The following is a 72,089-nucleotide window of genomic DNA, read 5'->3' as shown; positions in this document are numbered from 1 at the left end:
GAGATCGATTACAGTAAAGAACGTTGCTTCTGAATCAATAGCAGTCAATAGGGAGGAGATATCGGGGACCACAGGATACTGTGGTACAATACATTTGTTCAGTTCTCGAAGATCAATCACCAGCCGATATACTGGCGGTGCATTGCGGTCTGTACGTTTAAGAATTGGAATGATGGGTGAATTACAGATATTGGAGTCGGTCTCTACGACCACTCCCTGGGCAATAAGCTCTTCAATAATTTTCAGTAAAGCCACTACAGCATCGGGTGGTAACTTGTATTGTCTGATTCTGGGTAGAACAACTCCTGTCTTGAGTGTTACACGGTATGGAGTGATATGCATACAACCTACATCAGCTGGGCCTTTTGCCCATAAGTGATCTGGTACATTTTTCAATCTGACATCAAAGTCACGTAACACATAATGACCCTTGAAATCCCGTAGAAAGAGTCTGACTCCCTCCGGGGAACAGCATATTATAGCTCCTAGAGCTTTCAGTGTTTTAATTCCTAACAGATTTTCTGGACATGATTTCGTAAGTAACAAATCTGTAACTCGAGATAATGGACCCACAGCTAGTGGTACTGGTTCTGATACTTCGTTTACAATAGGCTGTCCTGAAAAACCAAGGGAAACGTTCTGTGAGCCTGAGAGGGGTGCCCCTGGGACTTCATTGTGACTTATTGTAGTGCGACTTGCCCCTGTATCAATTAAAAATTTTCTGTCTTTTCCTAATACGTGACTGTGTACATAAGGACCTTCTTGATCTACAGGAATTTCAATAAGAGGCAAATCACTTTCCCTCCCTAGGCTGTTTCATGTGTATCGGGGATAATCTGGATATGCTGACTGGGCATACTGGTACATTTGTTGTGAGACTTGCCGAGTTGCGGCAATGGGCTGTGTCTGGGCATGCTGTGGCTGCGATACTGCTACTGTCTGTACTGTGTGGGACTGATCATGCATGGGCTGTGTATTCTGCATTGGCTGTTCGTTCTGTGAGGTCTGTTGATGACCCTGTTCATGTCTAGGCGGACGCGGTCTTTCTTTAGTTTTACCTGTCTCGATGTTATGTTTCAGGACTGGACATTCATGTACGTAGTGACCTGGCTGCTTGCAATAATTACATGTCCCTTTAACGGGAGCGGCGGAATGATTGGTCTGGACCCCACCTTTTCTATGACCGTCGGCTGGGACCGTCTGAGCTACTAACATTTTCATTTTCGTGTCTTTCATACGTTTCTGTTCCTGATCTTGTTCTTCCCTAATTCTGTTCTGGTGATATTGTAACATTTGTAACATCTGGGATGGCGTATTTGCCTGCCAAGTACTTTCAACCTTGTACACTCTATTTTTAACTAATGGTAGGGCGTTCTCGACTAATTTTGTTACAAAAAGGTGTGGATATGACTCACTGCTAACTTTTAGGCCACTATTTATGATGAAACATTTCTCGAATCTTGAATAAAAGTCACTAGTATCTTCATCTTGTTTCTGTTTACAGGACGAGATTGCGTCCCAATCTTCCTTTCTAGTTGTCAATAATCTGGGCAAAACCTGTACGATTAAACCTGGTAATGCTTTAGTCTTGTCCCCAAGGCCTACCCCTGGGACTCGTTTGCTTTCTTCGTCTTCTATTTCTGCCCATGCTATTTTTGACTCTCCCACCTCCCAATCCTTTTCCTTTAATTTCTCGTAAATGCCCGTGGGCAACAGTACTTTTAACATTTTCATAATATCATCATACGTGTAATCTCCCATCAGTAACATGTCTTTAAGCTCTCTATGAAAACCTGCAGGGTCTTTATCATGGCACGGAACTAATTTCTTCATTTCTAACAGTTCTAACTTAGTCAGTGGTGTGTGAACATACACACGCTTCAAGCGCTGGTCCGTACCCATAACGGGGTGTACTTCTCGTAAGGGGTTCTGACTTTCAATGCCACCACCGCATTGTATGTGGTACGTTTTCCTTTCTGGAGGCGGGGGGGGAACATATTCAGAGTTTATGAAGGTGTTATACTTACATCGTTGTTCTAGAATTATTTGTATTAACTTGGTACTAAAACCTCTCCATCTATCCATGAGTAGGGCTTCTAATGTCTCGTGTAAGGGACCTGGATCAGAGTGATGGTTTCTGAACTTGATGAGGAGGTGCTGAATCATGTATACACCTGCTATTTTCTGCTCTTCCGGGGAAAGGTTCAAGAATGTCTGTACTAATGTGTCATCATTATACATGTCTGGGTTTTCGGCCCATAACACGGCTGACCGGGCTAGTTCCTGTTCATCCATAGAATTGAGTACATGGTACCCCACTCGGTCTCGAAGCCTTTTATCAGTTTCCTGGAACTGATGTTCAGAAGAATTCGGATTTGTTAAAGCAGAGAAAAGAACTCTCTTGCTTTCTGGACGGACACCTTTCCTAAGGTAGGCTCCCCTACCTACATATGCTATAGTATCTGTAGACCTTCCTGGTGTTTCATGTTCTTCTTCCTCCTCGGAGGAAGCTTTATCATTCTCTTCCTGGTGTGCAGTTAATACTGCCTTTCTAATTTTCTGGGACATACTGGCTATGCAAGCCCCCTTATCATGCTTTCCTTTGGCTATATTTTGACCCCACTTGTTTAATGCGTCTAATTCACCTTGATCTGTCCCGGGCCTGTCTCGTTCTCTTATTACACAATTTATGAAAAATCGTAATATCTGTGCTTGAATGTCAACTTTCTGTTTATGCATGGCATCTTTGACACTGTCAGGGTCTTTCCCTGTCTGTATGAACTCATATAGTCTGTCGAGGCGTTCCTGCATTCCTACATAGCATAGCAAGTTATCGGTGGCAGATCTTAATCGAAGTGATGCTAATATCATTAAATCGTCTTTTCCGGGTACTGGATCATATCTGCAAACTGACATCTTCTCTTTAAATGCGTCAAGCCGGGATAAGTGGGGAGACTGGAAAGGATTCTGCGTGTCCCTTAAATGCAATCTGTGTGTCGGTGGCGGGGTCTGTAGACCCGCTGTCGCACCTCCTGAGGCGGATGCTTGAGCATTATCTCTCCGCGGAGTCTGGATCTGAGTCTGAATTTGTCGTTTAGTAAGATCAGGTAGGACTGGTTTCGGTAGGTCTGTTTTGAGTGCGGGAAGTGGCGGAGCTGGCGGAACAGAGGAGGTCTGTCGTGGTACCGGCGGGACATTATCTGGGGGCGCAGTGCCACCCCCATCCCTGTCAGTAGGCAGGGCACGAACAGGCAGATTGGTATAAGCTGGTGCTACATCCTCTAGATATGAATTTAGGAATATGTCTTTAGTAGTTTTATGCATTACTTTAGTTGGAACTAATGGTGTCGGTAAGTTTTTCGGTATTTCTGATTGGGCTTCAGATGTGCCATCTGCTGCAAGATACATACCGTTTACAAGATTATTTCGGGCACGGTCTATTTGTTCTGTTTTTACTCGAATCCCTTCAGTAACTAATTCGTTTTCTTGGTCTTTATCTGATTCTTTATGTCTGTCTTCTCTACGGAGTGCTTTGTCAGCACGCTTACGTGATTCCTTACGCCAAAATTCTATGGCGTCCTTCTGAGATTGTCTAGCTTTCTTTTTCCATAATGCTTCTTCTACCCTCATGATGCACTCGGCATCCCACGTTCCGGTAACAGGCCATCTGTGTCTTTCGTCTAGGTGTTTGGTGTAATCGGCCCATAAATCTAGATATAATATGGCATCTATGCCATGTTTCTGATACATAAAATTGCCTGGAGTGTCCCTAGGGGGGATAGGAATTTCTTCCTCCAGTAACCCTTTCCTAGTTCCTATCTGTTTTAACTTGTTAAAAAACGGCATCTTGGTTACTTATTACTGAATGCTAGATCTTTATTCCTTAATACTCTTGACAGCTATATTACACGAGAAACACAATAATACACGTTTAAACAGTCACATTCATACCACAACATTAATCACATAAAAACGTTGAAGACATAGATGACTACCCCCCTATACTGGATGTACTGCTCAACAGTACGGATACACTGGTGTAACAGTGCAGAAATTCGGAATACTAGATATACTGCTAAACAGTACAGATACACTGCCTAAAAACAGTGCAGACCGGACTTGCGTACCCAAACCCGTCTAGATACGACCCAGCAATGGTACTCACCGGGAAGCACGGAAAACAGAAGGCCTCGGAAAACTCGACTGGACTCGACTCGGTACTTCGGAAAACTTCGGAAAACTTCGGAAAACTTCGGAAAATTTCGGAAAACTTCGGAAAACTGGTGGGCCTCTTCACACCTCGGACCTTGCTTCTTTCGGCTGGGCTCTGGTCGGGATCCTCCGCACTCCTCACCGCCTCGTCTGGGCACTGATCGCAGTCTTCGTCACCTCCGTGGGTCAGAGGGAGATGCAGGAAATCCTGCCAGTACACGTGTGTTCCATCTAACTGATGGCAGGGGACACAGTATGCAACGCGCCAACCGGCGCGTGAGGTGGGGGAGGAGTCCCTATTCGGGCGCCAAAATGACGTAAATAATTAATTTACTCTCTTAATTTCTATGCAGGTAAGTACTTAATCAATAATAACTCAATCAGAATGAAAAAAGACAGAGTCCGTGGTGTTAGAGTTTCTAAGGGTTTTATTCCTCATAAAGGAATCAGGATATCATGTTCTGACCACCACAGGGGTGTCAGAAGGGATAGAGCGCTGAACTTTATTAACCATACATAGCTTATATACTTGATTTATACCATAAAGAATAATGTAAGAGGCGTAACAGCTGAGAGAAGACAAGATAACAGTATACACGTGGTAATAGTACATCATCAAGAGGCGTAAACTAGGCGTGAACTAGAGGTGTGTGCTAGAAACGTCACTGATAGTTGACGCAAGTGGGTGGCACCAAGGGGTGGTGCTAACAGAATGTTGCAATGTCAGCAGAAATCGGAAGCTTGTGTGCGCGCGCAGCTGCATGACGTGTGATTGACGGGGTGCAGGGGACTTGACATTTACACTGACGGAAAGAGACAGAAGTCTGGCATGTCAGATCAACTTGTACTTCTATCATATCTGATATCTGGTGTTTAGGAACTATACTATCTGGGCGGAAAGGTCTCTAGGGCAGAAGCTGTTCTATGCTAACTGTGGATGCGTGTATAAGCGCCTGAGTGTCTACATGTGAAGCGTGGGGCACGGGGCCTTCCATGGAAGCATGGCAACAGAGGCTATGAATTACTTGCATTAAGACAGGTCGGCCTTTTGGTTCTGCAGCTGGGGAGGATGTTTACAGGATCTAGTAGGCAGGAATGTATTCTCGGGGAGCGGAACAGATAACTCGAAGGTTATAGTCAGTCTTGGCAGAAAGCAGGCTTGAGCTGAGCGCGAGGGGCCGCGCTGAAAGTAGGACAGAGTTCACGGGTACAGAGGTAGCCTGGGAAGAGTCAGGAGCCACAAAAGAGGTTCAGATGGCAGGAATTCAGGGCCTACTCTTGCTAGAGCAGGAAAAATACGAAAAGTGTACTACAAAAAGACGGTGGCATAGCATACTTAGGAACGGACTATATAATCCATTCATGGTGGATCTAAAAGAGGACATGTTAACGTTGGACGCAAATGTATTTGCGTCTTCATAGCTGGCACAGGAGGGAAGTTACATGCACTTTAAGCTGGTACATGGAGTCGGTGGGGTACGCGCTAGGGAACACAACATGACCAAAATTTAATTTTCCTCACCTGGACAGGACAGGAACCACAAGTCGACCGGACTGAGAAGCAATTTCACCCACCATGAGAGGTGCATGTGCTGGGGGGGGAATGGTCTCTGGGGACGTGCTGGAGCCTGCTTGTCGTTTGCTGTGTGGCTGCCTTGTGGCCTCTGCAACATGTGTCATGGGGGATGCCACGACAGGGTCCACCTGCATCCGTCCCTGACGGGCCATGATGGGAGTGGATGTAAGGGGTGACTCCACTGCTGAGTCTTCTGTATTCCGTTTGCCAGAAAACAGCTGTCTCAGAGCAACTATGGGTGATGTATGCCTGTCCCTGACAGCGCCACTATTCATGGGCGAGTCCTTGGGCCTTGGATGTTCCATTTCCGTAGGAGTACTGTACTCTGTGGACTTGCCCTGTTCCCTGGATGGTGCCCTCTTGCAGGCAGCAGACTTGTCGTCTGTGGTGTGCATATCAGCTGGACACCCCTTCTGCCCGTGTGTGTCCCTGCCCCTGGGACTGTCCGTGCTCCTCTTAGGTGCGTTTGTCTTGTGGCTATTCTTGTCCCTGCCCTTGGGAGTGGCTCCTTCCTTCGTAGTCTCCCTGGCCTTGGGAGTGCCTACATCCTTCCTGCTTTCCCTGGCCTTGGGAGTGCCTACATCCTTCCTGCTTTCCCTGGCCTTGGGAGTGCCTACATCCTTCCTGCTTTCCATGCCCTTGGGAGTGCCTACATCCTTCCTGCTTTCCCTGGCCTTGGGAGTGCCTACATCCTTCCTGCTTTCCCTGGCCTTGGGAGTGGCACCTTCCTTCGTAGTCTCCCTGCCCTTGGGAGTGCCTACATCCTTCCTGCTTTCCCTGCCCTTGGGAGTGGCACCTTCCTTCCTAGTGTCCCTGGTACTGGGAGTATGCGAGCCCTCAAGAGATGTATTCGTCTTCTCACTGTCCTCGTACAGGGTAGTGTCAATGGAAGCGGGAGTGAGTCTTGGCCTGGTAGTACCTTGTGTGTGGGATGGCTGTGCAGCATGTGTAGCCATTACACCCAACCCCTCTTTTGCCTCACGTGTGTGTACTCCACTATATCTGACGTTGCCCTTGTGAACAGAGTTACCTGACCTAGGGGATGGGGTCTGAGGCCTCCGTGCCTTGACGTGCTGGCTGACGCTGCTTCTAGTGCAATAACCTGTATTGGAGTCCTGGTCAGAAAATTCACTCCCCCCTGACACATCCAGAGTTGTAGATGGCGGAACAGAAGTACCACCCAGTCCGTGCGACTGTACAATGGCAGACGACACACTGTTAGACAATGACTGCAGTGTCCTGTGTACACCAGCCAGATCACCATGCATACCTTCCATGAATGCCACCACCTGCCCCAACTTCCTATCGTGGTCTTGGAATGCATTAATCATATTTGTCTGGCCCACACACAGCTGTCGCAGCAGATCAACAGCCTCTGCACAAAGAGAATTTTGGGTCACCGAGGCTGGGGCAGCGGTGCCGACACCGAACGCCACTCTGCTCCCCCTACTCCTGCGTGCACGTACAGTACATGGTGCAGTTGCCGGCAGGGTGGGCCCTGTGTGCTGTGTTCCGACCGAAGGTGTTGGTTGCCCACTCCCAGTCTGTGACAACAGTGCTGACTCACCAACACTGTCGGAAGATGATGACGATGTTGTCTCCACATGCGAGTCCTCCGGGACGGTCCTGTCCCCCTCTCCGCCGCTGGCCCCTTCGGTGTCAGTCTGCGTGTGCGCGACGTCTGATCCGGATGCATTGCCTTCTGTAATCTCCGCCGTATGTGGCTGAGTGCCCTCTGCCAATGCTGAAAAGCACAGGAAATGGGTGTAAGTAATGGGCACACACACGTACAGTACTGCTGCGGAATCCCTAAAGCCACTGATGACACTGTCCATCGATCCCCCAACCTGCACACAGCCCACCCCAAGCAGTCATCCTCACAGGAATTCTGTGGCGTTGGCCGTAATACATGTACAGCATGCCCACTGGGCATGAGGAACTACATCAGCACACAAGTGTTGGCAAGGGGTGACGGAGCACTACAGCATGTGCATGACAACTGAACAGCTTAGCAGGTGGCGGCTCAACATTCCGCATGTGCAAGTGCAAAGTTAACTGTGGCAATGTCACCAACATGCCATTGGAAATAGACTCACGATAGACGGAAGACCCTAATGTGTGTGCGCAACCATACATGCATTGCACTCACAAGCAACATACACTGACAGTAAGCTTACCGCCACGTTGCTGTTCATCCACACGCAACCGCTCGGACAGGTCAGGATGCGTCACAGCTATGATACGGTGCATGAGAGGGGTCATTGAGCGTCGGGCCAGACGTGCCGTCCGTGGAATCAGCCCTAGTGTCACTTCCGCTACATTCTTGCTCAGTCTGGAAATGTCGTCCCAGCGTTTGTGGCAGTGTGTATGTCGTCTATTGCACACCCCCGCTGCTCGTACTTCACGTGCAATGCTCCTCCACACGTCCTTGCGAAGGTGCAGCTTTACCTACCATGATGGGAGACAAAAGGGTGGAAGTCAGTGGACAGTTGGCCAGTCACACAGATAGGAGCAACACATTACTCTCAGCAGCCATGCACATATCGATTCTTTAGTTGGTCACACATCACACCGCCAAGTTTCCAGAGCCCAGGTGCCATTTGACACCTCATGCACTACAACTTATCCCCCACTGCACTTACCGCCTGTCCGGGTGCGCCATACAGGCGTCCGTAGTTGCGGAGCACAGCGTCCACGAGGACATCCAGCTCCGCGGCGGTGAAGGGACGAGACCGGACCTCTTTGACTCTCGACATGGCAAGGTCACGGAGTATGGCACTAGAGCGGCAGTCGGTGGTCAGCTCCGCAGCAGCAGGTGGAGATGATGGTCACAGGCAGCAGTCGGTGGTCAGCTCCGCAGCAGCAGGTGGAGGTGATGGTCACAGGCAGCAGTCGGTGGTCAGCTCCGCAGCAGCAGGTGGAGGTGATGGTCACAGGCAGCAGTCGGTGGTCAGCTCCGCAGCAGCAGGTGGAGGTGATGGTCACAGGCAGCAGTCGGTGGTCAGCTCCGCAGCAGCAGGTGGAGGTGATGGTCACAGGCAGCAGTCGGTGGTCAGCTCCGCAGCAGCAGGTGGAGGTGATGGTCACAGGCAGCAGTCGGTGGTCAGCTCCGCAGCAGCAGGTGGAGGTGATGGTCACAGGCAGCAGTCGGTGGTCATCGTAGAAAGTTTGCTTTTGCACATCACACATATATAGGGCCCAGTGGCCATGTCAGTGGCATACGGCGCCAGCCATTGGTCCGCCGTGAGAGCGTGTTTGGAATTTGGCCAATGATTGGCCCTGGTGTTGCGGTGAACACCATACGGTACTTGCAATTGGCCAACCGTGGCCCATGTCCACACCTCCCATTGGCTGCACTTGCACAGACCGTCACGCTCACACACCGGCAACTGCACGTGCTAGAGACCGGGACGGAAGCATCATTTGCAACAAAGTTGTAAGAGTGGCGCCACCATGGCGGGGCACGTATTCGGCGGGGGAGGTGGAGGCCAATACAGCCATAAGCTGATGTGCATGCACATGCCAGTTCATGACCCCCTTACAGTGACATTGCATCAGGCAGCCTACACCGGCCGGCCCAGCTCTACCCACTACCGCCGTGCCAGGCCTAGCCCTTGACCGCCGTTGCGGCCGTGCCAACTACCGCCGCATCAGGCCCCCTCCACTACCGCCGTGCCAGACCTAGCCCTTGACCGCCGTGCCAGGGCCGCCAGGGCACGGCGGTAGTGGAGGGGGCCTGAAGCGGCGGTAGTTGGCACGGCCGCAACGGCGGTCAAGGGCTAGGTCTGGCACGGCGGTAGTGGAGGGGGCCTGAAGCGGCGGTAGTTGGCACGGCCGCAACGGCGGTCAAGGGCTAGGTCTGGCACGGCGGTAGTGGAGGGGGCCTGAAGCGGCGGTAGTTGGCACGGCCGCAACGGCGGTCAAGGGCTAGGCCTGGCACGGCGGTAGTGGGTAGAGCTGGGCCGGCCGGTGTAGGCTGCCTGATGCAATGTCACTGTAAGGGGGTCATGAACTGGCATGTGCATGCACATCAGCTTATGGCTGTATTGGCCTCCACCTCCCCCGCCGAATACGTGCCCCGCCATGGTGGCGCCACTCTTACAACTTTGTTGCAAATGATGCATCCGTCCCGGTCTCTAGCACGTGCAGACAATTGGAATGTTGAACGCGGGCCGCGTATGGCCAGACGTCAACAGCGGAAGCAGTGCACCGCCATGGCGGCGTCAATGAGTGCATGTCAGCTGACGATGCACGATGCACTATGTTTAATTGTCTGCAGCTGCATGCTGAGGGTTGTGTGCGTGATTGCGTGACTCCACACTTCATGCTCTATCCCATGGTTTCCATACCATGCCCATCGGTGTGCCACTAATGACCGTCACTTTTGGGTCATGTCACATGCCTTGTTGGCAGTGATGTTGAGGTGCAACAGAGTGCATTGGACATGTTGCAACACATCATGTAGCTGGTGGGTGCACATTGCTACGTCAATCCATGTTGTTGTGACAATCAGAGGTGTCACACATAAGCAAATCGAACACTGCCAATTACATGTTGGATAGAGTGCGGTGACATGTGAGTGAGTTGCACACACATGCGTTGTATGTGAATTGACTTCCATTCCATTTACTCCCACACAGGAGGGCTCAAAATGTCCATCGCCCATATACTGTGCTGGAGGACATGGTGGACGAGGAGGTGGTCCGGAAATTCAGGCTTGATCGACGTCGATTGCTGGAGCTTGTGAACAAGTTGTCTCCTCACCTGCAGCCGCGGAGAACTTATCCAGGCTCAATTTCACCCACCCAAAAGGTGATGGCGGCACTCCATTTTTTTGCTACGGGAACATTCCAGTACACTATAGGACATGCCGGGGGAATGTCACAGGCCATGTTTAGCACGGTACTCAAGGATGTACTGACAGCCATGATGCTGTACAAGCATGAGTACATACATTTTCCACAGGCGGCAGAGTTGGCAGCGGTCAAGGCAGACTTTTATGCACTGGGTGGCATTCCACACGTTGTGGGTTCAATTGATGGCACGCATATTGCGATCATCCCGCCACGGGCACGTGAGCAGGTGTTTCGGAATCGGAAGCACTTCCACTCCCTTAACGTGCAGGTGGTGTGCCAGGCCGACAACATTATCTCACATGTGTGTGCAAGATTTCCTGGCTCTGCACATGACGCCCACATCATGCGGAGCAGCATAGTCCCACGACTGATGGCAAATCTGCGTCCGGCACAAGCCTGGCTTGTTGGTGAGTATGCTGTGGTGACTGGAGTGATATTTGGGTGGCTTGGTGTGGCCACATGTTCAGGTACTGATGTCTCTCTCTAATTCCCACATACACAGGCGACTCGGCTTACCCAAACAGGCCTTGGCTTCTGAGTCCAATTCGCAATCCCACCACAGCAGGAGAAATGCGATATAACGATGCCCATGGTAGGACACGTCGAGTGGTGGAACGAACATTTGGCCTGCTTAAGTCTAGGTTTCGGTGCCTAGATAAGACTGGAGGGGCCCTGCCTTACGCACCTGGCAAAGTATGCAAGATTGTGATGGCCTGCTGCATGCTCCACAACCTGGCTGTGCGAAATAACATTGCACTGATCTTGGACCCAGATGAACAGCAAGTTCCTCGCCCTCCCGACCCACCCATGTCGACTGATGAGGATAGTGATGAGGAGGAAGGTGTGGACCAGAGGCGCCAGCTCATAGCACGCTACTTCCCTTGACTGTAAGTGTGCCCCTCTTGTGCTGCTTGTGTATGCCCTGTGTAGGTTTGCTGCTCTGGTGTCATTGTGTTGGGGATCATCTATGTGTTTTGTTATGTGATGTATGCATGTGTGTGTGTGTCTTCATTTATGAGTACATGCACTTCTCCATGATGTGTGTAGTGTCAGCCATTCGTGTAGTGATGTGTGTGGTTTGTTGTAAGTTGCACTGCAGTGAGTTGGGATGAGTGTGATGCTGTTTACTAACGTCTGTTTGCGGGTTCTATGTTTCCCTAGGTCACTCCGTTGCGGCATTATTCTGTACCTGTTGGATCCCTGAACCTGGTTACGTCTGTTTCTGATGCAATCATGTGAATAAACATGGAGGCAACACATCATTGAGTGAGTAAGTGGTATTTATTTACAGATTGTGCATAGGTGTAGGTGCATATTTACAAAGGAGTGAAGGGGTGGGGGAGTGAGAGTCCAAGGTAATGGTAGATGAGATGGGCGTGCAGACACCACATAGGGTGGTGTGTGCCTAGTGCAGCAGGCCTGTGGCAGGTGGGTCCGGATACTTTCCAGGTTGGATCGGAGGCTGAGGTACTCCAAAGAGTCACTGTCGGCTCCTCTTGGAGCGTGTGTCATGTGCTCCAACACTGCTCTCGGCCACTTCCTGCCTCGGACGGCCCCTCCGTCTTTGTGCCGGCACGGGGTCAGCTAGGGGCGCAGGCTGATTCGGTAACACATCCGCCGCCAGGGGCGCAGTCGGCGGTGGCGGTGTTGTGGCCGGTGCCGGTGTTTGAGGGGGGGGGGTGGTGTTGGCGGATGCCCTGGCGCTGAAAATGTCGACCAGTTGGCCAAGCCGCCTCTCGATGGCCCCCAACATGGCGGTGTTGTCCACAAAGTCCTGGTGGGCCCGGTCTGCATGTTCCTGGCTACGTGCATAGCCCGCCTCCACCCGGACTAGTGCTTCATGGCACTGTTGCACAGCAATCAGTGTTGTGTCCTCAGCCCTTCTTTCCGCCCTGCTCCTGCCTGCAGGATCTGCCCTTGCAGTGGTGGGTTGCCTGACTGTCTCTCTGCGTGGCTGGGATGGCGCTGGCCCAGCGTTGGCGGCGGGGTTGGGCAGGGCGGCAGGGGCAGAAGTGGTGGTAGTAGTGGTGGTGGTGGAGGTGGTGCTGGAGGCAGCTGTGCAGGTCCGAGTCGCCGGTGTTGTTGTGATGCCAGTGCCCGTAGTCGTTGTAGTTGCAGGTGTGACCTGCGTGCCAGAGGTCCCTGGCTGGCTGCTCGATCCGGCACCATCCTCTGCCCCGGAGTTGGCTGCACAATCGTCCCATGAGTGCTCGGAGTTTGGGGATGCTGGAGGCCTGGTGTCAATGGCGGCACTCAGATTAGGATCCCCTGCAAAAGAATAATGTGATGATGAGTAATGTTGCCTATACGTGTACATGTATTTATGGTTGAAATTCAGTCGGCATTGGCACACACCCCACCCACCACCACCTCCCTCTCTATGGACATGGGGGCCTGTTGGAAGTAGGACTAGTGACCCCTCACACACCCCACCCACCACCACCACCCTCTCTATGGACATGGGGGCCTGTTGGAAGTAGGACTAGTGACCCCTCACACACCCCACCCACCACCACCACCCTCTCTATGGACATGGGGGCCTGTTGGAAGTAGGACTAGTGACCCCTCACACACCCCACCCACCACCACCTCCCTCTCTATGGACATGGGGGCCTGTTGGAAGTTGTAGTTCCGACCCCTCACACACCCCACCCACCACCACCACCCTCTCTATGGACATGGGGGCCTGTTGGAAGTAGGACTAGTGACCCCTCACACACCCCACCCACCACCACCTCCCTCTCTATGGACATGGGGGCCTGTTGGAAGTAGGACTAGTGACCCCTCACACACCCCACCCACCACCACCTCCCTCTCTATGGACATGGGGGCCTGTTGGAAGTTGTAGTTCCGACCCCTCACACACCCCACCCACCACCACCTCCCTCTCTATGGACATGGGGGCCTGTTGGAAGTAGGACTAGTGACCCCTCACACACCCCACCCACCACCACCTCCCTCTCTATGGACATGGGGGCCTGTTGGAAGTAGGACTAGTGACCCCTCACACACCCCACCCACCACCACCTCCCTCTCTATGGACATGGGGGCCTGTTGGAAGTTGTAGTTCCGACCCCTCACACACCCCACCCACCACCACCACCCTCTCTATGGACATGGGGGCCTGTAGGAGTGCTTTGGAGGTTGGTGAGTATGTGGACTGCATGCAAGGCTGGGGTATGTGGGATGTGTCTTCAGAGTTGTGTGGCCCACACCGTGTTGTTGTGTTTGTGGTGGTTGGTTGGTACTTACCAGCCTCTTCTCCATCAGGAAGTCCATCGAGGGTGTCAGGATGCAGGATGGTCAGCACCCTCTCCTCCCACTCGGTGTATGGTAGGGGCTCCGGGGGGGTTCCACCGCCGGTATGGTGGGCCCGGACGTAGTTCTTGGCTCTTATAGACTTCACCCGGGTCTTCAGGTCGTGCCACCGCCTCTGGATGTCTGCCTTGGTTCGCGGAACGCTCCCGGAGGCATTGACCCTGGTCACGATGCGGTCCCACAGGCTGTTCTTCCGAGCTATGCTCGTCTGCTGCACGAGGGACCCGAAGATGTGGGGTTCCACACGAAGGATCTCTTCCACCATTACCTTGAGCTCGGTGTCGGAGAATTTAGGATTTTTTTTGGGTGCCATGGTGCTCGGGGGGTGTGTTTGTGTGGAGTGCGGAGGTGCTGGTGTGTGCTGTTTGGGTGTGGTGTGGTGGGTGTTTGTGTGCAGGGTGTCTTTGGGTGTGGTGTGGTGGGTGTTTGTGTGCAGGGTGTGTTTGGGTGTGGGTTATGTGTCTGAATCAAATAGTTTGCTGTTTGTCAAGTCAAGTATTGTCTCCTGCTGTCAGCTATGCTGGGATGCAGAGGATTTCGGGAGTGGGTGGGAGTCAATTTATAGTCTGTGTGTTGGCCCTGTGTGAATGTTGATTGGCAGTCAGGTGATGGGCGGGTGTGTTGTCAGGTGTGGTCTATGCAGTTTTTGGGGGTGGGTAATTGTGTCTTGTGTTTGGTTTAGTTGTGTCAGGTGGGTTGTCGTCCATTTTGCTGTGTTTGGTGATGGATTCTGTCGGTATGTATGCCATTTGAATGACTGTAGGGATGTTGGACTTCCGCTGTGGAGCCCCGTTTCTCATTGCATTGCTACCGCCGCGGACGTTGATCGCGGTGACTACCGGGGTACTTGCGGAGTTATCCTAATTGCGGACACGGAATGTACGCAGGTATCGCGGGGGAGGTTGTTGTTCTCCTGGTCATGTGCGTACGCGGCGGTCGGTGTTTTGTGGGTTCCGTCCGCATGCCGCGGAATCAGCTGTACTTCGACCGCCGCGGACGGGGATTGTTGTGCTCCGTCCGCCGCGGACGGCGTTTCGGTCACATTTGATCCTAATCGCTAATGCGGTTTTTCCGCGGCCAGGTCCGGAGTATCTTGACACCTTCCACGGCGGACGGAGCACGTTTCCGTCCGCCATCCTAATCGGCCCCTTAATGTGGGGGGTACCTGTCATCCTCCACACCTGCACATCACAGAAGCCGTACCTGAACATACTCACAAAGGGTAACCCCAGATAAGCCTGGACCATGGCAGGGAGGCAGGAAATTCCAAGTACCTCTGAGGGTGAGAGCCTCCAGACTTTTTTCCTACTTCAAACTGGGCATCAGGTATAAATAATGGACCCTCAGATCCAAATCTTCAATATGCCTCTGTGCCTGTGGAAAGCTTAGATGGATTGCTACGCTGCTCTGAAAGACTGCTACTCTGCTACCTTGCTGCCCTGATACTGTGCTGCTCTCCTGCCTGAGTGATAAGGACTGGAACTGCATCTTGAACCCAGGACCACCACAGTGACTCCAAAGGCTAGTTGGCTGGCCTCCTGATCAGAGCGTCAGGGAGAGAAATGAAAGGGTCCAACCACCTTGAATCCAGCACCTGGACTCTGCCTGCTATGCGTCCTACCCCCCGGGTGCTGCTACCTAAATTCAATTCAATTTCATAATGCTATGGAACTCCAACAGTGGTCCACATTACACAATCACAATAAAATCACATAGCAATACTTCCCGCAATATATACAGCTCATCAATAGTGTTAACAACCTTAATACACTTCACATTTATTACATGATTAACATTTTGTAAGTACAAGCAACCTGGTTCATTAATTCATATTTGTTAAAAGAATATCTTAAAAGAAAAAGAAAAGTCATAAAATACTTATCCCAAACCATTTAATTGAGATAACACATCAAACAATTATGGGCCTCTGAATACAAATCAATAGTTGTATCTAAGAAGCAATGGTCATGGAAAGCGACAGCATGTGTTTTGAAACACAAGGTATACAACTATTACCGACTAATATATTAATATATATTTAAAAAATATCTAAAGAGTTGAATGATCTTATCACAAGCCATTTCATTAGAATAACACATTAAACACATTGTGGGCCTCCAATACAGATCAATAGATGTATCTAAAAAGCAATGGCCTTAGAAAGTGGCGATGCGCATTATACAATATACGACATGCAAGTCTTAGAATAATACATTAAACAACTATGGGTCTCCAATACAGATCAGTAGTTGTATCTAAAGACCAATGGTCTTGGAAAGTGACAATGTGCACAATATAACACAGTACTTGTAAGTATTATGAACTAATACATTATTATATGTTAAAAAAAGTTAAAGAATTGAAAGATCTTATCACAAGCCATTTCATTAGGTGGAAACATTAAAAATGTTCAGACCTCCGATACTGATCGTATATTATATTTTAAAAAATGCTGCCTTAAAAAGTGACAGTGTTTAATGTGAAACACAGGGCATTCATATATTTCATGATTCAAATTTTAAATATGCAACTCGCATAACCCAAAAATTCTCTCCTTGTTTGGGACTTTATCGCAAATTCCAGTGACAACCTGTAAAGGGAGCAAATCCATTCTCATCAAAAAGGGTCAATTTTGTAATCCTGTCAACGAGATTCCAGAATAAACAGGCTGAGGTTTGATCCCAAGATAGATTTCCTGTAAGACCTGATTTTGCCAAATTGATTGCCACAAAGCAGTGTCTTTGTCCTGACTTATTTTATGGATAGTATTAATATATTCCTCATTGAAAGGGATTTAGACATAAAAGAGCCTACATTCAGGTCAAGCCCAAAATATTATTTGGTCAACTTAAAAGACCTGTAAAAGGCAATCTTCTTATTTTGAAACAGACTTATTTCACAATTCAAAACTCCTAGAAGTGATCCCACCACTGTATTCTTTTTTTTAAAAGAGTTTTGTATCGCAGCAACGTGACCCTTGAGTATCAGAGCGCTTCACATTACATGAGGTAGGTTAGAGATACATCTTGTATCGCAGAACGGTTCACAATTATATGAGGTAGGTAAATATACAGCCATAAGTATTAACACAAATATATACAGTGATATGGAATACATTTAGGATACAGCTTGATATCAAGGAGTACTGGGACTTCCTGTACAAAATAGTTCTGAAATGTCTTTTTCCTGTGCAATCTTCATTCCTGATTCAGGAGTGGTATAGTACCATCAGATGTTATCCCCAGTATAGCTGGTGACTTTTTCTTTGCTTACATTGCGGTTCTGTTTTGGTAACATCTATGTCATGGTGCTAATGATGAACTGCCTTGCCTATGGAAGGAACTTACTCATTAGGAAGATCTTAGCTTCCCTCTTAAATGTTGCCTTGTTTGGAATTTTCCTAATGTTTGGAGTGAGTGAGTTCCAGATTCTGGGGGCTGCTCCTGAGAAAGCTCTATCATACGTTTTCTTCGTCCGCAAGATGGGTTGTCTTAGCTACAGCTCCTTGGAACTCCTGGTTGGTCTGCTTCCTCCTGATAACTCAATTTTCTGGGCCAAGTATCTTCGTATATTATAGTGGAGCGCTTTGTGGGTAATGCATGCCATTTTTAGTTGAATTCTGGCTTCCTAAGGTTGCCAGTTTAGCCCTTTCAGGTGTGGAGAGATATGGTCAAATTTCCTGGATCCAGAGATGAGTCTAGCAGCTGCATTGGGGCATCCCTTTAGTGGTGCTGTGGAAATTTTTGGTAGACCTGCTAAGGTTGTACATCCGTATTCAATCCTCGAGATAATCAAGGATTGCACTGCCAGTTTGAGATCCGCCCTAGAATTAATGGTTTCACTTTTGTAATGTAGTTCAAATGAAAACGGGCACTTTTTGCCATTGATTTGATGTGGGCTTTCATGTCTAGGTTCTCATCCAGTGTGATTCCCAGTGATTTCGCTGAGTCCACTAGAGTAGGGGTGCAATTTAATGATGTGATCAGTTTAGTCCATTCCTTCACTTCTGTGTGGTTCTTTGGTGGTGTGATTAATAGGAATTACGTGTTTTGTCCATTTAGCTTCAGTTGATTGCTAGTTAACCATTGTAATGAAATTTTAAGGCCTTTTCATTAAATTGATGTCTCCCAGAGACGCGATCTTGATGTATATCTGCATGTCATCCGCGTACATGTGATAGGATATCTTTGAGTTTCGGAGAATTTCTGTAAGACGTTCGACATACAAGCGGCCAATGCAAAGGTGAAAGATGACAATAGACCAAACTCCAGAGGGAGAACATGAGGTGCTGCAAGAGTATTCATATCACAAATTTGGAGGAAAATCTGTCCTTCTATTCCCTCATAGAAGCTCTAAAGACTTAAATCCAACATCCTATAGGTGTAACACAATGATGGATGAATTTTAACCATGTAAACCGACAAGATGTGCCCAAAATGGCATCTTCCACAAATTTTATATAATCTATTAAGGGGATTTTCTGCCTAAGAACGAGCCCTACATGAGCAAAGATTTACATGATCGTCATCCTACCCACTGCTAGAAAAAGTCTTACCTAGATAAAGATATGATCATACTTTTTCCAATTTACCTTCCTCTAGATACCAGTTAAATGACCCCCTCATTCTTGTCTCTTTCTTAAGGAAAGTCAGAGTTTTACTTTTGGAGATGTTTATTTTGGAATAGTGGGTTTTTGCATACTTCATCAAGGCAGTGAGGCGATGTTTTAAGCCGATGGGGGTTAAATCCATTATCGCCACATTATCAGCATACAACAAGGAGCTAATAGACGTATTAACAATTTTTGGAATGTCCCCCTCTGCCTGACTTACGATACCTGGAAGATAATATATATAAAGAGAAAACAGCAGGGGAATCAACAAGCAGCCCTGCTTTAAGCCGATGAGAGGTTTAACCTTTTGGCAAAGCTCCTGCGTCCATTCCATAAGGATTCGATACCAGGATCTGAGTGTAGTTCAATAGTGAACCTAAAAGGGTGGTGATATTCACCCAGACTAAGAAGCTTTCTCCACAGAGTTTGATGATCTACTCAGTCAAACTTTGGCATCATATATTGGCATAACCCAGGAAACCAGGTATTGATCAATAATCACTTGGAAAACAGCAATATATTATAATAGTACTATGATTCCTCCTAAAAACAGCTTGTTCAGGAAGAATGACGTTATTTTATTGAGCTCATTGTTGGAAATGGGTGAGTAAACTACTAGCAAAAAGTTTGCAAGTAGCATCCAGCAGCACTGTTGGTCTAATACTTGCTGGAGAGGTTTTGATATAACGGTACAATTACACTACCCTTCCAAGACAAGGGGATTTTTGGGATCAATAACAATATTCAAAAATCTTTCCCAAGCTACAGCCTCCTTTTTAATAACTGCAATAGGCACCTCATCATGCCCTAAAGCTCCAGATGTTCTTGCATTTCTTATAGAACCAACAATCTCTACTGCAGATTGGGCACCATATGCTGCAAAAACCTGTTCATCTGGAGAAAACAAAATTGGATCAGCTTCCTCAGCATTGTTAGAATACAGCTTAGAAGTATGGTTGACCTAGACATTTTCAGGGATATCAATAACCTGCCTGGTCACTTAGTATTACAATATTCGGCAACCAAACACCAGTCCCTAGAAATCACAGCTTGTCTTAGATTAATCCACTTAGTATCCCTTTCCCTCCATTACTCATGCGCTTTCATTTGAGATGATCAAGTTCATGCTGTTTTGATAATGGGTCTCATTCAACAATGTCTCAATGGGTGTCAACAGAAGGTCAATTTTAATATTATATTAATTGCATAAGAAACATAAACATGCATTCCCAACATTTTGATTAAATTCAGTTATATTATCAACAGAGGCATAGAAATATGCTTCACTGGTTATAATGCAGCATCAACATTGCTTTTAGAATATGTACTAAGTGCAAGGTGAACACATTGTGCTCTTCAAGAATTATTTAAAGGGCCCATGTGAAACAAGTGAGAGTAAAAGTAAACCAGAATATTGGTAATAATTTGGAAGATTGTTATCCAAGAGTTTTTTGAATACAATAAAAATAATGAAACATCTTGTCATAATTAGAGATCCAAATTTAGCTGGTACAAGTTGACTGTGTTTCGACTTTCATGACTAGAGGTCATCATCAGGACAAGGGTGACACAAGGTGGATATTTGTTTCCTGAAAGGAAAGATGGAAATGAGGTTTTAACCTTGGTACCGAATGAAACTAGACCAAAGCATTATAGTGTAAGGGACATGCTGGGGACCTAAAAGAAATCCAGGTCACCTACAGAGGAAAAAAAGAGTACAGAGACTAGTTTGAGGCCCAATTAGCACTACCCGGATTGAGAAACCCTCCTGATAATTACTTTAATTAATGGCCACCTAATACACTCACATAGAGAAATTCCTGCCAGTGCATGTATAGGCGTAGGTCTGGGCCAGCACTGCTGGTCACCAGGGAGGGAAGACATTATGCCCTTCGTTCCATCTAGATATTGGGAGTCAACTTCAAAGTGGGATGTATCAAACACAGAGATATGTGTAAAAATCATTGTTGCAGAGGGAAAACAAGAAGCCTGCTGGTCAGCACCCAGTATGTGGTGCGAGTGATAATTGCAGTCAAGGGAAGTTAGGCAAAAAACTCACCCACATGGTTAGTATAACCTCCAGGAAGGAGGGGTGACGATTTCTAAAGGGGGCTGGGGTGTGGTGTGCTAATCCACCTCGTGGGAGCCACCGGTGCAGATGGGTACCTCCACAATTTAAAATGAATAGTAAAAGTGAATGCACATGTGCTGTTTATTAAAAGACTGTTCCAAAAGACAGTTAGACATTAGCAAAAATATGACAAAAAATGAATATAGATCAAAATTGAAATCTATATTTATACTGTCCAGCCGGACAGAATTTATTAGTATAAATAGATATATGACAAAAGAGATGGAAAACAATTACCAAGCGGGACACAACCTATGTCCTACTATCACATATGACATACATATAAGGCAAAAAAAGGAAAGAAAGGGCAGTCTGCAAATGCTTCAATTTTTGACAGACGATGGTAAAAATACACTTTGCGTGATCTTTTCAATACAGTATAAGAAATCATCAGGTGTATAATGTCGACGACGTTTAGATCCCTGTTAGTATGGGATCATCATCAGGACTTATAATTATATGCCTTAAATAATATTAATTGCCCAACAATTAAACAAACCCAAATTACAGTTACATACACACCATATTCACAATTGAAAAGGAAAAGATGGGGGGGGGGGGAATTGGGGTTGGAAGAAAGAGACAAAATGACATATATTGGACAAAATATTAATTATACCTTTGAAGATGTCTGAATTAACTCCAAAACGAGATTAGAGCATGTTCGAACAACCAAACAACCCAAGTAGTTCAGAAAATATTCACATCAAAGTTAGTGCCACAGGGAAATTATTCAGCGTGATCAAAAGAAAGAAACTATCACCGTATAACCGATGGTTATAAGAAACAGAGCACCGGTGAAAGAAATGCTGAGCTATGATGGCCCGTCATTGTGCAGTATGTTTAAGAACAAAGTGCATGGGACATACCTTAGTGTCAAGTACATTGACTGAGTCGTCAATTTATCAAAAACAACTGAACCTTATAGGGACCTATTGTGGGAAAGAAAGAAAATCAATTCCCAGTCTTAGTATTGCTAGCGCTTGGTAAAAGCGGGTAGTAGTGAGGCTTACCGATTTAATATTTCGGATGGGAAACAGGTCCTACGAGCCAAATTAAGGTGACTGAAGCATATAGGGACCTATTAATGGGAAAAGGAGGAGGTTATTTCCCAATCTTAATAGTGCTCGAAGCAAGAGTATCGTTACAAAGCCAGGCTTACCGTTTTAAAATTGGACAGATGCTAAACGGGTCCTGAAAAACCAATTAGAGGAGATATCAGAAGTAAATCAAGTAGGAAGCCGAGATAGCCTTAAGGATAAATTCCGAAGTACGGCACTTACCCAAAAGATGCTAAATGGCCGGTCTTCGGAATACAGATTGAAACCTGGGGAGGAATGATAAACAATTGCTAAAATTGCCCCGATTACAACACTCAGACCACCTAAGTCCGAGAGCCTAAGGCCAGTATGCTAACCATAGAACTTACCGGCAGGGAGAACAGGTTCCACCTCAATGGGGGTCTGTCGAGTCGGACGAGTAATTACTCGTTCCATCAAAGCTGATAGCGGACGCCGGCTATTTACTCCAGCAACCGGAAATACACTGCCGGGCTTGTGAAACTGACAGGCACGTGACAGCTATACAGAGATAGCGTCGGCCATCTTGTAATGGGCAATTTCTAATGGCAGAATCAGTGGTAAACAGATTACAGAGATGTGAGGGCTAAACCCCTTCGCTGCTCATGACGAGCTCAGCTCGTCATGCAGTACACTGGTCGTGTGCTTATGACGAGCTGAGCTCGTCATGAACAATGGCATCCTGCATTCTTCAGCACAGGAGGGGAAAACCACTAGCAGCCAAGGTGTTAAAGGAATATATTGGGATACCAAATTCTGAAACAGACAGGAACCAGATTAGTCCGTGAGCAAATCTTCAAAAAACGTCATTGATTAACTCAGTTCCGCATATATTGAAAAAACGACGGCCATTAGTGAGTGGTAAATCTTAAAATCACAAAGAAAGAAGAGTACGGAGAAATATAGAAAATCCAAAATTGCATAAATCTGACTATTAAAGTTACATATTTCAAAAAACAAGTGCAAATATCAGAGAGCAGAGAATGTTAAACTTTACAAATTTAGAGTAAATTCAAGGAATTACACCTATATATATGCAGCTGTAATATGGGCACAGAATTGAATTAGCTCATTAAAAAATACAGATTTTCAGGGAGAAGTACGTGCAGATATTATATAGGGTCACAGATGGGGATTCATGAAAATTCACTCTTGAAACAGTACATAAAAAGTCCATGCCAGTGTGGCGAGCTGGAGCAGTTTATTAAAAGACAGCCAAGAATCTATGCTGACACTAACCTGTTTCATTAAAAGTGGTGTGCACCGCGAAGCTGAGAGGCATGAAAATAGCCTCCTTCAAGCAGTCGGTATTGTAAAAGCGCATGCACGAGGAGGTTGTGAGCAATAGGAATTAGCCTCAATGAAGTTGCTGGCATGACACACGACTGAATCTATACACAAAGACCAAAAATTACAATATGCATGCACAAAGGGCTGGGGGCTAAATATCAAAGAAAATACATTGGGTGCCCTAACCTGGTGTAACTGAGGCAATATGCTGCTATTCTTGGTGGGTCTTGAACAATTCAGGTACAGCAAGCCGGGCAAGAAGTAACACCATTTTAAGTGTCAGGAATAGCTCAGCACACAAGACCTCCGGCCGTCTGCCAGTGTTCTAGTCTAGTCTACTCTAATCTGTCAGCCACATCCCACCTCACTGCTCACCTACTCCTAACTCCTACCTGGTAGCATGGCTCTATCTGTCAACCGTGTGTTGTTAACTTCAATACCTCACAGACACCATGGAGCAGGAGGTAAGGGCAAGTGTAAATTAAGGCAGTGAGGCCAACCTCTGTTTGGAGTTAATCCTCCTCACGTCCCCTCTACTAGACTACTTCCTGCTGCAGGCCGAGCAGTAACTTTCTCTCTCTAAATCTGGGGGGCCCACTCCTGCTTGTTCTGTTGCCCTGTTGCCTGAACCTAATCTGCATCCTATAGAAAACAATTTGGAGAACTGGTGGGCATGGCCAGACGCAGGAAAGGCATAGGTTAACAGACAAGAAGCTGTTCATTGGTGTTTATACTGCTATGCAGTAGAGGCAGCAGTGACAATCCGATGGCAGTGGCTAAAGTGGTGGCCAAGGAGTTTGCCCGATTTGTAAGCAGTACCCGAATCTGGTTGGCCCGCTTTTGTAAGACCTGAGTTCCACCTTTGTGAAGCAGAACCTAAGCCCACTGCACCCCCGCGACAAGCTCCACTTTAAATGCCTGACCAGACTTACCAGCTGGCCAGGCTTGGGTAAGTCAGACACCCGTGCTACTGTTGTCAGGACCAGGAAGTCTGAGGATTCAAAGCTTCAAAGCGGGCTGCTGAGATGTGTGGGGCATAAGGTAACCTGCCTTGCCTCACCTCTGCTCTGCCGGATGTTTCACCAGAAGTTGGCTAACATTATCAGCAATGATCCTCTTTCTCCTCAGTCCTACACCATTAGAGTTAAGCCTGAAGGTGCCATGCAAACTCAGCTGTGACCCTCTGGGCAGAACCGATGCAGAGCAATGCATCTCCTCACCTCTCCACTTTGGAACTGCAGCTGCACAACACATCCCCAGAGCTTTCACATTGGAAGCCCTTCATCGATGGCATCCTTGACGATGACACATGATTCAACATTGCAACCCCTCAGCTTCCTTAGAACTGCTGCGGTGGACGCATCCTTGAAGCGGGATCGCGGAAAGCTAAGTAATCTGTCTTTAGGTGCTTTGCTCAGTGAGCCTAACTTGGTCCCTTTTAACCGCCTGCACTCCATTGTGATCATACTTAACTTGTGTTTTGTCCCGGTCTGCGTGTGAGCAGATAACCACAGTTGGTGGTTTGTGCTTCTAGGCACTATTTTCACCTCAACTTTTACATTATATATCTCTGTATCTCTGTTGCTACTGATTTTTGTTTTGTTTTCAAACAATTTATTACATTTTACTCCATTGTTCTAAACTGGTGTGGTATTTTTCTTGTGTTGTCACTTCACTACTGTTTGAAGTGGAGCACAAAAACTTTAAACGTTATCAATGATTCTTGATGAGATCTGGACTTTGCTGTTTTCATGATTGATTTCTTAGAATATTTTCCGGCACCTCTCAGGGTATTGAGGTATACTTCAAAAGGATTCCTTTAGCAGTGTCTGATTTTTATCAGTATTATTTTTAATCATATATTAACCTGCTTTATGATCTGTTTGACTTGTTTCTGAACCAACCTTTGAGGGCACATACTCTTCAACAAAAAACAAGAATTAAGAGTTGTAGTACCTAGCCATTTAATTTGTCACCATGCTGTGGTGAGTTAGCTCTCTTTCAGCCTTAAGTGCTCTTCAGCTAGTTAACAGTCAGATTGTTTTGTGATAGACAGGGATTTTTTTTCTTGTTTCTGCATTGAGGAAGCATAAGCATTAAGGAGCTTATTTTCAAGACCCTTGCGTTGAAGGTACATTACATGCTTCCATAGTAAAAGCGACATACTGGCAGAGCAAGAGGCTTGTAAGTAAGCCCCTAAATATGTTAGCGATGAGTGATGATGTAACAAATCCACTTGTTTTTGAGTAAATTGTTTAATGCTGATGCCCATTGCAAGAAACCAAGTTTTCTGGCGGTTGGCCTCATCAATTCTTGCTTCCTGACTAGCTGTTCTTATGTCACCCACATATTCAGCATTACCCTTAACTGAATGCCTTGATACCTAATGTGATGCAATATATATATTGACATTCTTATGAGCTTATTTATGCAGAGTTGCATGTAGGGTACTTTAATCAGCCTGGCAAAAATAACAAAATCATTGGGCCTATTCGTAGTCTTAGCTCCATTTGTATACCTATCTTCAAAAAAAATGAGGAATTACGTACATATCATAAATGAGCCTGTAAAGAATGCAATATTGCCAGTTGAGCACATGATTACCTATGCACATAGAAGCGATGCAAATAAAGGAGTGAGCACATTTTGCTCTCAGCCCCGACTAGGCACTAGCGTCTATACAGTTGCAGACTGTGGGCCTTATTTACAAGCCCCTTGCGCTATTGGTGCATCACTCTTAACATCGGTAAAAGTGATGCACCGGCGGCAAAAGGAGCTTCGGGAATATAGGGAGCAGCATAGACCAGTGACACCGGAATTGAAACAGGTGCAGATCACAATTCAAAGCCCTTAGCCTGATGCCTTACAAAACTACAACCTCACTATACAAGATGTTACCTATGTTAAACTACCCCACCCCTAAAGTTCCCCCACACAAGATTTTTTAAACCGGCAATTCATTACCACCTACTGTGCCCGTTAACCTTTCACCTTTGACTTTTCCTCTTTGACCTTTACCCTTTCACCTTTGACCTTTGAACTTTAACCTTCATGACTATTAACCTGTAACTAACCTAACTTCCTAATGCACCTCAAAGATCATACCTCGTCCATGCGTGAACTTGTTTACCCGTTCCCTTTTATCCTGGATTGCCACTGTCAACAACAAATAAACTTGGCTAAAACGTGCCAAATTGACTTCCAACCACCACACAGAAAAAGTGATAACTACCCCTTTTTCTGTCCCCTCAAACCTATGGTGCCTACAGAGCTTTTGAAAGGTCATCCAGAACCTGAAACAAATACAACTCGATGCAAAATTTAAAAGAGAAAAACCCCAACCCCCTAAAGATTCCACTGTGTCATATTTAAAGCCAGCCGCAAACACTCTCCATTGACCGTTTCCTTGCTTCCCTAATACATCCACCTTCAAAGTCCCACACCACTCCCTCACAGAACAAACTAATTCCACCTAGCAAGCCACTTGACCAATGGCGGAATCGCCTACATGTCCTCCTACATTGCTTTGCTCATAATACCCCCTTTACCCCCTGGTATAACATTTGCACTCTGGTGTCCTGGTGAAACCTTGACATCTCCCCCTGCTAATAATCTATTTCAAGAGACAACCAGTTTCTTCTACCATATGCCCCCTACTACCATACGATTGGATGAGAAAGCGACAATGGGTGTATTATACGCAATAATGCTCATTATCCAAAGAGACACACCAGAGGCCTCCAAACTTAGAGCTGACCCTGAAAAACAATAAAAACTGAGAAAACAAAATATCTTAAGAAACTACCTCCCTGACTTGTGCATCTTGCTAACAGCAGTTTATTGTATCTCTTCCCAAGCCCATCATGTCCACCACGTTCCGTCTCTACTAGCCTATCTCCAGGTCCTCTCTACTACAAGCAAGCATGTGTCAAAAACTCCCCAGAGGAACAGACAACAGTGGATAAGCTGTGCCTTGTGTCCCGCCCCTGTGACATAACATCAAACACCTGCACTGTGTGACTCTTCCCACAGGGAAGTGGCTCACCTCCCCGGGAAAAGATTTTAAACTGTTACCTACGCAACACAACACTGCCAATACCCCTCTGATCTGTCTTAGAATACACTACCAAATCTGTATGTCTGCTGCCCCCGGACAGACTTCCTCACAAACTCTCCCTTTATGCCCAATAAGTTATATACCCTAGAAATTGCCCCCAGACCATCCTAGTCATGAGAGTCAAGGCCAACACCTTGCCATGTTCACTAGAGCAGATCCCTGATAAGGATCAAATAACCTCTGACCCTAGCCCCCTGTCCTTCGTGTCAAAGTGAGGGTCCCGCTCCTAAATTCCCTAACCCAATCCACCCAAATACTGGACCCACCTGTCTGTCATCAGAGCATACCTCCACTAAAACCCACCCCTGAATGCAGTACTGTTCGCTGTCCAGCTCTAGGTACTCTAGACTGTCCCTGTTCAATCAGCTGCCAACTAAACTGTACAACAGCTTCAGTCCTCCGTCTGGCCTTTGGTATGCCTTGCTCCCTGCTAACCAGGCCCTCCACTTAAGACTCTGTAATCATGGCCAACCTATAGAACCTCGCCCCTGTGAACAAGAGAAAGCATCTACGGAATCCTCCTCCTCCCAAGGCACATGAGACGCTCCTAACATTACCTCCAATTCCAAAGTGTTTACACCTGAACCGCAACAAATTCAGACCCTGCACATACGTTTATACTGTTGATTCCTGACTACCCACCACTTATTGTGAAATACAATTGTGCTTCCTTTTTGGTGATATTTTGCCGACCCAGACCATTACCCCTTTTTGTCAGTACCTCATGTGCAACCCGCGTGGAAATCCACCCCTCCGCTATTTCATCCAACTTCTTTTGAAATGTAGAATGTCTCAAAAGGTTTTTCTCCCATTGCCAGAGCCTTGTGTTTAGTCAACTTTGTGCCCCATATCAGTGCCTTGTTAGCTTTCCTGCCAATAATAACTGGCCTCCCTGCCCCATACTCAAACTCCATGCCCATGAAGGACAGCACCGTATAGGAACCAATTGTCTTCCCTTTTGGAAGGGGGGCACATGGGTCAACCCCGAGCTACCCAAAAACTGTCCAGCACCCTCTGGCGGTCCTTGAAAGCAGGCTTGTTAGATTTATCCTGTCGATAACTAGGCCACCATGGCCACATAACCAATCATAATGAGCAGGAGTTGCGGCACCGTACTGGGCCTAGCTGCCTTCTTTGTTGCCAAAGGTACCCTCGGTTCGCCCTTGAGCTCTCAGAACTGTCCAGCCTCCTCTGGCAGTCAGTGGAACTGGGCTTGTCCACTCTACTCACTATCCGTAAATCGGACCTCTATGATCACAGAATCAATGTCAACCCCCTGGAATGACAGTGCTGTACTGGTCAATCTGTCTCCTATGCTGTCAACTGTAACCCAGGTTCGCCCATGAACTCCCAGAACTGTCCAGCATCCTCTGGCAGTCCGAATAACAGGCTTGTCAGCTCTGATCACTATCAGTACGTTGTGCCTCAATGGCCACAGGATCAATCTTGATGTTCCTGGGTGCCAGGGCCGTACTGGGACAGATGTGTTCTAAGCTGAAAGTACCCTGATAATAAACTCCAGTTTCCCCGAAAATGTCCAACATCATCTGGCAGCCCTCAGAACTATGCGTGTTTGCTCGATCACCATTGCTAAGAAGGCCGCATTGGCCACATAATTATCCCCAGTGCCTGGACTGACGTCCCCCATCCAGGGTTCAGCTGTCTGCTCTGGTGCCCAAGGTACACCCGGAATGATAGAACACATCCAGGGTCCAGCTGTCTGCTCTGGTGCTCAAGGAACACCAAACCCCCCTTATCCCAATTCCTGTTTGCTTTATCACAATGGTAACTAGGCTTTGGCAGCATCAATCTCAATGTCCTCAAATGGCAGCCAACTTACCAGGTCCAGCTGTCGGCCTTGATACCCAAGGTTTGCCCAAATCCCCCATGACCCTAAAATATGCTGCCTCCTTTTGCATTCTGTGAAAACTAGTGTGTCATCTCCAAATACCCTGTCCTCTGTGACACACTGAACAGTAAGCAAAGAAGCCTCTTTTTCCAATACGTGCCATTAAGTGAGCTACCCACTGCTCAATACCATTGAAGGGGAAACTAGTGATAACCTTTCCCATGTCTATCTTTGAGCAGTTTTTCTTAACTAAATGGTCTGCTGCACTAATAGCTTTAGTATCCGCCGCCCATCTCCCTGCTCTTGTAACTCTGTATCCAAGCCGGGAAACGGATGTATGACGTTACATCACATACATTTACATCGCACACCATTACAACACAATTTTTACAACGCAGATTCCTTTACAACAAATGCCTTTACAACGCATGACTTTACATAGCAGATGCTATTACAACGCATGCCATTATAACGTAAGTATAGCTAAGTATATATATATTTTTTGTAATTGTAATTAATACATATTTAATTTATTTATTAAATAAAATTATTTTTAAATTAATTTATTTGTAAATATAAATATATATAAAACTATTATTAATAAAGAACTATTATTAATAAATAATTCAAATTATTAAAAAAAAAAATATTTAAATAATTTATTTAAAAACGGAACCTTAAAAAAACCCCAGTTCCCCAAAACCCTAAAGATACCCCTGTACCCCAAAACCCAAACCCAGCCCTGAACCCTAAAAATACCCCTGTTCCCCAAAACCCAAACCCAGCCCTGAACCCTAAAAATACCCCTGTACCCCAAAACCCAAACCTAGCCCTGAACCCTAAAAATACCCCTGTACCCCAAAACCCAAACCCAGCCCTGAACCCTAAAAATACCCATGTACCCCAAAACCCGAACCTAGCCCTGAACCCTAAAAATACCCCTGTACCCCAAAACCCAAACCTAGCCCTGAACCCTAAAAATATCCCTGTACCCCAAAACCCAAACCTAGCCCTGAACCCTAAAAATACCCCTGTACCCCAAAACCCAAACCTAGCCCTGAACCCTAGAAATACCCCTGTACCCCAAAACCCAAACCCAGCCCTGAACCCTAAAAATACCCCTGTACCCCAAAACCCAAACCCAGCCCTGAACCCTAAAAATACCCCTGTACCCCAAAACCCAAACCCAGCCCTCAACCCTAAAAATACCCCTGTACCCCAAAACCCAAACCTAGCCCTCAACCCTAAAAATACCCCTGTACCCCAACCCTAAAAATACCCCTGCACCCCAAAACCAAAACCCAGCCCTGAATCCTAAAAATACCCCTGTACCCCAAAACCCAAACCTAGCCCTGAACCCTAAAAATACCCCTGTACCCCATAACCCAAACTATATATATAAAATTACTTAAATAAATGTATTTAATTTATTTTTAATATTATTTAAAATAATTTAAAAAAATTGTAATAAAAAATGTTTAAATAAAATGATATACATACCTATACTTACGTTGTAATGGCATGCGTTGTAATAGCATCTGCTATGTAATGTCATGCGTTGTAAAGGCATTCGTTGTAAAAGATCCTGCGTTGTAATGGTGTGTGTTGCAACAGTATGCGTTGTAAAAGTTGCGTTGAAACGGTTGCATACCCCGGGAAACTTGTGTAACTCTTCCGTCAGCCGTTGGCGTCCTCTCTGTTAGTAGACATCAACACTCCAAATTATTTAAAGGCCGAGGTAATGAGCGTATCAGCATTGGGACCAAATCCTCACCGTCCATCTCCCCCCTAGCCCCTATGCCTGCTTATGCTGCTGGGTCCCTATGGACACCTGCTGCTGTTGCTGCTACTCAGCTGAAAACTGTGCTGGCGGCTTCTGCCGTAAGAGTTGGTGAGGGGGGGGGGTGCTTCCGGGGCATGTAATCCTGCCTGCCTCCCTATGAAATTCCCTGGTGAACCCTCCGGTATTAAAGCTCCCACAGTCACCAGCAGGAATACCCTGAACCCATTCCAGCTTGTCTGGTTAGGTGCCAGCCTACGAAGGGCACCTAACAGATTTGAACCCTTCCCTTAGTGTTGGTCCGCTGTCTTGAGCTCAGCACTCTCCTCCCTTTGTATCTCAACTCCATCTTGTTCTCTGGCACCAAGGCTCCTTCCTCAACTACGCCTGTGTCATCCTTGCCAACTATTATGTCTGATACCCATTGCAGCCGCATCACAACCCTCAGCGTGCTACCCCCACGCATCCCCACCCATTGACAACTTTGCTGCCCCTTTTATTCTGCAGCTGCGCTTTTACCCAATGGTAGAGCAGCTGCCCATTCAGGGGCCCGCCGATTTGCCCTCCTTGTTCTCGTTCGTTCTGACCTTGCACGGCTGTCTTTATACTACGGCGGTTCCTGTCGTCGATTGCCCGCTGTAGTACCCTGTAGAATGCCATGAACAAATTGGTGAGGTTTTCCCCAAGCCAGCCCCGCCCATACTGTACTTCCTGCTGATCATCTTCATCTGAACACTCCCTCGTATTCGGGGTTGTGACATCCCATGTGTCACCCCTCCTCATGTGCGGTAGCCTTTGCCACCTGTCCCGCGGTTATACTTACTGCCCTAAAATACTTTGACAGCATTGACAAGATCTGCATCCTTGTCCTGTGAGAAACTTTGCCCACAGAGGCACAGTACTAAGCATTGAGCCCCAGCTCCTTCCTAATCGCTTCACCCTTATCCCTGTACCCTCATGCCTACGTTGGAGGTCGTACCATACCCTCCAACGTCTTTCCCGGATTCAGAAAGCCATGTTCCAAGTCCACTTCCACCAGGGTCAATACTGTCCCCCTGGGCCCGGTGCATCACTGAGGCCATTCAGGGCCTTCGTGGGGCAGTGATCTTGTCATCCCCTACTGCTGTCCAGCCCAGCCGTACTGGGCCCAGCCTTCTCTTCCCACGGGGTAATGTAGGCGCACTGTACTCTACTGCATCTGGAATGCTGCTGACCTGAGCCAGCTGCAAAATTATATGTGGTCCAGTGTTCTGGTCCCTAACTGCCTCCCAGCCTGGTCTTACCCTCACCTACCTACCAATGAACTTATCTCCCTCCCGAACTACCTTGAATACCTCCTTGGACGATCGTACAATAGCCCACCTGGTTCCCTCCCTATGGACCTTCCTGTGTTTGTGCTGCTCCCCCAATTAGCCTATTTTGAACGACTCCAATAGTAGACCGCTCAACAATTTAAAAAAGGGGGCGTCTAGATAAGGGCCCGGGAGTGGAGCTAAGAACTGCCCCAAAATTGCAAGGAATATTGACCCCGAACAAGCAGTGCGGGGTTATTAATATGGCCACAAACCACAAAATTTAGCAGCTATTCCCCTCACATGAGGCTGTATAGTACTAAAAATAGGATGACACATGTCAAATAAAGGTGCGTTGATAGCCTCTTCAAAATGGCATAACTGGGCCTGTTGACTTCATAATTCCCTTCTACGCATGAAACCAAGGCTTTCAAGTGGCACACAGCAAAGGGGTAGTCCTGGGTAACTAAACAGTCTGCATGTGGCCTACCACCCTCATATGCCCCGTCCCACCGCTCACGTCCGCTCGCTGTTTTCAATTGAGGGTGCTCAGTACGCTGTAAGCTGCTCTCGCTTTACCACACACACTACAGGGCATTATTGTGCCTAAACCAAATAGTAAGCAAGAAAATACTGGCGGGGGGGGGGGGGGAGGTGTTGGAGCCCAGGCAGCTCCGTCGCTCAGAGGCACAAGTAGGGGTGCAATCTTCACTAGCTCGTGGCCCACACACTCAGCGACGGCTCGTGGAGGGAGTTACGGTGGGGCAGGAGGGTGGGGAGGGGGAGGGGCAGAGTGGAGGTTGCTAAAAACCGGCATATGGATAATTGCAGGTAAGTAAACAATTTAATTCATAAAACGAATTTCATAGCTCGCACTGCATTGCATTTTGCGATGCAAGGCGCACTACGAAATTCGTTTTATTAATTAAATTGTTTACTTACCTGCAATTATCCATATGCCAGTTTTTAGCAACCTCCACCCTGCCCCTCCCCCCCCCCACCCTCCTGCCCCACCGTAACTCCCTCAACGAGCCGTCGCTGCACACACTGTAGGTCACGCAGGCATCAATGGTGTTCTGTTTTGCCCCCCCGCCCCCCCTCCTAGTGACGCCACTGCAATAACCCCCACCCCAGCCAGCCGATCGGAGTGCGGGGGGGGGGGCAGGAGAAGCTGCAGGCAGACGCTGGGCAGAATTAGAATAACATAACAATTAGCAAGTCAAAGGCTGACACTCAATTATCACCGGCCTCACTTCTCCCCTCACCCAGCTCGGCCCGGCCTGATCTATATCGGCCCCCGGGCGATCTTCTTACTGATATGCTAATACTGCCATTAGAGCACCGCTCCGGCCCATCAAAGGGCGCTGGGCTACAGGCCTCGGCCTGGCACATTTCAAAGCACCCCGCCCCCATCAAATGAGTGTCAGACATTGTGCATCAACCTGGAAACGCTCAGGTGGGCCATCCGTCTCAGTCCTGTCCATCGCCCCATGCGAGGCTTCCTTTACATGTAAGTGTTTTCAAAAGAAAATTGCCCCAGACTGACTTCACAGACTGCTGAAAGGCCACAAGAACAGCTTTTTCCAACCTTTCTGTCACAGGAGCACTGAGTCCCCCAAACCGCGCTGCAACAATCTGTGCAGTCCTCCTAGGAACAAAACAGCTGGTAAGTCACCTCATCTTGACACGATTGAGCTCCATCAGCGTTTTGCATGTCGGGATTCTGAGCTCATCCTTTTATTTAAAAAAAAACTACAAGTCCCAGAATTCCTTTTCTTGAATTCTTAAGAGTCAGGGCTGACTGTATGTAAAAAAATAATTTCTTGAAAAAAACGCATCTTGTGCAGTTAATTCTGTCATTTTTCGTCTTCCAAAAATTCCCAATATATGCAAGTAGGAGTTCAGGAGGTTTTAATAAAAAGTAACCCCTAAACCAGAGCTTTACCACTACATTGTGGACATTCATTTCGTGTAACTGTCAAGCTGTAGGAAAAGGGAATTACTTAAACCCACAATAAAGAGTGTTTCTAAGGAGGAATGCTTACATTAGTATACATACACAGCTTCATGTTGTTAAATAACTAAAAAACCAAGATATCTGTGTTTGTTGTAGGAAAAATTGACAAATAAAATGCCGCAAAATTGCCGCAAAATTTCCATATTTGTGCCGCTAAATTTCCATTTTTGTGCCGCTAAATTTGCTAATCCATGCCGCTATATCCTGGGGGGTCAGGAATTCTGGGACTTGTAGTTTTTTTTTAAATAAAAGGATGAGCTCAGAATCCCGACATGCAAAACGCTGATGGAGCTCAATCGTGTCAAGATGAGGTGACTTACCAGCTGTTTTGTTCCTAGGAGGACTGCACAGATTGTTGCAGCGCGGTTTGGGGGACTCAGTGCTCCTGTGACAGAAAGGTTGGAAAAAGCTGTTCTTGTGGCCTTTCAGCAGTCTGTGAAGTCAGTCTGGGGCAATTTTCTTTTGAAAACACTTACATGTAAAGGAAGCCTCGCATGGGGCGATGGACAGGACTGAGACGGATGGCCCACCTGAGCGTTTCCAGGTTGATGCACAATGTCTGACACTCATTTGATGGGGGCGGGGTGCTTTGAAATGTGCCAGGCCGAGGCCTGTAGCCCAGCGCCCTTTGATGGGCCGGAGCGGTGCTCTAATGGCAGTATTAGCATATCAGTAAGAAGATCGCCCGGGGGCCGATATAGATCAGGCCGGGCCGAGCTGGGTGAGGGGAGAAGTGAGGCCGGTGATAATTGAGTGTCAGCCTTTGACTTGCTAATTGTTATGTTATTCTAATTCTGCCCAGCGTCTGCCTGCAGCTTCTCCTGCCCCCCCCCCGCACTCCGATCGGCTGGCTGGGGTGGGGGTTATTGCAGTGGCGTCACTAGGAGGGGGGGCGGGGGGGCAAAACAGAACACCATTGATGCCTGCGTGACCTACAGTGTGTGGGCCACGAGCTAGTGAAGATTGCACCCCTACTTGTGCCTCTGAGTGACGGAGCTGCCTGGGCTCCAACACCTCCCCCCCCCCCCTCGCCAGTATTTTCTTTCCTCTTCTGTCGCGCTTTCTTCCCTCTGATTTACGCCCCCCCCCCGTTTCTTCACCTCCTTCCTTTACTAGCTCTCCTCTTTCCTGGGGCGATTTATTGCTTACTATTTGGTTTAGGCACAAAAAGCCAGACCCCCCAGGATATAGCGGCTTAAAATGCCGCGATTTCTACAAAAGTGCCGATTTCGCGGGCACTTTTGCAAAAATCGCTGCATTTTTTAAAAAGTGCCGATTTCGCGGCAAATCGCGAAATCGCGAAATCACGATATCCTGGAGGGTCTGCTTAAAGTTTGAAAGACTAGATCTCTTTAGATAACTTCATTTTATATGGCAATGAACTTCTAGCCATTTTCCGAAGACAAAAAGTAATGGACTTAAAAGTACATTCCAAACATGTCAAAATATATGCAACAATGAACCAATAATAGGCGCAACTCCGTTGAAATGCTGCATATTTCGTAATTCGTAAATCCTTCAATTTCAAGTCATATGAAAAAAACAAAATTTCATGCTATTAAAATGTCAGCAGACTGTTCCCTTGCTTCACAGTGAGATTTAAAAATATACCTGAAAAGCTGTCGAAATTGCTATACATCAAGTCAGGGAAATGCTAAGATTAGAAACTCAAATGGAAAGGGGATACTGAAGTACAGGTTGGGTGAACGGAGACTGCCATATTCTGCAGTTATAATAAAACATTTCTTTTTTAGTTATGGGAAAATAATGATAGTAGCAGGGCAAATGCATGAAGATTTCAATGAGATTTATGCACGGTTCGCTACATATAGTACTGCAGCGCACTTGCAAATACTGTTATTCATTGAGCACACGTTCCTCCTTCATTCAAAGTCTTGAAGCAAAGGAACAAATCACGTCCTCTTTATAAATTTCTATCGCCATGTTTCAATCACATCTCCTCATTTTGTGCCCCATGGCAGTTTCATTTGATTAGTAATGCCCTTAAGGTGGTGCCCATCAGAAAATAATGGGCACTTTACAATATAACAAGCACATAAAATACTGATGAGCTAAACCCACGAATTGTGTTTTTTTTTGTCGGCCCTGTCATTTGCAGCAAAAGTACAATCATAGCATGCCTTTGAGTAGTTCTTTTAGCCTTGAATAACCTTTGTAAAATCCCTGTAATGATTTTGACTCACGTTCAAGTGGGCAACATGTGTTAGCTATTTTTTTTCCAGCGATCAGCTTTTATGCTGAGATAATGAAAAATGCCCTGTTACTGAATAAGAACGACAGTTTCCACTGACTGGAACACAATTCTAAAGAAGTTTCTAATATACTTTTCAAACTCATCCCAGAATCTCACACAATACTGGATAAAAACGGTTCTTTTTTTTCACTGGAGACATTTATGAGCCCGATTCTCAAGACTGAAAAAAGTTTGTGTAGTATCATACATTGCATAGGCACAGTATGGACTTACTGGTTTGATGTATTTATTTATATGGAGTTTTGAAAAGTGCTGAATGCTTCTTTTCAGTTGCTCCATGGCTGGAAGTTTGTGAGCCCATTTAGTGAACGAGGCTCTAGTCAGAGCCGGACAGGCTTTTTGTTCCACTGGACAGTTCCCCAGTGGGCTGGAGCCCTTGAAGGTTGGTTTTGAAAGCCCAAGACCCTCCTGGTTTCTCGCTTACTTCCCCAGCTCCCCACAGTTAAATACAGGAGGCACAGAGAGGCTTCAAGAGAAAGAGAGGGAGGGGGAAAAGGGAGGACAGAAAAACGTTCAGAGAGGGGAAAGATAATGCGAGAAAGAGAATACATTTATGAAAATAGATATTGTTGGAGGAGAGAAAGGGATTAGATCTGGTTTGAACATTGGGAGTGTCAAGTGAGGAAACAGGGCGAGGTCCTTAGGAGGCAATACTAAGCACAATGCACAGTGATCATACTGTTGAAGAGCCAGGCCCATAGGTTCTAGACCGTTTTAGAGTCATACTCTAATGGTCCTTTTTCTCAGCATGAATCTGTAAGGGGGAGAAAAATCGTTAGTGAAACAATCAATTAGCCAATGATTATTTAGGCTACATAATAACCTACAGGCAACTGGTTAGCTAGTTTATTACAAAGCCAAAAATAACTGAATATAAAGACCCCTCAACTCAAGTGTATAGAAATACAAAAGAATCGGCAAGAAGTCAAATCTGAGCATCCAGTTTAGACGGTGCAGCATGAGCAACACAATTATCTCAAGAAGTAGAATACAGAAATTAGGAAGCTTTCGTCCAAATTTCCCTGCAAGGAGGATTGGTGGGTGAAAAGCATTAAATCTGTCCCAACTCTAACACTAGGGTGACATCCCTAAATAAGATTTTTCAGAGGGAAGAATAAAAGGTGTCAGCACATGCAGTCTGCCTAAGAAGTCTCTGCATGTATAATGGGCCAAGCAGCATAAAGCTACAAAGACAAAGCTCATTCTAAGATGCTCTCTCTCTAAAGGCAAAAAAGTGGTATGCTATCCCTACTTCTAACAACTAGTTATCCATAGTTAGCAATCCCAAGATGAACTTCGGATAATGCTATCCACCCTGGGTACAGTCCTGAAGGTATTTTTCCATGATATCGATTGTGTACCTTCCTTGTTACAATTTGTCCTTGGTTCCCAGGCCTTCTCCTGTGTGAAGCATAATGACCTTCCTTTATCAACTCAAGTCACTCGATTGTAACTTGTTCTCTCCTTGCCTGACCAGTGAAGAAAATACATTATTCTTTCTAAGTGAGCACTTCTTCACCTGCAACACCAAAAGTGCAAAAGAACAGGTTCCACAGCACACATGAAATTCAAACTGTTAATCCTAAAGCACGAGTTTCAGGGACTTGCATTTCAGCCCTGCAAATTTTAGCTAACAAGAGAGACTTCACATAAGCTTTACAAAATCACATAACATTAATTCAAAATCAATTAATACATTATCTATATATGAAATTACATAATTAATAAGCACATTAATGCGTAAATAAGTGTCAATTGAAAAACACAAGTTCTTCATGTTAATATTTCCTGCTAGTTAAATTCATTTTCTATGGAGATTGTCCATGCTACTTATTAATGGCCACACCACATATTCAAGTTAATACATTTAAAATTCTAACACTTCACGTTAACACAACAAGTGATTATATGTGGGTGCCTTCTACATGTGACGGCTAATTATAGGCCAATAAGTTTGATTGCCACTATCCAAAAAGTGGTAGGGAAGATGGTGGTAAACAAACTTATTGATTGGGTGTAGGAGAATAATGCCCTCTCCCCTTACCAGGCAGGTTTTCGGCGGGCTACTAGCACGGTTGACCAAGTGTTTCGCTTCACTATGTTGCGGTGGGGGATGGTACTGCTTGGCAAGGGCAGCCTGTATGTCGCATTTGTCGACTTGCGGGCTGCCTTTGACTTAGTCCCAAGGAGCAAGCAAGTCCTAAACAAAATAGGTATTCCAGCCGAACTGCTCACTCTAATTATGAGGTTGCACAAGTGCAATTTTGCTAAGGTCCAGTGGGGTCTGAATGGTGAATCTTCCGTCGAATTTCCCGTTGAACGTGGGGTTCGCCAAGGATATGCAATGGCACCCTTGCTCTTCTCACTATTCATTAATGGAATTGTGGGTAGGATGCTGGATATTAGTGTAGAGGCACCTTCGTTAGCGCGCCTCAGGGTCCCGATCCTGATGTTCGCTGATGATACACTAATCATGTCTAAGACCCCTGCTGGGCTACAACGTGCCCTAAATATCTTTGATGGTTTTTCTGTGGAACATGGCCTCAAAGTCAATGTGGGCAAGACTAAGCTGATGGCTTTTTCTGCAAGCTGTAAACCTCGTCCTAGGATATTCCTGAATAATATTGAGCTTGAGGTGGTCAGGGAGTTTACTTACCTGGGGGTGCAGATAGCAAATAGCCAGGGTAGGTCTCATCATATAGAAAAAGCGGTCTTGAAACACCAGCAAATTTCGGGGGCACTTCGGTTGGAGCATAAAAAATCAAAAACAAAACCAATAAAGACTGTCCTTGCCGTATACGATGCAAAGGCTATAGGGTCAGCCCTATATGGGGCAGAGTTGTGGGGCTTTGAAAGGCTTTTCTCCCTACAGATAACAGAGAACAGGTTCTTTAGGGGAATTACGGGACTCCCCCAGAGTACTCCACTAATCCCGCTTTGCCTTGATTTAGGGAGACGATCTGTTACTGATCGAGCTCGATTGCGTCCTATCCTATACTGGAGACGTCTCTGGACCACCCCTGAGATCAAGCATTATGCTGAAGGGTTTCTGGCAACAATCAAAGTTGATACCTTCCATAAGATACCATGGCTGAAAAATCTCAGGGTTATGCTTGGTGAACTCGGCCTCTCCAACCTCTGGGACAATCCCACGGGGGAAGTTTTTCCAAGCAAAGATACCCTTAAGATTTTATACTGGGATTGGATAGATGGTAGGCTCTGGAGGGGCACAAAATCTGACTCGATGGGGGGCCGTTTTCTGGAAATCAAAATGCGTCCTGTGTTAGAACAGTATTGGGACAGTATTACTGACCCTGTGGACAGGAAGTTATTTTTCCAGTTAAGATCTGGGTCCCTCCCCTTGAGATCTTTGACGGCTAGGTGGCGGAGTTTGAACACCTTGTGCTGCCCATCGTGTGGTGCAGCTAATGAAAGTATAGGCCATTTTCTATTTGTTTGCAATGCCTACGCCACTCCAAGAAGGGTATGGTTAGCTCCAGTTTTTAAAAATCTTGGGACGTCTAGTGGTGTTGAGGCGTTGAGAATTATCTGTACCTCCACCGATGAGCCTATTGTTCTGGGAATAGCTAAGTATTTGGGGTGGGCGTGGTCCATTAGGCGGAGGGCTATTCCCACTAATGCAATTTGACTCCTGTTAAATGTGTGTTAATTTTAATATTGTAAAAGCTTGCACAACTGTTTTAGAAATATGCACATGTATAAATATAAACAATTATTTTAACTGTCATGTATTTTAAATGTATGTTGTGCTTTTATGAGTATATACCTCGAATAAAGCTTTCAAACCGAAAAAAAACATGTGATTATGATGAACCCCTTAAATTGAAATCACATCTTTGCTTCATCAGTTCCCTCCTCTGATGACGTTGAGTCATTCCAAAACACTCAAAAATCCCTGCAAAGTAGACCGATCTGCACAGATGTCGTAGCTAATCGTCTATGCCTGAACTCCTCCAGTCACTTCAAATTCTCATAATGGCTCTCCTGCAGTCTTTCCACCCTTCTCTCTCTTTCCCTTAAGGAGTTCTTCACTTGCCTCGCCTTGTGCCACTTGTATGCCCTTATGATCCCTACCAAGATAATAACACAGATCACAACAATTATTATCAGTTCTAAAATGTATTCAAAAATTCTACTTTCTAGTTTCGAAAACCACTTTTCAATTGCACCAAATCCTTTTCCAAACTTATCCCAAACCCCCTCAGCTGCAAAATCCTGTACCTCATGATGTATATGAATGATGTTATTAATATATCCCCTCAGATCTTTACTTCCATGCGGGATGTAAGTACAACACTGTTGGACCTTCAGCATTTGACAGACTCCGACTTCTTTTGTCTAAAGCAAGACAGTTGTGCATCACCATCACCCTTATAGAGGCCATTTCTCCATCTATGAGTATCAAAGACTGAGCTATGTTAACAGACGTCTCCACAATTTCTAATCTTGATGTCATTGAATACCTCTCCTAAGCTAGGTATTGGAGATTCAAATATATCGCCCACAACCTCACCAGCACACAATCCATGTTTCTCTCTTCTGTTCAACTTTCCTTCCAAACCCTCAGATCCTCTACATGTTATATCTTTGGAAAACCAACTGCCACATAACAAGTGCCATACCATTTACCCGGTAACTGAACATATGCATTTTGTCCACTCACGAAACACACAACTGCTTCCGTTCACACTGATTCTTGCTGAAAACTTTTTCCTTTGACCATTCACTAGAATGATATGATCACACACACTCATTCCCACAAATACAGTATTATATGGGCTCTGAACTTGATGTATGCAAAGTTTGCCTCGTTGTTCCCAATCTAGAGCTATGGGACCAGAACTTCCATTAGCCTTGTTCTAATCAGAATTATTGTCTTTGTTATCAGATTGAACAACTAATCCCCTACGTCTATCCTCTACTTGGTCGATGGATTTCTTGTCTATCTCTGTTAATATGCAAGTTAAGTTATGTCTATGCGCGTAAGCAGTGTCTTGTGTTACCGTTGGTGCGAAATAAATCTCCATTCTCTCAATTTGCTTATAGTAGTCATATTTGTTCAGATGTTTGTAGATTGGTGTCTATGAGAGTAACACATTGTAATTTTTTGAGAAGTAGTACTCATAATGGCCTTTTTCATAGAACATACCAAGGAGTAAACTACAACTAATGCCAAATGTCAAGGGTAGGTGTAGATAATGAAAACTCTCCTCAACTGAAGCAGGTAGTTGCAAACACACATACAAAATCTCTCACTTGCATAGTGTTAACATACTCATGCAACAACTTTGCGGAAGCATTCAGCGTATAGTTACCCTTGGTCAAATCTACATGCAGGAAGATACTTATTTGTTCTCTTAAGCATTTTCCAGATCTCAATGTACCCTCCTTTGAGGCAGCAGTGGTAGGTTTAGATGTCCATGTACTCCCTCTCCATGTTCCTCACTCTTGTGCAGACTTAATATTGACTCAATGATGATTACAGCTATTACTATGATTACTCTTACAATGAGTGTACCTATAATACATTTGTGCCTTCGATTTGAATTTCCATACTCCATTTATGAAATAGCTCGGAATACAGCTCGTAAGAGGATCAACACACAGTCTCTTTTCTCAGCCTCATATTCACATGTGCCAGTCCTTAAGCAACTTTCCTTTGAAATCTTGATAACTACTTTCACAGTCTCTTGTCCAATATTTACACAGCTTGGAAGACTTCCCTAACCCTCTTTCTTTTTCTAGATGGAAATACCCATTTGTATTCTTCTTCCACTCTGGCCTAGGTATCTTCCTTCAAGCAAATGATTTGAAGTTCAGAGGTCAATTTACATCCCTTATGAGATCAGAGCCAACCTCCTCAATGACTCATTGTAACAGTTCAGCTCTCAGTGCTGCAAACTCTTGAGGAGACTGTGGTGCTGCAAAGCTTTGTAATTCGTTGTCTTCCAAAATCCGAGTCCGTAAACCACTCAACCTTGGTGGGAAAGGTACAGTCAATGACAGAAGTGCATTAGTTTCGATCCAAGAAAACTCAGCAAGATCTCGACAATCAGTTTTGAAATCTCGGACCTCTCTCTTTCTCGACATTGGTCTTCTTGTTAGAGGAAAATCTGTGGCACGGCACACAAGCTCTCTACTAAGAGAATGATCTTGCACCTTCTGTGTTCTGTTCTAACTCATTCAGATCAGACTCTGAAGATGTATCTATTTGTGCAAGCTTTCTCTCAGATGCAAGCCACAAATGCATTCTACCCTGTCTCACAAGCCACGTTTCATCTGCAGTATCCTTCCCCCTTGATTGCACACAACCACTTGTCACACCAGTCTTTTCTGCTGAGTCAGCCTATATACCGCTCGCAACATTACCGTCTGCATCAAAGTCTTTACCAGGGTCTTGTGTAGCTTGATCCCCCTCCGATTGACCTGGTGTGCTTCCAGCCACTTCAGGTATCTCCACAGCTTTGTTTGTTCCCTCCGGTGACCGTTCAGTCACAACAGAAAAGACTTCTGGGAGAGGAGCTGTTTCACCAGAGGAAACTGTGACTCCTCATGTATGGAAGGCATAAACCGAGTTCAGTACTCTGTCACACTTCACATCAGTGTTAGTCACCACTATCACTTGGTATTTTCCACACCACTGAAAGTAAAGACAGTTATTCCTCAAGTGTTTTCTGAGGAGAACCCAATCTCCTGGGTTCAGTTAATGGAAAAGAAATTTGAGGCCTGTGCAGTCACTGCTTCAACCTGATGAGACACAGAATGAACTACGTCAGCTAATCCTTTACAGTAGCCAAGGACAAAATCATCTGTGATATTTATTAATGAAGTAGCAGGCACAGCATGCAAACGCATTGTTCTTCCCATTAGTATCTCAAGATGTGACAACCCAGTTCCCCTGTCAGTAATGCTGCGCAGACTCCTAACACCAAAGGCAACGCATCAGGCCATTTCAATGATTTAGAAGCACAAACTTTACCCAACCTTGCTTTTAAAGTCCTGTTGACCTATTCCACCATGCCAGATGCTTCTGGCTTGTAACTACAATGCAGTCTCTGGTCCACATTCAAGGCAGATCATTCTAACTTCATAAACTCACAATGAAAATGTGTACCTCTATCTGATTCCAATGTAGTTGGAAATCTGAATCTAGGAATGAATAACCTAAGCTGCAACTTCACTACTGTAAGGCTATCACACCTTCTAGTTGGGTATACGTGAACCCATCAAGAAAAGATGCACACAACAGCCAGAATGTATCTCTATCAATTACACATACGCGGTACAAAAGGGGGTGGTGATGGACGGAGCATCTGAATCACTCAAACACTTACACCAGTCAAAAGATCTGGGTTTAATCCATCACCGTTCTTTAGCCCACTCTGCCACACCAGTTCAGACATGGCTATATGCAAATCAGTCTGACCCTGTGCCTCATGGGAAAGTCCAGCCCGAACTGCCAAGCCATGTCTTTCCCAGACCGGAACCAAGCATCCAAGAACCGTTTTCTGGCTATCAGCCTTCATCAGCCTGGATAGCTTGACTCCAGTGGTGTGGAGAGCCTGGGACTCACGTCTGAGTATACCCAGCACACTCGGGGTGAAAATTGCAAAAAACACAGTTGATGGACAGAATGTAGAACTCTTTCTACTGACACCTTCTTTTTGCCTTTTTCAATTCGATGACCCAAATACTGCACTTCATTTAGACAGTACTGAAGCTTACTCGGAAATACCTTACGCCCATTGTCAGACAGATTATTCAGTAAGGTGATGGTATATTCCCTGCAAGGCTCCCCTGTCTCAGATGCAATGAGGAGGTCATCGATGCACTGGACTAATACTGAATTCCAGAACAGAATCAAGGTCTGAAGCTTTCAAGACTTGATTGAATATACCCTTGAGGGATGCAACACCATGTTAAGACATGATTCTCCAGACAAAAAGCAAATAACAATTGACTTTCCTGATGCAACAGGATGAAAAAGAATGCTCGACAGAGGTCAATTGCTGTGAAACAATCAGCTGCGCAAAGAATCTGAAACAGTATCACAGATGGTTCGGTACCATGGGACAACATGGAATCACTTTGTTATTGACCTTTCTCAGGTCGTGGATGATGCAATACTTTCAACTCGGCCTTGCAACCCCAATAAAGGAGAAATGCATGGACTTTCCATGATTTTTTTCAGGAAGCCCTGCGTAATCATGGACTCAATTACAGCTGTAATCCCTGCCACTATTTCTGGAGTCAGGTTGCACTGAGGCGTTCTCGGAAACTCTGCTTCACCTGTTTGCAGACTGGCTCGACTCCTGGTTTCCTCCCCTGAGAAGTTTCCTTTTTTGTGGAAAAAGTGGAGAATATTCATAACTCTTTCTCGCCAGCTTCTCCAGTCCTGGGCCCAGCCCTCAGCCCCTACACCACCTACACTCTTGCGTCCTTTCCTTCCATATTTCAGGACAAGCTGCGCGTGCTATGTGGCAAGGTGAAATCAGGTTCCCCTGCTGACCCCCTTAAACCAGAAAATGGTATGAACGCCTTATCCTTGCTTCTGGATCCTCTGTGTCAGGTGATTATTCTGTCCCTGTCCAGAGCAGTCATTCCGAGGACTTGGAAACAAGCAAGGGTGACCCCCCTGTTAAAAAAGCCTTCTCTGGATACTACCAAGCTGGAGAATTTTCGTCCCATATCTCTCATGCCATGGATAGCTAAAATTACTGAGTCCCATGTCAACTCCATTCTGACAGGCTACTTGGAAGATAACAACATCCTGGACATCTCCCAGAATGGCTTCCGCCCTGGCCACAGCACAGAATCAGCCCTCCTGGCGGCGACTGAACATCTGACGGCTGCTTTGAATGAGGGACGCACGTTGGCACAGATTCTATTAGACCTCAGTGCCATGTTTGATACAGTCACCCACCAAATTCTGTTGCAACGGCTGGAGGAGGTGGGGATGATGGGATAGACTCTTGACTGGTATGCCTCCTTTCTCTCTGAGAGGACCTTTCAGGTCTCGGCTCCCCCTTTTTGCTCTCGGACCCATACCATTCAACAATGGGTGCCACAGGGCTCAGCGTTGAGCCCTACACTGTTTAATTTGTATGTTCAACCTATAGCAGGGGTGGCTAGGGGTAGAGGCCTGACACTGATATCGTACGCCTACGAAACTCAGTTGGTTTTGGCACTCTCTGGCTATTAAGCTCAGGATGGCAGTATGTTTTAGCCTCCTGGAGGCTCTAACGCAATCTGCATTACGCCATAATAAGTTCATGATTGTAGGAGACCTCAACGTGCATTTGGATGATGTCAACTGCAGAGAGGCTGTATCCCTGATTAATTCACTTAGAGCTCTTATGTTTGTTTTGGCCGATAACAGACCCACCCATCAAGCGGGGCATTTGCTGGATCCAATTTTTGCAAATTGGGAAGATATAAGCGTATCTGTCCCGATTAAGATCCTGTGGTCGGATCATTATTTGATCCCTTTTAAACTTAGAAGATTGCAAAACAGGGGGCCTATATAGAAACCCCCCGCTATTAGGCGCAGGGACTGGAGGAAATTCAGTCACGATGTCTTCAGTCAAGCCCTAGGACAGGAACCCCCAAAGCTCAGTGACAATTTGGTTGAGGCGTGCAGGATGTATGATGAATGGGTTGAGGGTGCACTGGATAAAGTTGCCCCCTGGACTCAAAAAGCCATGGCACGGAGCACGAAATCCGCTCCGTGGTTTCCCGCTGAGCTGCGCGCCGCCAAAACCAAATGTAAGACTCTGGAGCGTAGATGGAGAGTGGAATATGCCCCCTCACTACGTGAAGTCTGTAAGAGTGACCTAAGGTCTTATCACAGTCAGATTAGGAAATCTAAAAGATTTATAATATAATAAGAGGATTGACTGTGCAGAGAACACATCTAAAGAGCTCTTTATGATTCTGAAGGAACTCTCCGCCCCTCTAGCGAGTTCAGGGGAAGTCCCCCCCTCGACAGAGTCATGCAATGAGATTGCAGAATTCTTTATAGGGAAGGTAGAAAAGATCTACGCATCTTTTCAGATTAACTCAGAACCCACAAATTCGCCAGACCCTAACTGTGAAAATCAGGTTATGAAAAAACGTAGGAAGTTTGTGGTCCCCCATGCAGAGGAGCTAATTAACATCTTATCGGACATTCACTCTGGCTCTCCCTTAGATGCGGTCCCAGCGAGGATTCTTCGCAGTCATCTTCCCCAGGTAGCGGAGCACATAGGTATCATGGCCTCTCTTTCCTTCCATGAATGTCTAGTTCCGGACATCTGGAAACTGGCCCAAGTTGTCCCGATAAAAAAGAAAACCCATATTAGCATAACTCAACTAGACAACCTTAGACCAATCTCCCTCCTTCCCTACTGTGCGAAGGTAGTAGAGAAATTGGTTAACCGACAGCTGGTGAGCTTTGTGGAGGAAAATAAGCTCCTCCACTCGTCTCAGTCGGGATTCAGAGCCAAACACTCGACTGAGACCGCCCTCCTTCTATCTACGGAACTGCTGCGGTGTAGGGCGGATATGGGTCACACGGCCGCACTGGTCCTATTGGACTTAAGTGCGGCGTTTGACACCGTATCGCACTCCGTATTACTGGACCGTCTGAGTGAGAAGGGAATAACCGGGCCTGCCCATGAGTGGTTGGTTTCCTTCCTTAAGAACAGGAGATTTCAAGTGCATTGTCCACCATGTAAATCCAGTATAAGATGTCTTAGACAAGGGGTTCCAGAGGGCTCGATTTTGAGCCCCACATAATTCAATCTGTACATGGAACCCCTTGCCAAACTGGTGGAGTCATATGGTGTTGCCATAGTCTCTTATGCAGACGATACACAACTGGTGATCAACCTGTCCCGTGATCCAGTTGTGGATGCTGAGAAATTCTCGGCCTGCTTGGTGGCACTTGATGGGTGGATGAAGCAGAACTATCTCCGCCTCAATGGTAATAAGACGTAAGTTCTTATCGTTGGTCCCTGTCCTTCCATCTGGACATCTGCCTGGTGGCCCATAGAACTGGGCGCTGTCCCTGCCCCGGTGGACACAGTCAAAAACCTTGGCATACTTCTTGATTCTAATCTAGCCTACACTAATCATGTTGGTAATGTTGCCGGTAAATGCTACGGCATCTTGAAGGTCCTGAGGAAAATCCTGGACCTACTGCCTCCCAGCACCAGAAAAACAATGGTACATGCCTTGGTCACCTCCCATGTAGACTATGGGAACTCCCTCCTATGTGGACTCAGGAAAAAAGGCCTAATACAGTTGCAAGGCATCCAGAACGCAGCTGCCAGGCTTGTCCTGAACCTCCCTAGCAGGGCCTCTGGGAAACATGCATTGCGTTCCCTGCATTGGCTCCCAATAAAGGAACGAATTAAATTTAAAACTATGTGCATTACCCAACGCATAGCTCACAAAAAAGCACCTTCATATCTCCAGGATTTGCTTCCAATCTATCGTCCTTCACGCCCTCTTAGGTCGATGGGCAGCATGCTATTAGTGGTTCCACGGATCCACAGAGCAAGGATGGGAGGACGGTCCTTTAGACACCTTGCCAGTAAAGACTGGAATGACCTACCCATCGAATTGAGGATGGAACCATCTGAAACAAGGTTCAGACAGAGGCTGAAAACCCATCTCTTCCCCAAGACATAATCAGTATAGTTTCCCCTGGCCCAAGTGCTCATCCTCCGTGAGCTAAGCTGAAGAGATGTTTAGTGGGATTGTCAGCGCGGGGACGCACAGTTCCTTGTGCAACCAGGCGCTTAACAAATGTCATTAATAATAATAATAATAATATTTTAGAGTAATTTTTTGGCCATCTCTGATTGGATGCCTGCTAATTGCTTGAAGCGCAATGCTAGTAAGACTGACATCTTGTTGGTTGGGCGGGATGGCAAGCTGTGGAGTGAACAGTGGTGGCCTAGTACTGTGGGCCATGTCCCCATTCCCAAACAGTTAGTAAAGAATCTGGGTGGATTCTACTCTTAGCTTCCAGGCCCACACCAAGAAAGTGGCAGGAACCTGTATGGGCATACTGCATGGGCTTAAACCACTGTTAGGATACTTTGACCCGTCTACTTGTTGGGTCATCATCCAGGCTGCCCTCTTGTCGAGATTGGATTACACCAACTCGCTATATTTGGGGGATAATAAGTCAGAGATTCTTGAACTGCAGAGAGTCCAGAACGCGGCGGCCATATTCCTCCTGGCCTCCCGAGGACTTGTTCCACCTCTGTTGCCATCTGCCGACTTCACTGGTTGCCGGTGGCCAGTCAGGTGGAATTCAAATCTCTGTGCATCGCATTTAAGATTCTGAAGTACTCCTCTTCGGTCATTCTGGCCTCACTGCTCTTGCCTTATACCTCCCCGCAACCTCTGCTCAATGGACCAACAATTGGCGGTGGTTCCCAGGGTGAAGAGAGCACGCGTGGAGGGACGCCCCTTCTGCACACTGGCGGCCAGGCTTTAGAATTCTCTTCCACTGTCAATCCGAATTCTAAACAATTATCTGGAATTCCGCAGGGCAACCAAAACCCATCTTTTCCCCTCACTCTAGGCTGTTATGTTCTTTGGTGGTCCTCCCCCTCTGACTGCTATTAGCGCCGGGACGTCCCTTCGCTGGGGCAGCTGTGCTCTCTGTGAGCCACATAACATAACATAACATCACCGTGTCTCTCAGATCCAGCGGCATGTCTTCCACTGTCAGTAAAGGGATCAAGGGAGCAAAAATGTTCTGGTTTGCCAGTTTAAAGGCAACGTCCTGATCAAATTTGATTCCCTTAGGTGTGCAGTAGATGGTACAATTCAATTTGCATAGAAGATCAGGTCCTAATAAACAGACTGGGGTCTAATCACACACCAAAAACTGATGGTGATCCTGAAAGGTACCGATTTTCAGTGGCACTTCTTCTGTCAAAGGGTTTGTCATTCTTTTGTCCGACACTCCTACAACTTGGATCAATTTTGACTTAGAGGGGCAGCTTAGGGGCTCCTGCAGATCTCTTAGTAGAGCAGGCAGCACCAGTATCAATTAAGAATGTAATGGGGTGACCAGCCACATCAGCTTCTACATAGGGTCTACTCTGGTCGACCCCTAGGACAGCTCCAAGAGTACAGTCTTTCTTCCCCCTAGATTCCCAGGAGCCGAGGTACTTGCTGGTTCTGATTCCCTTCTGCATTTATTGAACTTGGCCTAGTTACTGTGGGTAATTGATTTACCCCTCTGCTCCATGCATGAGTTGTCCTTCCTGCACTTGATTCTCAGGATTAAGGCAGCACTCGCACTTCCAATGTTCGATCTTGTGACAACGATGACAGGCTTTGGTCTTCTACAGGGTTGCAACATCTATCCCTGTCTTAGGTTCTATGGAAACACCTCTTCCTCTTCCCTATCCTGTCAACCCTGCGATTAATATTACTTGGACATCTACTGGAACATTTCCTTGGCCACAAGCTACAGTTCCCATCATTGCCTGTACATGCTCTCCCTATTGGGCATTTTGCATTTGGACCAGCATCAACTCCTCCTGTATCCTTCTATGCTTAGAGTCCACCTCATCACTACAATACCTGGCATACCATAGGATTTCATCTACAGAGTTAGGGGCCGATCAGGATCGCGGACGGACTCGCGTCCGTCCGCGACCCCAGAGCAGGAGGGAACCTCCGCATGGGCATGCGGAGTTCCCTCCTGTGCAATTAGGATGTGACCGCCACCCTGGCGGTCACATCCTCTATTTTTAACATTGCGGCGGGTGCAGCTTCAAGCTGCACCCGCGGCAATGTTAAAAATGCACGCATTGCTTTTGCATGCAGAAAGAGGCAGGCACCGTGCGGTGCCTGCCGCTTTCTGCATGCAAATGCAGGGGGGTACCATAGGTACCCCCCATGTGCACCCCCCACCCCCCCTTCACCTAGGGGGCCCGCAACGGGCCCCCGCAGTGAAGTTCCGTATGCTTTTCCACGGCGGGAAACGCGCCGCGGAAAAGCATAATTCACTGCCCATCCTAATATTGTGGACGGTGTCTGAGAGACACCGTCACCATATTAGAGCTTTTCCGCCGCGGTTGTAAGCCAACCGCGGCGGAAAAGCTGCGGACGGAAACCAGGACCCACCAGCCATCCTAATGTGGCGGTGGGTCCTTGGTCAGTCCGCTGCGGTTTTTCCGCATCCTCGGGGCCGGCGGTGGCTTCCGCCGGCCCCGAGGATGCGGAAAAACCGCTATCCTGATCGGCCCCTTAGTTTGGCAACAGATTAGGTGCTGTTGGATCATGAGGCTGATCTCTGGCCTCAATCCAGTCATGAATTTGGACATAGGGGAGGGGCGTGGCTTAGGTGCTGACGTAAGCAGTAACTGGTCTGAGAGCTCCTCCGCGGCTGTCCTCCGTTGCAAGTGATCCTGACCAGCTGTACAGGACCCTGGTACAGCAGACTGCTGCGGAATACCCAGTGCCCTCCAGAGAGAGTTTTTGGAGCCTAGAGTTCAGGAGGAACAGAGTAATTCGGGATTTTCTCCTACTGCTGCAGCCTGCCAGAACGCGATCTAAAATGGCGGCCCTGGTCGGGTGAGATGCTGCCTGATGCTGTGAGCGGCAGAACCCCCTGGTGAGCCTACTGGAAGAGGGTCGGCTGACTGATCAGCGCTCGCGACTTCCAAGTGGACCCACGGATTGAGAGAACAGGGTGAGGCGGGAGAGTGGAGGAATCCCCTAGCTGCCCGACTACTGCTGCCTGACCCAAAGATGGCGGAACACGGACATCCACCCATGTTGCGATGCAGCTGTGAAGCTCCAGGCCGCGCTAGACAAGTGGACCCCATCTTGAGGGACATCAATACCCCGAGGGAATTGTTACACCAGGTGGACGGCGCCCTGTGGGCATAGCGCCGAGGTGAGGAGTGGGATCCTGGTGGCTGGAGCTGTGAGAGGCTACCTCCACGAGGGAGATGTGAAGCGGACAGAGTGCAGAACACGCTGCCAACTGGGGGAGCAGTGAGGCTGTCCAGGTCTTGCAGGGGTGGTGAGGTGCCACAAGGAGAGGCTGCAGGCAAATAGAGGCGAGAGCAGTATATGGCCAGACACGCCCGGGAGAACCCAGTTATGCAGAACATAGCGGGTCAAACATGGGACAAACCACTGGAAGGGTGTTGATGGACACAGGCACAAGCCTCTCCACATGAGTGCGGGAAAGAGTGAAGTGGGGGCTACTTGTGGAGGTCTGATTGGAGGTCAGTGCGGTTAGCCATAGGATTGTCCTGCACTCTGAAACAGTGGGTTGTGGGCCTACCTGCTGAGGGGATACCAGAAACAGAGCCCCATAGTGGCGCATAAGCAATCAGGCACTTGCACGGGGCATGAAGCATTACACTACTACCGATAAGAAATACTGAATCCAGAACTGACTGTAGGGGAATACCTCAGCGACAAGGAAGAGACGGGCAGTTTACGTCTGCCGACTACAGGGCGCAAGATGGGGAGAGTATCCAGGAAAAAGGGCTTTGAGGTTCTGCGGATGGAGGACACAGAACAGCACACGGATGACGACGACTCTGCGACTGGGGGGAAAGAGCCTAGACGACCAGGAGATCCATCATCGCGGGATATCATGCAGGCGATTATAGCTTTGCGAGAGGTGCTCGAGGCACGGATGGATGCCATCGGCTTGGATCTCACCTAAGTGTGGGATAAAAATCCATTCCGCTCGCGGAATTTGTGGATTTTTGGCAATTTTGCAGTCCGCGAATCGCGCTAATTTGGCCAAAAATCGCCAATTCGCAAGCTGGTGGATTTTTTTGCTTGGTTGCGCTTCAAAAATACAATCTTGCGCGTGCGGCATTGACTTACCATGATTCTGAGTTCGCCAAGTTGTTTTTCCTCCCGGTTTGCGTGCGCTGCACCATTTTGGATCTGGCTGCGTGATCGCTCGAGACTTTTCGACCGCGAGTACGTCATAGAGGCCTGCCATCTTGCACTCCGAGAGTTGCTGAACGCGAATATGTCATAAGGGCCCGCGATCACGCACCGCGCGAGAAAACGATTGCGAACACGTAGATGCACCGCACGGCTGACATCCGGTGGGAGATTTGAACAGCTCGCTTCACCAAACTTGCAAAAATTGCAATTCTGCACAAGAAATCTACCGCAGGCAGCATAAACCTTCTGAAAATGATGATTTGGATCAGAATAACTCCTCAGATTGACATTTGGCTGCACTTTAGTGTGCAAGGTGTCCCAGTGCTTTGGCCATGTCCTTGTCACTTTTCATTTGGATCTGGAGCTGGAAGGATTACTTTTTGTGGCTGCTGCTGGATATTTGTATTTGAGGACTTTTTGATTGGATCACTTTTGGATTACTTTTGGATTTGAGATTTTACAAGTAAGTTGGTGTTGTTTGTTTGGGGCATTGCAGTTACTGCAACTACAATTTGTAAACTTTTTCACAACTTTAAAAAAAATATATTGTGGGTAGGCACAGTATCCAGTAGGCCCAGGATTAGTCAAGGGTGCATAATACAACTGTTTCTGTGAGTTTTGTTGAACTTAAATATCATTTATGTCATGGAATTGAATAGCTCACTGTTATATGTGGATTTCTTTTTAAATTTTGGAGTGCGTGTAAAACCACACTAGCCAGTAGGCCCAGGGGTACTCAGTGGTGCATGGACCAAGGCTTTCTGTGGGGTCTCTTGAATATTTTAAACATCAATTAAGGCATAGAAGCATTGGATTGTGGTTTTTTTTGTGTGTTTTTCGATTTTTTGGGGTGGTGTTGGGGCCTGGCCATGTGGGTGGGGGCCATTTTAAGGCCTAGTCCAGGCAGGGCCTGGCCATGTGGGTAGGGGTCAAGGGAACATTTTGTAGCCAGGCAGTGTGCTTTGTGCCAAAGGCCTGCACCCAGTCTGCCCCGCTTTCATCCATTATGCCCAAGGGTACTCAGAGGTGCATGGACCAAGGCTTTCTGTGGGGTCTCTTGAATATTGTAATCATCATTTAGGGCATGGATGGCATTGGATTGTGGTGTTTTTCGATTTTTTTGGGTGGTGTTGGGGCATGGCCATGTGGGTGGGGAAAATTTTGAGGCCTGGTCCAGGCAGGGTCTGGCCATGTGGGTGGGGGTCAAGGGGCCATTTTGAAGCCAGGCAGTGTGCGTTTTGCCATAGGTCTGCACCCAGTCTGCCCTGCTGATCCTGACTGGAAGAGGGTCGGCTGACTGATCAGCGCTCGTGACTTCCAAGTGGACCCACGGATTGAGAGAACAGGGTGAGGCGGGAGAGTGGAGGAATCCCCTAGCTGCCCGACTACTGCTGCCTGACCCAAAGATGGCGGAACACGAACATCCACCCGCGTTGCGATGCAGCTGTGAAGCTCCAGGCCGCGCTAGACAAGTGGACCCCATCTTGAGGGACATCAATACCCCGAGGGAATTGTTACACCAGGTGGACGGCGCCCTGTGGGCATAGCGCCGAGGTGAGGAGTGGGATCCTGGTGGCTGGAGCTTTGAGAGGCTACCTCCACGAGGGAGATGTGACGCGGACAGAGTGCAGAACACACTGCCAACTGGGGGAGCAGTGAGGCTGTCCAGGTCTTGCAGGGGTGGTGAGGTGCCACAAGGAGAGGCTGCAGGCAAATAGAGGCGAGAGCAGTATATGGCCAGACACGCCCGGGAGAACCCAGTTATGCAGAACATAGCGGGTCAAACATGGGACAAACCACTGGAAGGGTGTTGATGGACACAGGCACAAGCCTCCCCACAGGAATGCAGGAAAGAGTGAAGTGGGGGCTACTTGTGGAGCTCTGATTGGAGGTCAGTGTGGTTAGCCATAGGATTGTCCTGCACTATGGAACAGTGGGTTGTGGGCCTACCTGCTGAGGGGATACCAGAAACAGAGCCCCATAGTGGCGCATAAGCAATCAGGCACTTGCACGGGGCATGAAGCATTACACTACTACCGATAAGAAATACTGAATCCAGAACTGACTGTAGGGGAATACCTCAGCGACAAGGAAGAGACGGGCAGTTTACGTCTGCCGACTCCCGGGCGCAAGATGGGGAGAGTATCCAGGAAAAAGGGCTTTGAGGTTCTGCGGATGGAGGACACAGAACAGCACACGGATGACGACGACTCTGCGACTGGGGGGAAAGAGCCTAGACGACCAGGAGACCCATCATCGTGGGATATCATGCAGGCAAATATAGCTTTGCGAGAGGCGCTCGAGGCATGGATGGATGCCATCGGCTTGGATCTCACCTAAGTGTGAGATAAAAATCCATTCCGCTTGCGGAATTTGTGGATTTTTGGCAATTTTGAAGTCCGCAAATCGCGCTAATTTGGCCAAAAATCCCCAATTCGCAAGCTGGTGGATTTTTTTGCTTGGTTGCGCTTCAAAAATACAATCTTGCTCGTGCGGCATTGACTTACCATGATTCTGAGTTCACCGAGTTGTTTTTCCTCCCGGTTTGCGTGCGCTGCACCATTTTGGATCTGGCTGCGTGATCGCTCGAGACTTTTCGACCGCGAGTACGTCATAGAGGCCTGCCATCTTGCACTCCGAGAGTTGCTGAACGCGAATATGTCATAAGGGCCCGCGATCACGCACCGCGCGAGAAAATGATTGCGAACACGTAGATGCACCGCACGGCTGACATCCGGTGGGAGATTTGAACAGCTCGCTTTACCAAACTTGCAAAAATTGCAATTCTGCACAAGAAATCTACCGCAGGCAGCATAAACCTTCTGAAAATGATGATTTGGATCAGAATAACTCCTCAGATTGACATTTGGCTGCTCTTTAGTGTGCAAGGTGTCCCGGTGCTTTGGCCATGTCCTTGTCACTTTTCATTTGGATCTGGAGCTGGAAGGATTACTTTTTGTGGCTGCTGCTGGATATTTGTATTTGAGGACTTTTTGATTGGATCACTTTTGGATTACTTTTGGATTTGAGATTTTACAAGTAAGTTGGTGTTGTTTGTTTGGGGCATTGCAGTTACTGAAACTACAATTTTTAAACTTTTTCACAACTTTAAAAAAAATATATTGTGGGTAGGCACAGTATCCAGTAGGCCCAGGATTAGTCAAGGGTGCATAATACAACTGTTTCTGTGAGTTTTGTTGAACTTAAATATCATTTATGTCATGGAATTGAATAGCTCACTGTTATATGTGGATTTTTTTTTTAATTTTGGAGTGCGTGTAAAACCACACTAGCCAGTAGGCCCAAGGGTACTCAGTGGTGCATGGACCAAGGCTTTCTGTGGGGTCTCTTGAATATTTTAAACATCAATTAAGGCATAGATGGCATTGGATTGTGGTGTTTTTTGTGTGTTTTTCGATTTTTTGGGGTGGTGTTGGGGCCTGGCCATGTGGGTGGGGGCCATTTTAAGGCCTAGTCCAGGCAGGGCCTGGCCATGTGGGTGGGGGTCAAGGGAACATTTTGAAGCCAGGCAGTGTGCTTTGTGCCATAGGCCTGCACCCAGTCTGCCCCGCTTTCATCCATTATGCCCAAGGGTACTCAGAGGTGCATGGACCAAGGCTTTCTGTGGGGTCTCTTGAATATTGTAATCATCATTTAGGGCATGGATGGCATTGGATTGTGGTGTTTTTTGTGTGTTTTTCGATTTTTTTGGGTGGTGTTGGGGCATGGCCATGTGGGTGGGGAAAATTTTGAGGCCTGGTCCAGGCAGGGCCTGGCCATGTGGGTGGTGGTCAAGGGGCCATTTTGAAGCCAGGCAGTGTGCGTTTTGCCATAGGTCTGCACCCAGTCTGCCCTGCTTTCATCCATTATGCCCAGGGGTACTCAGTGGTGCATGGACCAAGGATTTCTGTGGGGTCTCTTGAATACTTTAAACATCATTTAGGGCATGGATGGCATTGTATTGTGGAATTTTAGTGTGTTTTTTTATATTTGGGGTGGTGTTGGAGCCTGGCCATGTGGGTGGGGGCCATTTTGAGGCCTAGTCCAGGCAGGGCCTGGCCGTGTGGGTGGGGGTCAAGGGGCCATTTTGAAACCAGGTAGTGTGCATTGTGCCATAGGCCTGCTCCCAGTCTGCCCCGCTCTCATACATTATGCCCAGGGGTACTCAGGGGTGCATGGACCAAGGCTTTCTGTGGGGTCTCTTGAATATTTTAAACATCATTTAGGGCATGGATGGCATTGGATTGTGGTGTTTTTCGATTTTTTGGGGTGGTGTTGGGGTCTGGTCATCTGGGTGGGGGCTATTTTGAGGCCTGGTCCAGGCAGGGCCAGGCCATATGGGTGGGGGTCAAGGGGCCATTTTGAAGCCAGGCAGTGTGCTTTGTGCTATAGGCCTGCACCCAGTCTGCCCTACTTTCATCCATTATGCCCAGGGGTACTCAGTGGTGCATGGACCAATGCTTTCTGTGTGGTCTCTTGAATATTTTGAACATCATTTAGGGCATGGATGGCATTGGATTGTGGTGTTTATTGTGTGTTTTTCGATTTTTTGGGGTGGTGTGGGGGCCTGGCCATGCGGGTGGGGTCCATTTTAAGGCCTAGTCCAGGCAGGGCCTGGCCATGTGGGTGGGGGTCAAGGGGCCATTTTGAAGCCAGGCAGTGTGCATTTTGCCATAGGCCTGCACCCAGTCTGCTCTGCTTTCATCCATTGTGCCCAGGGATACTCAGTGGTGCATGGACCAAGGCTTTCTGTGGGGTCTCTTTATTACTTTAAACATCATTTAGGGCATGGATGGAAGTGGATTGTGGTGTTTTAGTGTGTTTTTAATTTTTTGGCGTGGTGTTGGGGCCTGGCCATATGGGTGGGGCCCTTTTGAGGCCTGGTCCAGGCAGGGCCTGGCCATGTGGGTGAGGGTCAAGGGGCCATTTTGAAGCCAGGTAGTGTGCCTTGTGCCATAGGCCTGCACCCAGTCTATTGTGCTTTCACCCATTATGCCCATGGGTAGTCAGTGGTGCATGGACCAAGGCTTTCTGTGGGGTCTCTTGAATATTTTAAACATCATTTAGGGCATGGATGGAAGTGGATTGTGGTGTTTTAGTGTGTCTTTTTATTTTTTGGCGTGGTGTTGGGGCCTGGCCATATGGGTGGGGCCCTTTTGAGGCCTGGTCCAGGCAGGGCCTGGCCATGTGGGTGAGGGTCAAGGGGCCATTTTGAAGCCAGGTAGTGTGCCTTGTGCCATAGGCCTGCACCCAGTCTATTGTGCTTTCACCCATTATGCCCATGGGTAGTCAGTGGTGCATGGACCAAGGCTTTCTGTGGGGTCTCTTGAATATTTTAAACATCATTTAGGGCATGGGTGGCATTGGATTGTGGTGTTTTTGTGTGTTTTTAGATTTTTTGGGGTGGTTTTGGGGCCTGGTCATGTGGGTGGGGGCTATTTTGAGGCATGGTCCAGGCAGGGCCTGGCCATATGGGTGGGGGTCAATGGGTCATTTTGAAGCCAGGCAGTGTGCTTTGTTCCATAGGCCTGCACCCAGTATGCCCTGCTTTCATCCATTATGCCCAGGGGTACTCAGTGGAGCATGGACCAAGGCTTTCTGTGGGGTCTCTGGAATACTTTAAACATCATTTAGGGCATGGATGGCATTGGATTGTGGTATTTTAGTGTGTTTTTTTATATTTGGGGTGGTGTTAGGGCCTGGCCATGTGGGTGGGGGCCATTTTGAGGCCTGGTCCAGGCAGGGCCTGGCCATGTGGGTAGGGGTCAAGGGCCATTTTGAAGCCAGTCAGTGGGCTTTGTGCCATAGGCCTGCATCCAATCTGCCCTGCTGTCATCCATTATGCCCTGGGGTACTCAGTGGTGAATGGACCAAGGCTTTCTGTGGGGTCTCTTGAAAACTTTAAACATCATTTAGGGCATGGATGGCATTGGATTGTGGTATTTTAGTGTGTCTTCTGATATTTGGGGTGGTGTTGGGGCCTGGCCATGTGGGTGGGGGCCATTTTGAGGCCTGGTCCAGGCAGGGCCTGGCCATGTGTGTGGGGGTCAAGGGGCCATTTTGAAGCCAGTCAGTGGACTTTGTGCCATAGGCCTGCACCCAATCTTCCCTGCTGTCATCCATTATGCCCAGGGGTACTCAGTGGTGAATGGACCAAGGCTTTCTGTGGGGTCTCTTGAATATTTTAACCATCATTTAGGGCATTGATGGCATTGGATTGTGGTGTTTTTTGTGTATTTTTCGATTTTTTGGGGTGGTGTAGGGGTCTGGCCATGTGGGTGGGGACCATTTTGAGGCCTGATCCAGGCACGGCCTGGCCATGTGGGTGGGGGTCAAGGGGCCATTTTGAAGCCAGGCAGTGTGCTTTGGGCCATAGGCCTGCCCTGCACCCAGTCTGCCCTCCTTTCATCCATTATGCCCAGGAGTACTCAGTGGTGCATGGACCAAGTTTTCTGTGTGGTCTCTCTTCTATCAATGTAAACATCCATTTTTGATTAAAAATATTATCACGTTTTATTTTTGGTCTTTCCGTTTTTGGGTGTGTTCTAATAATAATAAATGCCTAGTTGCAAATATTTATTGAAGCCTGACATGTGCAACATTTATTTAACTGATGTTCCTCTGGCTTCCTTTGCTTTTTGGTGCACAAAGAGAACCAGGTATCAATCATCTGCATCGTTCATCATCAGTGCCAGGAAGAAGTCCTGCTGCGGTTTGTGCAGCACAACGTCACTTGTGGCCACAGACAACTCTGCAACTCATGTAATTGCGGTCTGCTGTTCTTCTGACATCTTAAGAAGATGGGCACAAAGAAAGGTGGCCGTAGTCCTCTACCAAGAAAGTTGCCATTGCCACTGCCAGTAAGAAGGAGCAGAAGAAGCAAGTGGCGCCACTTACCAAGGAGACTGGTGTGCCCACAGACACTTTTTTTGGAAACAAAAAACTACGCCTGCAGCAGCGGTGTCCACCGGGGACCAAGCTGGGAGCAGCACCTCAGCTTCATTGGTCTCAGTGCCACCATGCCAAGTTAGGCCCAAGGCCTTGAGTGCCGCAGAGGCAGCCACTTTAATTGCTCAATCACCATCGACCAGTAATGTTGGAGTTGACTCATCACAAGAAAGTAGCATCCAATAAACGCAGGGTATAACTCATCTGACGAGTGTTCAACCGCAGCCGCAATGACAACCACAGGTGCAACAAGGAGATGCGCAAGTAGAGGCGCAAGGAGTGGCGCAAGGAGAGACGCAAGGAGAGGCGCAAGCAGAGGCGCAAGTAGAGGCGCCAGTAGAGGTGCAAGTAGTGGCGCAAGTAGAGGTGCAAGGATAGGTGCATGGAGAGGCGCATGGAGAGGCGCATGGGGAGGCACAACTGCCCACAATGCTTGTTCCTCCAGAAGTAGTGGCACATCAGGAAATCGAAATTCAAGCAGAGGTATCATCCGAGCAAGCCACTCCTCATGATGCTCCATTGTCTTCCAGATCCCCAGCAAGAAAAATGTCAAGGAGGGCTAGTACAAGTTCTACTTCAAGCCCCCTTCCTTCTGATTATCTTGATCTTGATTGGAACCCACCAATGCAGTCTGAGAGGGAGGCACGCCGATAAAGGTAGCTAAGCCTAAAAGGAACGTTCCCGCAAGGCTTTCACTTATGGGTGATGACGACTAACAAGAAGTAGAAGTGGTGGATTCTGCTGGTGATGAACAGTCTGATGATGACGGCACAGTCATCACAGTCGTCACTCCAGCCCCAGCGGGCATGCAGCAGACAGACATTTTTGCCCTATCCCAAATTGCTGCTGAGCGGGATGTGGGCGGCGTGGCACTGGTACCACCACCAACACAGGTAACTACTACACCAACACGACCTACAGCTGCCATATTTTCTCTTCAGAAGGACCGGCAGGGACCTCCATCCAGCTCGACCTCCGTTACCTCAAGTAGTGGTGCTGGAACTGTAAGTGCACAACAGAGTCAAATTCGGCCAAGCCCATCCTCCACTTCATCTGGCATTGAAAGTAGCACCTCCATCACCACCACCAGACATCTTAACTCCCCAGTTTGGGACTTCTTTAGTGTTAGCAAAAAGGCGGAAAACCTAGTTATTTGTTCAAATTGTAAAAATGTAGTTAGTCGGGGTAAGCTTGGTACCAACTATGGTACCGGAGGCCAGAGAGGTCATCTCCAAAAACACCACACTATCCAGTGAGAGGCGCACCTAAGTAAGATCCGGGTAGCCAAAAGTACAAATCCAAATGTAGACATTGATATTGTATCTGATGACGAAGAGGAGCTGTTCGTGCAGGGAGGAGGTGAACAACCGATAGACATTTTTTCTGGTACACACAGAACCCCTGGCAGCAGCAATGCAGTGGTAGCGCCAACACCCTCCTCTACCCTAACAACTTCAAAGAGGCACAATAGTCTGGTAGAGACACCAATGCGAAAAAGTACATCAATGAGCCTAACTGGGTTGAAGAGGTCTGCATCCTCATCACATATTAAAAGGGTTCAGACCAACATTAAAAGCATGTTTTGGTCGGAGGCGCCATTGGAACGCGACCACCCAATGGCACCTCTTTATAATGCAATGCTGGCTAAAATTTTAGCGCTGGACCTTCTCCCTTTTTTCTTTCGTGGAAGGGGTGGGTTTTCGAAAATTTGTGGCAACAGTCTGCCCTAAATAGAAGGTTCCTAGCCGGTAATATCTTGCCAGAGTTGCGGTTCCAGCACTACATCAAGATTGCTGGAGGTGATTGGGGCAGCTTTGCAGAAGAGTGCTGTTCACACTTTCCACCAGACAACAGACATGTGGACCAGATGCCAAGCCCTTGTTTACATGCAGGTACTACTGCTAAACTCCAGAAGAAACTCCAACGAATCCAAAACGCCTCAGCCAGGATCATATTGGACATCCCGCGCAACGAACACATCTCTGGTCACCTGAAAGACCTCCACTGGCTACCCGTCAATAAGAGAATCCCTTTCCGACTGCTAACCCACGCACACAAGTCACTCTACGACATCGGACCAGAATGCCTCAACTCACGACTGTCCTTCTACACCCCCTCCCGCCAACTACGATCTTCCAGCCAAGCCCTCGCCACTGTACCTCGCATCAACAAGACCACCATGGGAGGCAGATCCTTCTCATACCTGGCCGCTAAAACATGGAACTCACTCCCCGCTCACCTTCGCCTTACCCAGAACCACCTAGCATTCAGAAAGCAACTTAAAACGTGGATATTTGACAAGTAATCTTCCTCCCCTTTCTAAGCGCCTTGAGACCCTCTGGGTATGTAGTGCGCTATATAAATTCTCTGACTTGACTTGACTTGACATGTGCATCACTGCACACTGGGTCTCTTTTGCAGGGGTAAGAGACAAGTTATCTGCAGGTGTTGACAGTGCCACAATTTTTCAAGCTTGTAGGAAACATGCAACAGTAGCCATGTTTGCCATGGAGAAATCTCATACTGCAGTAAACATTATGGAGGAGTTTAACAGTAAGGTCTTTGAATGGCTGCATCCACGAAAGCGCATGGTTGGTTATTTTTCCACGGATAATGACAGTAATGTAGTTAGGGCCATGAATGATGGTGGCTATTTCAGAGTGCCGTGTTTTGCGCACGGTATTAACATTGTTGTTCAAGATTTCTTGAAAAAAGAAAACACAGTCAGCAAGTTACTGACCACCTGCTGAAGAATCTGCACACATTTCAGCATTCTTTTAAGGCCCGGAAGCAGCTGAGTAAACTTCAACATGAACGTAGAGTGTAAGCATGGGCGAATTTTGCGAATCTGGCGTTCACGAATTTGCGAATTTGCGTATTTGCGAACTCGCAATCCGCAAAATCTGCGAATTCTCGCGAATTTGCAGATTTTTTTGTGTTCGCAAGGGTTTCTGCCAGTTCGCGAGGGTTTGGTACCAGTTCCCAATTGCGAACTTACTAGTCGGCTCGCAGCGGTCGCGACTATGTTGTTTCTACATCTGGTTCATCATTACAGGTTCCCAGCACCCTCTGTTTAACCACTGCCACCCTCTGTTTCACCCATGCCACCCTCTCGTACATCAATGCCACCCTCTGGTTCATCATCACTGTAGATTATGGGGGGGAAAAGCAAGCACACCTGCCCTGCTTCAACTGACATGAATTAATTTGGGGTTGGTTTATTAATGTGTCACTGTTTTAAAATTCCAGTCTGGCACCTGCTTCCTTATCTGTAATTTGCTTTCTGTTGCAGTGCAACTTTTTTTTCCGGGATGTTTGTGGCCTACTTGTAGCTATTCTATGAGCCTGCTGTGAGGGTCAGAGCAGGGTCATACAATTGTTGCAACTAGCAACTGAACTCTGGAGGGGCCCCAGTCAGGAAGCACTACAGGGAATGGTTACTATTACTAATGATGAGTTTGAACTTTTGCACCTGCTGAGTGCTTTCATTTTTGAAAATTCGTTTTTCTGCAGAGCAACAACTGTAATGCCCCAAACAAACATAGGCAACTGAACTCTGGAGGGGGCCCTCAGGAAGTACCACAGGGAATGGTTACTAATGATGAGTGAACGTTTGCACCTGCTTTCTGCAGAACAGCAACTGTAATGCCCCAAACAAACTTACTTATGAAAATTGATTTCTAATCCAAAAGTGATCCAAAGAGAGTCAAAAGGCCTCTAATCCCAAAAAGTGCAGGCAAATGTCAACCTGAGGAGTTATTCTGATAAAAATCATCATTTTCATAAGGTCTATGCAGCTTGCTAGTGGATTTCTTGTAATTTCGCAAGCGCGAGATTGTTGCTGCCCGCCGCACCTACATGTTCGCAATTGCGAACTCTCGCGATGCGTCGCCAAACTCCCACGGGATCCCACAGCAAGATCCAAAATGGCGCAGCACTCGCAAAAATATCGAGAAAAACAACTCGGCAAACGCTGAATGACGGTAAGTGAATGCCGCATGCCGCAAAATTGTATCACCAAGAAAAAAAAATCCGCTGCGTGCGAATTTGCGGATTTTGCGGGAAATTCGCGAATCTCACGGATTGCGAATTTACCAAAAATTTGCAAAATTCACGAGCGGAACGGATTTTCGGCCCATGCTTAGTCGAGTGCCAGTCAGAGGACTCATCCAGGAGGTGGTAACACGTTGGAACTCAACCTTCTACATGCTCGAGCGTCTGTCTGAGCAGTGCTTGGTAATCAATGATTATGTCTTTGCACTGGGTTCTACTATGAAAGACATGAGGCTAGAGTTGGAGGAATGGGACCTAGTTAAACACCTGACAGACATGCTTCGTCCTTTTGAGGTCTTCATGCGTGAAGTCAGCAGGGAGGACTGTACTTTGGGCAAAGCTATCCCATAGTTGCGAATGTTAGAGCACCAACAGAAGGTGGTGTCTTCAACATTCAAAGATGATACTGACAAACAAGATGCATATCAGTTGGCGGAGAGCTTATTAACCCGCCTAGTTGACAATGGAAGGCTTAAAAAAATACATACAGAACAATATTACATTTGTGCCACTATTCTAGATCCACGGTACAAAAAGGCAGTGGCCAGCAAAGCATTCATTCCTTTTACTGAAGTAGATGTTTTAAAGTACAAACATTGACTAGCTCTGTCAGCCACTCGGTTCGAAAAAGAGAGGCAGGAAATTGAAGGAACCGGCAGAACTACTACTGAATCAGCAGGCCATCCATCGTCAAGGTCCACTTCTGTGGCCCAAGGCAGTCACTTTCCCTCATAGCCGTCACCTACACCAGCAACCGTATCATCATCCTCACCTGTACCAGGCCCAGCAGTAATGTTGTTGGAAGCGGATTGGATAACTCATCAAGGGTTTGCTCGTTCCAGTGCTGATGCAAAGCCACAGATGGTACGCAAAGTGGAGCAGCCCTGGGTGACCTTGAGTGGATGGTGCAGGCCTATCTGGATGACCCAACATAGGTCTACGTTGATCACAACCCATTGGTGTATTGGTAAGGGAAAATGCCTCACTGGCTACTGATCACCAAGCTGGCTCTAAATTATATGTCTTGCCCACTCGCAAGCGTGTCTTCTGAACGTGTTTTCAGTGCTGCTAGTGCCATTGTAACTTCAAAAAGGCCCCGCCTCTTGCCCAAAAATGTGGAGAGGTTAACAATGATCAAGATGAATCAGCACTTCATACCACCAGATTACATAATAAGAGAATCCACACAGGAAGAAGAGGACACTGACTTAGGTGACGGAAGTTCTTTCTGTTAGCTGACCTACTCCCGTCTCGATTCACAGAGTTTGAGGACGAGCTCTACTTCCCTGACACTTAGGCCTGAAACTGATTTCCTTTTTTTTCGTCCTGACTCCATATTCACTTTCACTCTTGTGTGTCTTTCTTTGTTTTGCAACTTTTACCACAACAAAACTCCAATCACAACAAATCCATCAGCAGCACTGTCTTCGTCTTATTTCCTTATTGAAGGTGCCGATGTCTGCAATTCTGAAGCTCACAAGTTCACAACTCAGTCATGCTCCTCTATTATCCTCCTCCAGACTCCCCCTATCCATTTCCCTCAAGGCAGATGGCTGGATTATGCAGACTGAAGAAACTGTTGCTTCGTAGACGAGTCCCCTCAAAAGAAGTGGGACTGGAATTACTGACTATATGCTGATTGCTGATAGGTACTTCTGAAATTGACACAAGAGGCTGCCCTGTGGGCAGACACTTTAAGAACAAGATGCGGACAAAAAGTGGAATAGGTAATGAATAATGAGATGGCATGCAGTGGACAGCACTGGCTGGCTCGCTCTGATGAAAGCAATTGCTGTTTGTTTGTTGTGCATGAAATTAATCATCATATATCTTCTGTAATTATTTAATCTTTTAGACACTGAATGTAACTCAAGTCTACTCTGTTTTTTTTACCTTGTTTAATTCAAATTGTACTTCTAATGCAGGGGCCACTACGTTGCATTTTTTAATATGCAAAATGTCCTTGGACTCACTGTGTGTGTAGACTGCGACTGCATGAACAACATTGAGTTTGCCAATATACCATGATGATGATGAGTCTTGATGATCAAAGTTACATGATATCTTTTTTCTTTACTGTCACTCACAGGGATGGATGGATCATCATCATCAGTTTACAGAAGAACTATGGCCATTTTGTGAGTGGCAAACAGGTAAACCAGTCAACAACAACTACTGCCGAACTACATGTCTGTCTAGTCGTGGCATGGAGTGGTCGAGCCAGTGTAGTGTTGTTATGCCAGAGTCCAGACAGCAGTTCATGTAAAATTGCGGCTATGTGGCTTGCTGCATACAATTAGATATGCTTTGTCTGTCTGTGTCAAAGAGATATGCTACATCAGGTTGCTTCATTCACTCAGTGGTGCCTGCCTTGACCGTCTGCATGGCCCTGGCCTGCTGTGTGCTAATTACTATGCTTGAAAAGGAGACTAAGAGTATGCAATTTAGAAATGCTGCTTGTATGTAATACTGTCGCCTCTGAAACTGAAAGTGGTATTTTTGCACTGCACACCGTACCTTATATTTTTTTCTCCGTGGTGTTTTAATATCACTTCCTGTTTTTCCATCAACAATTACAGGCCGGCTTTTACCCTGTGCAATGGGAAAAACAATTAACTCAGGCTTACCATTAGTGATCCGCAATTCTGCATCCGCCAGGCAGGCAGTGGATAGTGTGTCTGGTCACTAAGATTGATCGATGGAGCGTCAGATGGAATGGAGGAGTACTCCGAATAAGAGGAATGGCTGGATGCATGCAACTTCCCAAATTGAACAGGACAACTACAACATACAGTTACAGTATCCTCTTCACTTCTCCTTTTCTTTTAAATAATGTCATTGTTGTGAACTTCTATGAGTGTGACTATTTTTAAAACTAATTTAATGTACTAATAAGTGTTTATTCTCTCTGAGGGTAGATAAGCAAGTTAAATTGCGTAATTACTGCAGCCCTGTACTGTCACATTGTTTCTTCATAGCTAGTAAGTTGTAGTAAGTACTACTTTTCAGTAACCTAACCATCCAACAACTTCCTGTGTGCAGTAGTGCATGCACTTCCTTTATGTGCCTTAAAAGATTTATGGATATCTTCGTATCCAAAGATTTATTTTTCTTCATTTGTTGTTTGCCCACGGTGTGTATTTTTTCCTCTCTCCTCAAAACTTTCCCAAAAACCCCCATTCCCATCGAATTTTCAAACCCTAACCCTCTTACCCTGGGCTGTGTGGTTTTAATTGAGGTGTGACTAAATGACAACAATAATTCCACACACTTGCCTGGGGAGGATAAGGTGCAAGCAACCTCCTCAAATCAATTTTAAGACAGCTAGATGATTCCTAGGATATTATAATTCTGATTAAAAAACACCAATCAGTATTTTCAAATCAATTCTGAATGTCATGCCCACCATCGATTGGATACATCGTCAACAGCATCCTCCTACACGTGAAGAAAGGATACGCTGCTATGTCACTGTTCTTGTTGTAGCCATAATCATCCATGCAAATAATTTTCCCATACTTATCTTCAGCATTGCTTAGGCTACAAATACATACTGTTCCTTCTAATACTCCTCTCAGGCCACTCAATGTCTCATTTCCTTTTTTTCATATGCTGCTACTGCTAGTGTGGTACCACTCCTACTACCACCACAATAATGGAATTTCTGTCCTGGATGGATTTCATGGGAAACCATAATTGTCATTTGTCATGCAGCCAGCGCTGTTCAAAGCTCTATTCTCAAACACGAATCACAGGTAAGATAAGCATTTTGGGGAGGTAGAATAATTGGCTAGGACTCAGAGGAGAGGACTCAGAGGAGAGGAGGAGAGGAGAGGAGTCGCATGTTTGTACATTTTTGGATGTTTTAGATAATTCATGCTGATAAGTTTGGGGAAACCAAATGTACAGTAACCCCTGTCCTAATATGAACGTGTACACTATGTTGAAGTATGTAAAATAAATAATTATATTTCCCCTAACAAAAAAAACTATTCAAAAGAACGAACCCATCCCCCCTCCCTAACCCCAACCAATGTCCATAAGAATGTCCCTCAAAAAGTCCCTCTGAATCCCCAACGCCCAATTACCACCCCCCCCCACAGTCTTTAAAAAAGGGGCAAGGGACAGTCACTTCCGGGGGGTTCCTGTGGGCAGGTGGTCCCACGTCTCTTTGCGGAGATCCTGGAGCTGGCGCTTCAGCTTCTCAACTGCGCGCTCCAGGTAGTCCACTCTCCGGCGGAGACTGCGCTGACGTGCCATCCAGGCTCTGGGGGGGGCAGCTGCTGTCTTTGCTGCTCCACGGCGGGAGGCTGTCGAACCACGGCGCCGTACCACTGGAGGCTGCTGGCTGGTGGACCCAGGGGCACTGGAGGAGGATGCAGCTGTAGCCGCGTCCTCCTCCTGCTCCCGAGCCACCAGCCGCCAATATTTGGCACAAATGGCCTCCAGATTCCGGGCCCTGGCATGTATCTTTCCGCCGTCTTTGTAGGCCTGTAACATTAGTGGGAGTTTCAGGAATTCTACTAGCAGCACTATGGACTCAATACATAGTCAGAGAGTCAGAGAGTACACCAGTCTTCTTTTTTTCTCTTGTTTTCGAAAAAATTACTTGTACGTGAACTTGTGGTAGCCGGCATAATGCCAGCTCAGTCAGCTTGCACCCAAGAAAAACAGACACAAGCCATGATGACGCAGACTTGCATTACTTTAAGCAGTACATGAAGGTGGGGATAGGGAAGCTCTTACTTTTCTATTTGGGTGGCACTGGCCATACTCGGTTACATCAAGGGCTAATGCTCAATGTAATTTATATTTCGCACTGCCCCCCCCCCCCCCCGGGCCTTGACTACTACAAAAGGAAAATGAAGATTATTAATTTCTGATCATATATCCAGCCGATCACATGATCTTTGCTTATATGATGGATTACTTTAGGTGCTTTCTTTTGATAGATTGAGTGAACAACAGCGATAGGCCGCCCATAATTGACACAGCTGAAAGAATATTATTAACATAGGGAGTGAGTGTGGTACCCATAATTGCCGGAGGAAGGGACTTGACTTGATATAATGTGAACTATACAATACATACACAATATAAGCTGTGCTTGCAAAGTAAACTACTGTATTGTTAGTCAAGGGAGTATTTCTGAACAATCAAAACTTCTTGTATTTGGATTTCCTCTGCTTTGCTACTCTGGCACGGACATGCTGTTCAAAGTAACACTCTTCATCCCCTGAGTGTCTGCTCCATACACCTCTGCTCTCTATGAGGAAGTAGATACCATCCAGGCTTCCAAAGTAAACGTCTATCATTCTTCTTAATGTCTTAAGTGGACCAACTTTACTTTTTCTCAACAACCAACTAACACCCTTTTTATTTCATTTGGTAAACCACTGTCTTGACTTGCATTTGAGTTTCACACAAATGATATATTGAAATGCACACCACACATGTATTTTCTGATTTACCCACACAGGCAGTCATCTTTTCTTTCTCCTCCAACCATTTTGCTTCAAGCAGCCATGCATCTGATTCCTTCCTATCACCAACCTCTGCATGCATTCAAAAACACGTATCATTCTTTACAGTCTTAAATGTTCCGACTCACTCGTCCTTCCTTACACCCTTCTTTCCCTTTTAGTTCATCACATCCCTCAAGTTCATCTGATCTGACTTGGCTTCACGATAAAAGTTTCACAGCTGAGTTGAAGTCAAATAGAGAGGGCCATTGCTTACTCGAGAACTACTGCTGCTAATGCTATTGCTAAGTCAAGGGTGACTGTTTTCTCCGTCATTGGCAAAAATGTAGTTCTAAATTAGTAACTGTTCTTAACAGTACAGTGTACTTGTACTAGTGTACTGTCTACTGTACAGTACATCATACACCCCTTTGCGAGCCTACTCTAAAATGTGAATAAGTAAGGAGCATAATAACTTACCACCGTCCGCCGCTGCTGAGCCATCGCCCACAGCAGCTCCTCCTGATGGCACTTGTGGCGCCGCCGCATGAGCCCCTGGAGTGGAAGATTCCACGTTGCTGGCCCCGGCACTGGTGGTAGTAGGTGCCACATCCGATGTTGTGACGCCTAGAAAAAACATGTCATTTTTTTAGATGCCATACACCACCCCCTATTTCAACTTGTAATGGAAGAAAATGTTAATACATAAACTATTTCTAATTATTGGGACTGAAAAAAAGTGACGGTTTTGGGGAGGGTGTTAACTTTTTATATGCTTAGCCATAACATGCAACACTTTTTGGCTCAACTGATGAATGCTTGCTTTTTAACGTGCACCATTTTTCTAATTACAGACAGAAGATTCCATTGCCCTTCTGCCAACAAGAGCTTTTCAATTTGCACCACCTACTCCTCCTCACCACCAGTACTTGAAGTTCAAACAAGGTGAGGGCTCCCGCAAAGTTATTATAATAATTAGATGTTTTAAGTTGAAGTATATTCTAGGGAAGGGTGTTTAACATCATCTATCACCACTGCTTGCTGGGAATACTGCGCTATTAAAAATAAAGAAATTGTTTTTTTATTTGTTATTTGAAAATAAAACTTTTAAAAAACTAAAAAACACTGTGTGGTTTTTGTTCACGAGTGAGTGAGCGGAAGGGTTTGCAGTTGCACTACTGCACTTTTCAAGCATGCTTCCGTGACTCTGATAGGTCAGGACTCGGTAGTCTTCTTCTGTTCTTCGGGGTCGTATAATCATTGGTCAGACTCACTAGATATTCGGTCAGGGGATTGGAGGTTCAACTTCTGTTCTGACTGAGGTATGTGGAAAGTCGAACTGCACCTATCATCAACAATGACCTATTTCTCTTGTCCATACTTCTGTATGTGCAGAATAGTCCCTGAAACACTAGCCATATGGTATGTGCTCCTATCAAGTCAAAAAGCCAACTACTAGCTTATTCTTGGTGGACATTGACATTTTGTTGTTGGGAATTGTCAAAGCACTAACATTAAGAAGACTGGAGTAGACAGCAAGGGCAACCCAGAGGACTGCACTCAGTGCCTAGAGCTATTGCTGAATCAGAGTTTTTTTTAACACTGTTTGCCGACTGGGCAAGCTTAGGTACCTACACAGACCGACTCATAATAATAGTAAATAGTAATAGCACAACGAGTGATAGTAGAGGCAGGATAAGAATGTAGAAACAGTCTACAAGAAGATCAAAGACTATTTTGTAAAAAATTTAATTTGGAATGAATAGGTGCTGTAAAAGTTAGGGAAGTATAATTATTAATATTAACAACAGAACAACTTACTGGGGCCAGCAGAAGAGACCTCTGAGGACCGATCCTGCCCACCTTGTTCCGCTGGCGTCTCTGTCGTCTTGCCCCTGGGAGGTGCTGCTGATGATCATGAAATAAACACAAACATGGATGATTGCTTTTTTGAAATATTTGATTTCTTTGACCACAATCTAAAATTATTTAATGGAAACAAATTACCACCAATTGCACTACATGTATTGACCTATCTGATCTGGTGAACTAGGAGGGTAGTACAGTATTGCTGGATTCGCAGACCATCTACTTGGAAAGTTATGTAAATAACTAACTAAACCAACAACAAAAAGGTTCTACTACGACTGCCAGCACTCAGCAGCACGCGACGTGACAGGCACAGTCCGTCATCATGATTGCAGACCACTAAAAAATGTCCTACTACTAATTAACAAGTCATATTATACTCAACCTATCAATCCACCACTATCTCTTCTTAGTGGCAGCAGGAGTACAAAGGAAGGACTAGACTTGAGTCTCTAGTCTCTCTAGCATTATGCAGTTCAGTAAAGTACTCACTCATACATAATTACAGGCCAAATGAGCACAACATTGAAAACAAGTAAGCATTGTAGCACCGCCAGTGAGCAGGCGAGCACCTGCAATCACAGGAGCTTTTGAAACATAATTTACCTGCAATGTAATTGGTAGAATTCTTGGTCTTCGGAAGAAACAAAATTGCAATATCATAACACAGAGCACGAGAAAACAAAGTAGTGATTAAATATTAGCTACTACTACTCACCATGGCCCGGGATCTCGACTCCGGTGCGTCACCTGGTTGTAGGTGCGCCGGACCCCAGTCTCCTGATACATGTCCCGGCACTCCTTCCCCCATAGCTGGCGACGCTCCCGGAGCCCGTACCCGTCACTGGGCCTGCCGCCTGCCGCAACGGTCTTGGGGAGGTGGTGCTGGACGTAGAAAATGAGTGCGGCCACCTCCACCGCGCTGAAGATCTCCCGGGCTAGTACTGCCTCCCCCCTTAAGTGCCATGGTCCTGGACAGGAAAGGAAAATAAAATAGGAAATAAAGAATAGGGAAAAGGTAAATAAAAGAAAAGAGTTAAAAAAAGTAGTTTTAAGTAACAAAAAGTAAAAAAACACAAAATATAGATGTAGAAAAATAAAGAGATAGGTAATGAGTAAAAAAAATTAAAACCAAGTTCAAAGAAACAAAGGATTGCAGAGATTAAAAGAGGATGGAAAAAGCATGCCCAGAACCATAGCAGTGAATGGAAAACAAGACAAATTTCACCCATACTTAATCTCACCCTGCTGAAGGATGACCATCGAAAACTCAAGGAGAGAGAGAGTAGCGACCAACGAAATCACCATGAAGGACATACCGAATACGGACGCCAGCCTACGAGACTCCCTAAAGGAAGTGGTGGACAGGGTCAAAGTGCTGGAGATCAGGGCTGAGGAC

This window comes from Lissotriton vulgaris, chromosome 8 (assembly GCF_964263255.1).
Source record: "Lissotriton vulgaris chromosome 8, aLisVul1.2, whole genome shotgun sequence".
In the NCBI taxonomy this organism is placed as follows: domain Eukaryota; kingdom Metazoa; phylum Chordata; class Amphibia; order Caudata; family Salamandridae; genus Lissotriton; species Lissotriton vulgaris.
Note: the sequence above shows the minus strand (reverse complement) of the source record.